Raw genomic sequence first — 67504 nt, 5'->3', positions numbered from 1 at the left:
GAGACAAGTTTATTGTCTATTGCTTTGAGCTCAGTTTCTTTGCTTATGAGTTTCTTGTGTGGAGATCTTTATATTCCAGTTGCCTCAGTTTAAATGCAGGAGATTGAGTAAAAACCAGCTTAACAGTAGCTTGCTTCATTCTGCATCTACTTTGAAACATTTTTCATGCAGTTTTATACAAGGTAAAGCAGGTCTTTGAAGGTACTGACTGTATGTGAACAGTAGCATTTCTTCTTGGGTTTGGGGTTGGGGTTTTTTTTGGGGGGCTTGGTTTAGTTTTGAAGTCCATGGGTGTCTTGCTTTCTTTCTGTCCTGCATCCAGTCCCAAGCATCCAACAGGTTGTTACTGCTTTACCAGGTTTCAACACCAGCAAGAGGTGCTGCTGGTGATCTTGGAGGAGATTTGTAATAAATCCACACTCGGACCTAAAGTTAGGATTAGGTGACTTTTTGTACTGACATGTCTGAATAAGACTGTTTTGAGTATAAACAAGCATGGATTCTCTGCTTTAGGATTAAAAAGCTGAAACAGGTGGTGACTTCTCCTTCCCAAGTACTGCCAATCTGTGCCTTTAACCATGACCTTCCTGTTCTTGAGCTCCTGCATTCTGAAGCCTTTTGTCTCTTGGCAAAAGAATTAAGAAACAAAACAGATACCTATTCAATATTCTGTTTATTGAACAATGTCTCTTCAGTGCCCTGAATGAGTCACAGGTCTTGTTGAAAAATAACTGCAGTCATGTAAACTTTCCCAGCAGTTGCATGCCAAGGGTGTTTGTTGGACTGAATGGATAAGTTTAAATCTGGTATTTTTGTGCTCCAGTATTTGTCTTTGGAAGTGTAATAGTTTGTCTGAGCTTGCATTTTGGAGACACTCAGTGTGTTGTGTTAGTTCTGGGTAGAACTGCATTGGTGGGTTTTTGTACTGGGCTTCACTGTTAAGGCATCAAATATGTGAACTTTCCAAAGTTCAGAGATGAATCTTGTTTTAAGGGAATTGCTTGCAATCTTTTTATTTTAATGAAGAGATCCCAAGTGATTAGATGATTTGTAGTTACTTAGTAGTGCTCAGTGTTAAGGAGCTGTGCTGGTAAAAGCTGCTTATAATGGAAGAGCTAGAGGAAAGCAGAACTGGTTGGTGTCAAGTGGAAGAACTTTGGTATTTTGTTGCTTCCTTGAAACCAGGTTTTGTTGCAAATTTTTGTTTAATTGAAGCTTTGTTCTCTTGTGGGTTTTTGAGGGGCCTGGTGCAGAATGTGTCCTGGGCAGTTGTTCTTGGGGCATCTAAAGGGAGCAGGTTCCTCTCTTCCCAATGCAATCCTGCCTTGTCCATCTGCACCCTTTGCCTCCCTGCCTCTGTTTCACAGCTCTGCTGCTGCACTCCTCAGCCTCCCTTGTGATGGACAGAGTGTTCACCACACTTAAGTGACCTTTCACCATTCCTGGCATTAATGACAGCACCAAAGCTGCATCCCAAATTTAAGGTGAGCCCTCAGTGAATCTCTATGGCGTGGACGTGGCGAGATCACGTGTAAGAGAAAGAATACAAAAACCTAAAGTTGAGTTGCCTGTCTGACATTCATGGCTGTTCTAGTACAGATTTTCTGAATAACTTATTGATATTTTTCTGCCTCCTGTCTGTTTCCCAGACTCAAAAAAGTAAGGAATTGGCCACCAGAAAACCAGGGACGTAATTTGGCAAGAAATAGATGAGCATATCCTAGGACAGAAGGAGGTCAGTCTGTGTGAATAGGGAAGACTTGAGAACACAGTTTTTTGGATGGACCAAAATCTTCTGTTAATAATTCCCATAGGGGAATCCTGGAAAAAAATAGAGGTTTTGGAGTTAGTGATGTGCTGGTAGGAAGCTGGAAAGGTAAGAAGTCACTATGAATTAATTGAAAAGCAGTTTAATGATTTGACCTTAACAAGGGAATTATAAATTAATTATATCATCATAATTGTAAATTATAACTTTGCTAACATTGTGGGTATTATAACACTCATTATATAACTATAAATTATAATTAATCACCTGGTTTAGTGTAAGTTGTGCCTGACCATAGAAGGGTATTGAAACTAGAGGAGCCTTAAGGTCCCTTCTATCCAAACCATTCTCTGATTCTGTAAATGTGACCACCTCCCAAATGGCAGCATTTTTAGTAGATTTCTCAGCTTTGGTCCAGTTAAAGGAGCTTTGTATTTCTCATGCAATTGACAATCAAATACTTTTTGTCATACAGTAGGATAAGTAAAGGTAAATAACCAAGTGGCTTGGTAAGAACATTCAGAGGCAATGCCGTCAAATGGATTCAGGATCAAAAGATGCAGGACAGAATCCATATCCATATGCATATTTTGGGAAACAGCAATTGCAAGATTAGGCAGATGAGGTAAGGAAGAATAAGTGACTTCAGGTACTGCCAGCCTGTCCCTTCCAGATAATCATTAATTTTGATAAGGATATGTTATTGCAAAAGAGTGTTTTTCAGGCCTTGGATTATGGGTATCACTGCATGGGATATTCTGGAAATGGTTGGTATGTGCTGGAGTTGATTCATCTTTTTTCCCTAACATGCTTTGTTTGTAAGCATCTGATTTAAAAGTGATTCTTCTGTTCAATACTTTATTGTGATAAAGATGCATTTCACAAATAAGGTCTTAACAAACCTTAGTTCATAGAAAATTCTGCTGCTGAGCCCATGCCTTGGCAGCAACCTGGGATCAGCATGTTATATTCAACCTCAAACAGGTGCTGGCTGGGGGATTGAGCATGTGAGCCTGCAGACACCAAACCTGGCTCTCCTCGGGCTGCTTTTAACAGATAAACAGGGAAAAAGGTGCAGTTGGCAGAAGGCACAGGTTTCTGTGGAGCCAGGTTGGAAGGGACCACAGTGGGTCATCTGGTCCAACCTCCCTGCTCAACATTTCGTTGCCAATGTTGGATTCATGCTGTTCAGGGAGAGCTCCATTTCATCAGAAAATACACTTAATGAGTAGTGTTGCAACTGGAAATAAATTGTGAATAAGTTTAGCCACCACAGTGACCCATGCTGGGGCGTCCCAAATGTGCAGGCACTGAACTGTTCTGCTCCTAATAGGGATTGATGGTTTTTTTTCCCTGCCATGAGAGGATGTCTGTGTGCACCAGCTGGCTTGCTTTGCTGCCTCCTTCTGTGAATAATTCAGCTGCTTTCTTTTTTTTTTTTTTTTTCAGTTTATCATTCTGTAGTTCAGCCAGGATCTCTGAATCATTCATCTGATTCTTTGTGATGGTGTCAGATGACTTGTGTGCACCCAATATATCAGTGAGGTCTGATTTCTTAGTAAAATTATATTGTATTATGTTATTTATGTAGCTTTAACATGAATACTGATGAAGTTTGTTTTTTTTAAATATTCCAGTGTTTTATTTTAAGTCAAAGTGTCTGCATTCACAATAAAATGTTGCCCTGTAGCCACCCCCCTTACCTGTTATGTCAAGATTAACTGTAAATCTTTTCCTAAAAACATGGTTTTACAGTGCATGTGAGGACATGGTAATGCTGTGTCAGGAAACTAATCAAATCTGAAACTGAGACCTAGAAATTCATTGAAAAAGTTTCATCATTTACAAACTGAAATAACTTGTGTATGGAGTAGACACTGCAGGTTACTGACCTTCTCATTGTATGTTTTAACATACCAGGTGAATTTTGAGTGTTGTGCTGCTGTTGGAGTATTTTGGGGCTTGCTAGTGTGTTTTTTAATTATTTTCATGGTCTCATAAATGAGTTGGATATTTCCATGGTCATGGATTTTTGAATCAGTCTGCTTCAGTCTTTAGTGTGGCGCATCATGCCTATATGGCACCTTTGCTGTGATCTTTGTGATGACTACCAAAGTTTAAATATGAGCTTTGTGATCTTTGTGATTGCTGCCAAAGTTTAAATATGAGCTTTTTGCAAGTAGTAAATATGAAATGCTCTGTTTCCTGTAAAATATCTGTGGCTGTTGAGGTAACTTTTTGCATATTAGTGGGGGGAGGAAAAAAAAAATCAATGTTGCTGATATCCAAATACACAACTTTATTTTTAAGTTTGATACCAGTTTAATGTAAAGGATCTTCATTGTGTTAGTCACTATGCATTATATAATGAGTCTGTGAAGGATGTGAAAGGAAAAGAAGCTGTGCTTTAGAAAGGCTTTTCTTTGATTCCTCCATGCCTAGATTTGCATCTTCAGGCAAATATAGAGACAGTTTTAATGGAATTTTTTGGGATACCATAGAATGACTTAGTTCAGATAATTATTTCTGGCCTCATTCATTATAATAATTGGTTACTATATGTCAGACAGTCTGCTTTGGTATTTTATCCTTGATACAGCTAGGAAGTGACAAACAGAAACTCTGAGTGTTTTCATTTCTATAGTACTCTGAAATTTTGATTGTTTTGAAATGGCATTTCCATGATGGAGAACATAATGCATGTGTGCAGCATTCTTTCTGAAGCTTTTCACTTTGGAATCTTACCAAAATAACCGTATCAGAGTTATAAGTAAACATTAAGTGCTAATTTTTACTTGAAGTTTAAAGATCCTGTCCATTGATCTGCCTGACCACTCCTAGTCTGTTTTTTCCCAACTGCTTTTGTTGGCCTTTGTGGAAGCAGACAGGACATTCCCTATGGGCCAGAGGATTCCCATTCCTTCCTCCCCATGTGTGTAGCTTTCCTCAGCCTTCTGGAGGGGATGGCAAAGTCACTGATCTCCATCCTAATGAGAACTGGAAGTGGTAGCTGGTGTGATAGATGTTGTTCACCCACAGGTGTACACATAGCTGGCATCTGTCAGTCTGTCTGTGTTCTGCAGGGAGCTCCAGCAGCATGGAAGGGAAGGGCAGAGTTGCAGCTTCTCCTGTCTCCCTGTGGACCAAGCTTAAGGATTTGCTGCAGCAGGGGAAGAACCATTCATTAATTTGGCTTAACTGAGCCTAGAAACTGCTGCTGAGGCTGCTTTTGTGATCTGGTTATTTAACCTTATTCTGCACTGTCAGATGCTGACTCCGGGCAGATGAAGCAAATAAGTGTTCAAGCCAGGCAGAGTTGAAAAGGAGCAACTCTCTCCTCCCTGCCTACACTCACACTTCCCAAGTATGGGTTGTATGGAACAGAATAACCTGGAATGCACTGACTTTGCACATCCTCTCTGAACTGCAGGATTCACCCACCTTTGGCTTTTTAAATTTGTAAAATACAAGTGGTGCCTTTGTCCTGCAACTGCTTTGAAACTTCAAGGTGTGAATGTGTCAGAATAGAATTTTCTTTTTCTAATTTTCTAATTTTGGATTGCTTTGTCAATTGCCAAATTCCTAATGGCTTGATCAAACTGAATGTATTAGTGTTGATAATTCCTTCTATAATTTATTAAGCAATTAATGGTATTGTAAAATATAGTGTGTAATCCCACTGTGTAATTGTGAACAGAGTGGAAGACCAAATCTTTGCTATTAACATATTGGTCAAATTCCTTCCCTTTCTATCATTAAGATGCATATAATTAGCTGGTCAGTATTTACCTATATCTAGAACTTGATGTGTCAGTGATTCTGTTGTGTCTGCAAAGGTTTAATGAACTTCTGCATTTATATAGTTGAGTATCTCCATGCTGCTGCTTTTACATCAGACAAGTTTTATACTTCAATAACTCAAATTCCCTCAAAGGGATGCAAGTCCTGCTGCAAATTAGGAATTACCAGTACCATGCATTTTCAGTGAAGTCGTGCTAAACTTCTAATGCTCCTTTAAAGTCATGGTGATGCTCTCAGGATATTTCAAATAGGGTCTTTGAAATAGAATTTCTAATGGCTTAGTCAGATGCATCACCATATGAAATGATCAGATGTCATTTCCATTTTAAAGAGATTCCTGTAATATGAAAGATTCCAATCAAGATGTTTTCACACTTCACTTAGCTCATCATATGCAAACTAAATTAAGGTATCAGTCGACCTACCAGATGTGGTAGGCACAGAACTATCAGAGCCCATATTTCAGGGATGGCAGCAAGTCTTGGCTGCTGTACAGTTTGGAGATCCAAAACTTTCTTTGATTGCAAGTAATGATTTTCATCTTTTAGTTCCTTTATTGCCTGTTGATGAGTTTGGCTTTTTCCTGATTTACATAAGTGTAGTGTCTGGGAGAACATGTGCCAGCTAAGTCTTGGAATGGGTACTAGTTGTAGGTTTGGAGGAGCTGTTCTGGTTCCTAGATTTAGGTGGTGATAAAAGCTTGTGTGTTAAATAAAAATTATTGTGAACTGTCATGGGTAGAATCTTTTGAGGGCACACCTGTGTGTGTCCCAGCTTGGAGCTCACAGGTGTGCTTATGGAGAAAATATGTCCCAAACCACTTCCAGTTTTCTTTAGACTGTTTAATTTCTACCCTTGTTTCCCAATCTTCTCCCATCTTTTCCAATGTTTCTATAGTTTATCTAAAAGGATTTGTATTTTGATCTTTGGTTCATCTTCAGGTTTTTTTAAAAAAGTTTAAGACATAGAATTAGTGATGATGTCTGCTGAATTGATTCTTCTGCCTCCGCCAACTTTTCAAATACAGTGACAGCCTGTCCCAGAAACATGGGGGATATGCTTTAAATACTTCTACAGATGACATGTGAGTTATGTTTTAGACTGGCAACTTGCCTGCCTTTCCCAGCCACTTAGGAGCCACCTCTGAGGCAGAAGCCAGTGTTGGTGCCCATGACTTTATCCTGAAGGAACTGGCAAAGGTTTCTGCAGCCAAGGTGACAGACCTGCAATTGTGGCTGTGCTCACCAGTGGCCAAACAGTGCAGTTATTCAAGGTTCCATCTTGCAGAGCTGAGCCAGCTGATTAGGCTCATCCATGTTTCATATACTGTCAGCTCCTTTAGAAATATATCTGCTCTTGACCTCTGCAAACTGGAGACCAGGAGCCATTTCCCTGTTTTTAGCAATTGCCAGGCTCTCACAGATCCATTCTCAGTTCCATTTAGTGAATTTGGCATTAAGATTCTCTTAGGTCTAGTGCTAACATGGTGGAATGGAAGCACACCTGGGCAGAACCACGGTAACTACATGACAGATTCTTGTGTGCACTAATGAATATATTTTTATAGATAATTTTAATAAGTGCTGCCACGTTTGTCTCTGTCTAGATTCATTTTCTTGGTACCTCTGACATATTTTATGTTATATACTTTACAATACTTCAGATATTTAAAGTAAAGATCTCTTCCAAACAGAGCTCTCACAGTGTCTGGCTCTGTGCAGGCTTCCCAGCTGCCTTGCTGAGCCCGAGGAACCTCAGATTGCTTTTGTGTAATCCAGTAACTCAGGAGAAAGTGAGGCTAAACGACAGCAGCTGTGGCCCTGGTGTAGCAGTGTGGCAAAGTGGCTCTGTTTGGAAGCAATGAGGGATCACAGAAAGCCCATATGATGGGTGAATCCCCTGAGGCTCTGGGGGCAAGGGGGAACAGTTGTTAGGAGGAGCCCCACCCCCAGGCTGTGGAGAAAGGAACAAAGCCCAGCTTGGCTGGGCAGCACAGCCCGACCTGCCACAGGCTGGGACAGCAGAAAGGGACAGGGATGCTTCTGACTCTGTCCTGTGCCTAACCTCATTCAGGGAAAGTCCTTCAAGTCAGCATTCCAGCCAAATCAAAGAATTGCAAGTGCAGCAGGATGCCAGCGTGTGCAGTACTCTGGTTTGAGCAGGACTCTCTCTCCAACCCTGCCTTTTGATCATGGCTTACCTGTGCACTTGGCTGGTACCTGGCACAGGCTGAGCTGCACACAGGCTTGGGATAAGGATCATGTGGAGCATTTAGGAAGCTGTGCAAGTTGGTTTCTTCACTGAGCTTACAGTGCAGCACTTTTGTGTAAGGTACAGTTTGGATCCTTAAAGAATTTGATGAGCTTTAGACTTCCAAATTACTTCTGGTTTGAGAAAAACTGTTCTTCTTACTGGTGCCTCTTGTCTATTGGATTGGGTTTTTTGTTTCTCCCATAATTGGTAATTGTGCATCTCTTCTTCTGAAAGAAGATGTCTTCTGATATCCTTTTCTTTTTTTCATAAAAAGTGTAGTTTGTCATTTTGACCACATGCTCCCAGGCAGACAAATCTGCTTGGGCATTTGTAGTGCTGTGGTTTAGTTTGATCTAATTCTCATTTTGATAAATAATACTATATATATATCATATTTTTGTGTATTTCTTCTGCTCATTTTTTTTTCTTTTCAAGAAAAATGGTAATTTCTCTGTTGTGCCCACGTATAGAATATTTGCATGGGTTTATGAAGAAAAACTGGTGGATTGCATTTTGAAATGCCTGCAATAATTGAAGCATTCCAGGATGTGCATTTGTTGTTCTTAGCTCTTTTGACCAATGTCTTTGAACTCCCCATTGCTTGTTTTGGGAGAGTGTCAGTAGCTTGAAATGATGCATATTCACTTGGATGGAGGTTGGAGATGGCAGAATGAAATTACTTTGTGTCTGTTAGTGTTCTCTGATATAGGGATGAGGCAGATATTTGAGGAAATGAAGAATATTAAGCAAAAAATTAAACACAGTCCTTATGGATTAAGGAAAGTACTTGAGAATCATTTTAAAATACAGAGTAAGAACTCTTATGTGTAAAATCTGACTGAGTAAACGGAGTTCTATTTGGCCAGAGGTAGGCTGAATCCATATATATATATATATATATATATATAATTAATGCCTTTTTTGTTGCTGTTTTTTTTTTCCTTGCATAGTTTACTTTGTTAAACTCTTTCATCAGTATGTTGCTGACAGGATGTGCTTGATGCAAAGATTTAAATGTAGACTTTCCAAACAACATGTATTTATTTCTTCTTTTCTTTAGGAGACATCACTCAGAAAGGATATGAAAAGAAGAGGGCAAAGCTGCTAGCACGGTACATACCACTAATTCAAGGTGAGAAGCTGCCTGGAAATTACACCTTTGTGCCAAATTTGTGGAAATATAAAATGCAAAAGTTCTCACTAAATAGACTGGATGAATTATAGTAGTGTTTGATATGGCATCTAAGCAGCAGTGGGAAATGGCTGTCACAGAGAAGTGCAGAGCAAGGAAAAAGCCTGAAATAGATATTTTTTATAGTTTTATATGAAATGTTAAATGGTAACATTTTTGTCAGCAAACTTCAGTTTGACAACTGCATCTGAAACTTTAAGATAACTTTAGAAATTAATAAAGTTATTGCTAAAAGCAACTTAGCTGCTTTGACTAGATGAAAATACTCAGTGGTTCTCACTCTCATGCTTTAATGTGCTGGTTTTTGCATTCCCTGTGCCTCACCCATTTCCACACACTCCCTCACCCCCTCTGTTTCTTCAAAGTGCTGACTTTTTTATATATAAACCATTACTTCTGAAGCTGGTTATTTTCAGACTTCATCATCCACAGCCAAAACCTGAGTGCCCAGCTTTATAAAATTTATTTTTATGCTAGGACACTGAAATCAATCAGGGTTTAGGTTGTTATGCTGCCACTGAGATTTGGTATTCTGTAATCCCCCAAATTTCCATAGCTTGACAGATATTAAGATAAGGGGAAATGAGAAGAAAACTAAGGAGAGTGGAAGCAATAATGAGACACTGTAAACTGAGAGAGTGTTGAACAGTCAGAATGTGATCTGGTGTTTCATCATGGGGGTTCCCTTAGCAAATGTTTCTTTTTTGTGGTTTTGCTTTTTATTTGGATTTGGGGCTTTATTTAAGAATAGATGTAGGTTTTCCCTTAGCAAATGTGTAATCTCTGTAGGCCAGGCAGAACCAAACCCATCTCTTTAAAATGGCTTGTTCCTTGCAAAGAAGGAGTTTGGAATTTTAGGATGACTGACAGTCAATAGCCAGCTCTAGCCTCAGCTGCCACAGCTTCTCCTCCTTACATCATTTTTCTGGAAAGAACTGTCTCAGTTTTCTGTTCAAAATACCCTGTCCTCTTTAACTCAGCTTGGTTAAAGATTCTGAGACCAGGTGAGGTATGGATTTTGACTGAGGATTCACAATTACTAGAAATACTCTGTCAGTGCACTTTGTCTCCTAGAAAGTCATGTCTTTGGATTTCTGTCTCTTGTTTAATCTCCCATCATCTTTGATTTACTCTGCCTTCACTCCTTTCTGCTGACAGTGAGGGTTTTACTTTATATTTTTTCCTTCTCAACTCTCACAAGGCTGTTTGCACAAATACTCAAGTACTGAGCTCTCAAGTATAGCTTGACAACTCCAGTACTTTGTCTGCCATACTCCTTAAAGTAAGTTTAGATTTTCAGCTGCTGAAAGGTTTTTCTCCTTGTTCAGCTATATTTCCCTAATCGCCTTAAGCAGTAGTTTAATGAGTCAGCAAATCCTGTGGTTTGTCCTACTTGCTTGAGACCACATTTTCTAAGAAGTACCAGATTACTTGATCTTTTTTTACCACCTCTGCCTAGATTAGTATTAAGCTGACAGGAATCTAGCTTTAATATGCTAAAAAATGAATAGACTGTCTGCCTCTGAGCACAAAGAATGATGCTCTGGCAAAAAGATAAAATTTGCTTAAAGCATTAAGCTAACTGCCTGGTTCAGTTTCCTGACATATGCTCCATTAACCCAGTTCTAACTTGAAATTTCCTTAATTGACACAGCTCCAGCATGGCTCAGAATAGTGTGTGGGAGTCCCAAAGGCTTTGAGCCTGCAGAAATTTTTTATCATTAACAATTTAATTGTAGCATTGCTGATAAAATTCATAAGGTTCAGTATCTATCAAGTCTTTGCAGACTGATGAATGTCAGCATTTTACATTTATTGACTTCTTGCTCTATGATTTGATGTCCCCAGGACCACTAAATCATATCTTTCTAAAGCTTTATGTCTTAAAAATGCAGTTGCATGATCATAGGTTTGGGTCTAAAATGGTTTGGGCTCTGTTCTGCTGCACTCTATGGCTGAATCTGTGGGGAGCCAGATCATTACCCAGACAGTGTTAACCAACCCCACAGAGGGCTTGGGGAACAGAAAAAGACAGAAGTGCCTGCAAAGCACATTTTCAATTAACAGGAAAATTAAGCAGAACATCCTGTGATTCAAGGGTCTCATTCCTGTAGATTGTTTTGTATTCTAAAGTTCTAAATCTGAAACGATGAAGAGTTAGTGGAAATGTAAAGATTTTGCTTAGGAACCATAAAACTCTGTAATTATAGGGAAATAATAACTAGAATGAGTTATTTTTCACTGATCCAACCAAGTGGACTGTGCAAAATCAAAAACAAGTGTTGAGTAATAGCAAGCATTAAACAGTAATTAATTATTTTAATGAAGTAAAATTTAACAGTCAGTAATTGGCTTCCTCAGTCAACCTCTGCATGCAAATTACAGATAAAACTCTGAGGAAATAATTAATTATATCTGTAGGCAATCTGGCATGCTGCATGATGAGGCTTCTGAGTGATGGATAACATCAGATACATGGCAGAGGGTGATTTTGAATGTGGATAAAGCTGGGATGCAAAAACATTCAGAAATAACAGAATAAAATAAGCAACATTTACAGTGAGCATCCTCTCCTGATGGGCAGGTGATGGTCTAAGCTTCCTTTCTAACACCTCAAGTAAAACTCCTGCCTTGTGATGGTTATTTCTGATTATCCTGATTTCTTACTGATATTTTTACACTGTTACTGGTTATTTTCAATGTGCCTCTTATGAGGTTGCAATTGTAGTTAGTGTCCTGGTGCTGCTTTACAGAGCAGTCTCTGGAAATTATTTCACTGGATTTAGTTAGTGCTAGAAGAACATCTTGGTCAGTGACTTCATTTCTCCTCTGGGGTCACAGTGATTCCACTCTAAAATTATTTTCTTTTATTATTTTCTTCCTTAGCATTTCTGCTCCAGCAAAATTGAAATAACCATTTTCAAATTTTTATTTTAAGGGAAAATGATGATGAAACCTCCTCTAATTTTGGATGTGGCTGGCATATCCCATACTTCTATTTTTCTTAAGTTTTCATGGGTTTTTGTCTCTGAAAAATGTTTCTGCTGCTACCAGGAAGACATGTGCTTTCTGTTCCTGGTTGCACCAGGTGATCTTCAAGGTCTCTCCAACCTGGGTTGCTCTGTGATTCTGTATTACTGTGATTTTTGTTTTTGCATCCTTGTGGTTAAGAGGTACCCACAAATCAGGTTCTCATTCAATTAGAGTGGGAGTTTTACATACCCCTATAGCACTTAGTACCTGTAGTTCCATTTTTAGGGAATATGCAACTTTGGTGTCTTGGAGTCTACAAAAGCTTTATAATTTCTTATAATTTAAGGAAAAAGACATATAAGTACCTTACTTGGTGCTATGGAGTTAAAATTCCCACTTTACACTATGGGTATAATGGCTGTGATTAAAGGATGTCCCCATTTTTATTGGCTAATTTGGCTGGATCTTGGTATACTTGGTTTAAATGAGCTATGTGAAAATGTAAGGTGTTCACATGGGCTAGTTGAAAAAGCAGTTTATAGCTTCATTGCTCAGTTTCTCAAAATATCAAGAGATGGCTATTCCTGTGCCTTTTCAATTCAGTGCACATCCTTGTACATTAGGAGTGCTGGGCTGCTTGTGAAGCACCTCCTGAGCTGCTGCTTAAAATGGACTATTATTTTGAGAAATTTAAGCTCTAGCTAATGCCTCATGGATGTTCTGCTTACCAGTGTGTCATAGAGTCTAAATAAGTGCCTCTCTTACTTGTGAGTAAGTAACACTTACTTTTTATTTTTATTGAGGTGGTTTAGTCAGTGTTTGGGTTCTCTGAATTGGATCCAAATCCTGGCTTGTATTTGGTTTCATTGGGTTTATAACAAGTGTCTTCTGTGCTTTTGTATTCTTTGCTGCTGTTCCATGCTTCTTTGAATGGAAAGTCTTAATGCCCTTAAAATGGTTTCATAGGCTGCAAGTGGAAGCTTAGGAGGTGGAATTTACTTCTTTGAGTAGAGGAAAATGTTACAGTATCATGGAAGATTGTCACATATAATGCATGTGTACAATGCCTTGTGGTGTCATTATTATTTCTAATCTCTTGAATTTCTGATACCGTATTCTGGGTAATAAATTACATTGGGTAAATCCTTGTTCAGTCCCTCTAATCTGGAAGGTGTGAACACTTCCAAAGCTGGATGTTGAAGATAAAAAATGTGTGTACAGCAGGTAATATGTTCTGAGATGGGATATGACAGTCAAGGATGGTACCATTGAACTTGAGTGAGGACTGGATACTCAGTAACTGCCCAGAGCCAGACCTCCACTTTCTGGATTTTCTGCCTTGTCATAGCTTTTCCTTTCTTTTTGCACTTTGAAGCTGGCTGTTGTCATTTGCTCCTTTCTTGTTTCCTTACCCAGTTCAATAGCTGCAGAAAGACTTAATAATGTACAAAGAGTCTGGAGTTTGCTCTTTGGCCTCCCTCTTCCCCTCTCCTCTCTACAGAGTTCTTTAATACATTATGTTTTGAAAATTTTATCTCTACCCACCTAATGACTTTAGCTGCTCATCCTCCCCACTGATGCCAGCAGAGATTCTGCCTTGTCCTGGCAGCTCTTCCCTGCTCTTACAGTAAAATCATTTTTGCTTCTATAAATGCAAATTGCTTGAAATGCCAGCGTTGGTCTTGATTCTCCTGTGCTTGTGGATGGAGAAATACAGGAATAAATAAAATATTATTTTAAATTTCATCCTGTAGAAGCAAATTGTTCCCTTAGTTGACTTCATTCTTGCTAGCTTTGGGCAAGTTAAAAATGGAGAAAAAACAGTGACTAGTGGATCAAATGCCTTTAATGTATGTCTTTTCTGTAAAGGTGTTGGTGTAAGTGGGGAGACTTCACCTAATTACCCATCTGCTTTTGCTGAAGGCTAAGGTAGTGATTTGCATAGTAGGGGAATAAATGAACAAGCTCACCAGGCTTGTGGAACAGCATTTTACTGGCACATAGTTATGTAGCCTAAGAGTCAGATGCACTATCTTACTATTTTTACCAAAAAGTGATATTCTTCAGATGCATTGTTGCTATTTTTGCACTGTGATGTGAAACCTACTTTGGGAAAACAAGAAGGGAAACTTAATCCAAAGAAATGGAGTTGTAGTTTCTAATAGTGCCAAGGATTTCATGCCTCATCCTAATTTACAAGGAACTTCTGAAATCCACTGGTACATACTTCATCACAATAACTCTGATTCACAAAAATCTGATTTTGGCCTTGAGAGGAGGAGAGTGTTCTGGAGTTGGATTTGGTCATGGACTCCTGTTGTTATGTGTGGTCACTTCTTCCCTGTTCCTCCTGCCCCCAGGGTTGGTGTGGCCAAACAGCAGTGCTTGGGTTGCACATGACTCATGATATAACCCATACTCCTGATGGGTTATACCAGTCAGCTCATTTTCCAGATTGTTCTCCTCCCACAGGGCATCACAGAGTGGACAAGGGGCTCTTACAAGCCCTGATTTCAAGGCTCTGTAGTTACTACAAGACTGCAAATGGGAAGAGTAAGGAATTGGGAGGAACGTGAATCTCTTTTTCTGCTTACAACTAACAACCCTCCTGGAGGAAAAGAAATGGCACACCAAAAAAAAGTTCTGCTGTTCTTTTGCTATCTTTTTCACCCAAGGTCCCTTTTGACAAAATTACACAAAAATGATGTAGGTATGATGTTTTCTGAGAATTCCTTAAGTAGTCTTAGTTGAGGGAGGCTCCCAGCCCTGCTGCCTGTTCTCTTTTGTACCATCATAGTTCTCCCTTTGCCTTGGCTGTTTGCTTGGCTCAGGCTTAAGGAGATGACTTGCCTCAATCTTTCTAACAAAATCTGAAGTTGCTGTTTATTGTTTCCAGATCAACCAATCCCCCTGGACTGTTGACCTGTGGTTATGGAAAACTTGTGTTCAAGTGAAATGTGGAATAGAATTCTGCAGTGTTTTCACCACTTATCAGATCTGTTGAATCAATTCAGCTGGCAAACTACATTTGTTTTTCTATTACAAAATTCTGCTTAAGTGTTTCAAGGAGTGTTAGGTCTGTATATTGGTAAATACACATTCTGTTCTGCTCCACAGAGGACAGTTTCTTTGCTGGGCTGACTCCATATATCCCATTGGGGAATGCAGTTGATGTTAAATATTCTGTCATCTGTCAGTTTAAAAAACTTTACTTTGGGAAAGCAGGAAAAATCAGTTGAGAATGTGTTTGTTCTTTATTACAAACGGTAAAAGAAAGGAGCATATCTCTAAGACTAATTTCTTAAAACTTAGATCTGTGTGAATTATTAAATGTTCCTTTGTTTTTCTATTATTTAGGCTCATTTTTCCTACACACTGAACTCATATCTAGCTCAAGGTTGCCTCTTCAACATCCAGAGGTGCTCACTGTTAGCTGCAAAGGGTTGGGAAAGGGATTATGGAGTGCATTCATCCAAAGGTCTTAACAGATACCCAAGAAGGCTGGTATATAGTAATTTACCTTGTCATGAAGATGATAAAGCACTTTCCCTGAGGATATTACATTTGAATAGAGCATTTGAAAGCTCTTTTTCATCAATTGAGGTAGAAATGGGATATTTAATCCAATTACACTCCTAATGTAAAGACTATATCTCACTGAAACGCCTTCATAAAAGTGTCTATAATTCCTAGATTTGTTAGAAGTTGCCAATTTCTTTCCTGATACTCACTTTGTAACAAAGAGAACAGAAACCCCAGGAGAGAGTAGGCAACCTTTGCTTACTTTTTAAAGTGAGATCTTTCCTTGCAAACGAACTGACCCAGATTCCTCTGGGATGATGTCTTCAGTTCAGTGGAAGCTGCTTTTGATAAATATTTGCATTTTGAAAATGTTGTGTTCAAATACTTTGTTTCCAAAACGTGTTGTTTTCAAAAGACTTGGGGCCAGGTAGGAAAGCAGAAGCTCCTCAAGGGAAGGAAGGAGTGAAATGAAAGATATATTCAGCCCTGTGTGGTACAAGGGCTGAAGAAATACAGTGACCTTGATGCAGCCATGTAAGTTTGTTGTAAAACACAGCACTAAGCTATATTTATGTTAGGATTGTGCAAAAAACCCCTTCCAGCTGCATTGGAATTTTTACATTACATTTTGAAATGTGAATGTATAATAAAACTGCAAATGGAAGTTCCTAGCCCAAATTCATATAGTCCTTGATTTATCAAGAGCCAGCAGAGAGTCTCCTCACTTTGGGGATGGGGAAGGGATAATGCATATTTAATGGTTACTGTCCCCCCCTTTGATTTTTTATTCCTGTTGTGCTACAATGTAGAATTGAGATTCATCTTCCCAAATACTAGCCAGCCTAAACATAAGCAACTGCTGTGGCTTATCTAGAGCCCTGTTCTAATAAGGTGCAAAGCAAACAACTAGAGAATGGTTCAGTTTCTCTTATTTTTATTACTTTGTGTGGGGCCGGGAAGGTCTGTCATGGTTTCAGGAGTACATGAAGCAACCAGACAACCTGGATTACAGCAGGAGCTTTTACACAGGTGAAACTGACAGTAATTCTGCATAAATATCTGCAGAGGTCTTACTAGAGGATTGCAACATTTTTTGTAAAATGTGAATCTTTTGAGTTAAATGGGCATAGATTAAATTGGATTAAAATGCAGGTAGAAGATGAGCTCTTTTTAAAGATACTGTCTTGCTCCAGTTGTAGTCAAACAATGTAGACGTGGGGATCAGATATTGTGTTTGTAAGCTGAGTTTGGACTAAAATAAACTATGTTTCAGGTGTGGATCCATCCCTGCAAGCAGAGAACAGAGTCCCAGGCTCTTCCCAAGCCACTGCTGGGGTAGCAAAGCAGCAGAAATCCCGATCCACCAACTCGAGGGACGAGCGCTTCCGATCCGGTAAGGGACACAGAGACAGCTGAGGCATCTCATGTCCTCAGAGGAAAATATCCCTGTGAAATGGTACCTGCACCCACACAGAAGGGTGTAGTGCTTTGGAAGAAGGGAAGAGGTAATGAATGTTTTCCAAGTATCTTGTTTTGTTACAAGAGTGGTTTTGTTTGAATGCTGCCTGCAGGAAATGCAAGACTGTAGGCCTGGCTTCTGATGTGTTTCTTGTTGTGAATTTTACCATGCTCAACAGGTTTTCCATATTTGCTGAGAAAACAAAATTGGGTTTCTAGTCTGTATAACAGTTACTTAAAAATTTTGAGGACTAGAGCATGTGAATTTGGAGGATTTTTTGCTTGCTCGTTTGGGTTATTTTGTTAAAGCAAGGTTATATATTTGTTGTAGCTTTCTTTCTAATATTTCCTGGTTTAAAGCAAGTGCACAAAAAAGGGAAATATCACAATGGATATTCTACTTCATTTTAAATGGACACTACAGTGACAAACCTGTTTTGGAAAATTGTGTGAAAATACTGATATCCTCATTGCATCCTGTTCCCATTGTTACTTTTCAGGTGGTCGAAGTTCACCATTTCCCTGTGAAATTCCTTGTCACAATAGTGAGGAAAAACAGGTGTTTGAAAGGTTTTCTCTCCTATATACTTTTGGACTTCTAGCTGGATATTTTTCTGTTTGTTGAGCAGGGTAATTCCACATCCTGGCTTTGGGGATGAGAAGTGCAAGTGATGGCATGCACTGTATATCATGAACAGGAGGCTGCTCTTGGGTCACCTTGTCTTGCCATTGCTTGGGCAGAGTTTTATTGCATCCTATTTGCCCTGCTGATAAGTAAAACCTTGCTCCAGAGTTGGAGCAGATGTGCCTTGTACATTCCTTTGGGCTAACTGAATGATGAATGAGACTTCCTAAATATTCTGTGGATATATACAGACTCCTGAGAAAGCTACACAGAGAAGAAATTTCTGAATGCCAGGGAATATTGCACAGTGTTGTAATTAGCTAAATGACATGTTTAAAATATTTTTTAAATTAAGTTCTAGAAATATGTTATAGAAAATTATATTATAGAAAATAATTAGAGTAAGATTGCCATTGTTAAACTAACAGAAATAAAAATCTGCAAGAAGAGCACAAGTACAGCAGGAAAGCCTTGGGAGGTAGTCCTTGGTGGGGACTGCCATGTCCTGCTGTGGTTTCCTATCACAGCTCCCCAGACTAATTTTTCAGTAAATATTTCTGCCCAGAACAAGTTCTTTACTTGCAAATTTGCTAAGTTCTTAGTTACAACACACATAATTGGATTTCTTTCTCTCATTAGTGATATATGACAAGGCTTAATGTGCTCAGATGATATCAAAACCAAATGGTGACAGTTTTGTTTGACTTGGTTTAGGTCAAACTTACTTAGGTCTGTGCAAGGAAATGTAGATATGGTTTTTGGATACCCATATCTATTCTCCTTTCTCCTCTGTAATTAAAAAAAAAAATCTTCAGATTTACTGCATTAATGTTGGCTTCTTTATGTCAGCAAAGAGATATTGGTGCCTTTTTTGGCTTCCCTGTGTGCTGACACACATTGATTGTTGTGAGGGATTACCAGCTTCAGCCTCCTTCCCTCAATGTCACACCTTAGTTTAGACTGTTATGGGGAAGGAAGGGTGTGTTGTTTCTTCATTCTTTCCTTCCAGTCTCTAGTTCTTGTTTTCCTTGCTTCAGATCTCATCAGTTCTCCTATGTCTTTTTCAAGAGTAGTTGATGAGGGGAGAATGCAGCTTTTCCTAGAACAGGATCTCTTTCTGGAGCAATTATAGGTACTTTACAACCATCAACATAAATTACTTGAAATAAGCAAGGAAGTGAAACAATTTTGTCTTTTTATACAATTGATCTGTCATTTGCTCCCTGTAAGCAATTTTTAAAATAGTTTCCCAGAAGAGTTGTGTATTTAAATCAACTGTATGTTGATTTTTATCATCATCTGATAACTTCTCTTCAAACAACAAATATCCAAAAAATTCCAGCAGTGAATACTGTTAATAAATACAAGCCTGCTGTCCTGTTTCAGCTGGAATAGTGTTAATTTTCTTCTTAATAGCTGGTACAATACTGTGTTTTGGATTTACAATGAGAATAATGCTCACATCTCATTATTCTTGTTCTAACTCTATTATTATTGTTTTTATTATGATCATCATCATTATTATTACATTTTCATTAACTTCAGATATTATTGTTCATATCTCAACCCATGGATTTTACCTTTTTCCAGGTCCTCTCCCCATCCCACCTACATAGTGCTTATTGCTTTGCCTGTTTGTATTTTGAAATCCATGAGCAGCAGGGACACTGGTCAGGTTATAAATGTCTTTTTTTTCTTCAGCCAGCTGAAGAAATTCTTCCTTCCTTGTGCCTGAGGCAGGGACCAGAATCAGAGCCTGATAAATGACGAGAGGCTACAAATAGGAAAGAAAACTGCTCTTCTAATAGCTGAACAGTTCAAGAACTGTAAGAGTGTAGGTGATTTATAGTCCACAAATTATTTTAGTTTTCCTCCTTAATCCTTTTTTAAGGACAAGGAAAGAAAGAAAATGAGAATAGGTACTTAGAACTGGAGAGAAGATTATGGGGTTTACTACAGCAGAAGAAAAAAATGTTTATAATAAGTTATTAATTGTTGATGGTTGTATCCAGCTTAATAAACTGCAGAAGCTTAGAAATACTTCTCCAAGACTTTCTTCTGCTTTTTGGATGGCAGTATATGGGTTTTTTCCCTTACTTTGGTACATATATTCTTTGTGTTAATAAAATGCTGGGCTTGCTGTTCATCACTTCCAGTGGTCACTGTTGAGCATTTGTGATCCCTGTTTTCAAAAGTGTGGCACACTTGGTCTGATTATGAGTGATGAATTCCCTGAAGAAAACTGAACTCCACAGTTCTTACATGGTGAATCACTTTCACAGTAAATTTTGAAGAATTTAAGTATCAGGCAGTGGTAGAGTTTCTTTTTGCAATTCCAATATCCAGTTAAAATTTAATTTATACTAATGAATGAATTTTTGTACATAAGTGTGCTGCTTCTTTAAAATAATTTCATTCCTTTTACTTGTTTTATTGAAATGTGTTTCATCATGTAGAAAAGCTCTTAAAGCCAAAGTGGAATAGGAACAAAGTGTTCCAGGGAAGTGAAAGCAATTACTTCATTGATTTGGATGAGAGAGGATGTTCCTACTCAGCTGATGTCCAAGGACAAGATATTACAGGAAAGATTTCAAGCCAGGAATAGATTTTAATGAGTGTAGAGGGAATGATGAGTTAAATTGGTGCTGTAAAAATAAAACATGGAACAAAATAAAAATTCATCCTGGCTGTCTCCTGGTTGCATTTTTATCAGTTAATCTGGTCTGTTCCAGGTTTTGGGGTGGGAATTAGGACTAGAGGATGAGGTGGTAGTGATTTTGCCCTCTGGAAATGGAATAAAAAGTAGTTCCCATGCTTGTTCTCACAAATCTGTGATGTTATGACCTGCCCTGCTCTGCTTTGTTAAGAAGCCCCAACTAGGCCTTTCCATTCCCAAAATGCACAACTGTCTAAGAATGCTTTCATTTCTCATCTGCCACATTATTTAATGGCTTAATATACTTATATACAGACTACAAATATAATGTGTTGTTTTGCTCTTGGAAAGACCTTTTCTGGAGAACAATTTATGTTCCCCTGCTTCCTATGAGATGTTAATGTAACAAAAATGTCTTTTAAATTGTATGTAGATGTAGGCATGGTGGAGGTGATCTCACAGTTACTGTCTCTTTTTAGAAATATCTCAGCTTGGTTTTGGCTGGAAGTTCTGCCAAGGAAATGTATCCTGCAGAATGGACATTTTCCCCCTACTTTTAAGGCTGCAGAAACAACCTTGATGTTGAATCCTGCTTAAACTTTCTGGAATTTGGGGACATAAAAGGTTTGCTTTTGGATATCTATGGGAATAATCTTCATTAGTGGACAATTATAGCTAAAACTGAGGATCAGGAGAAACCAAGACTTGACAAAAAGCCTAGATGTGGAAATGGAGAAGGAAACAGGCAGACATAAGCAATGGGGAATTTTTAGTTTATGAAACATCTATTATTAAGCCCTTGGTATGAAGGACAGGAGCAAAAATTTGACAAGAGGACCAGGACAAAAAATTACTGTATTGAAGAGTAGAGGTTTTACTGAGGATTTTTTTTTTCTCTTTCCTTCTTAATTAATATTTTTTCTCTCATAACAACATCATCTTTGAACCTCCCATGCTGGTTGCACAAAAAGTTCTTCTTTGAGATAAGCATCTACTTAGTACATTCCTGAGTCTTGTAGGAACACACAGGTGGGATAGCATATTTGCATGTATACATATTTTAAATACTGCTCTGAACAGATTATCTGCAGGGAGCTGCAGACTGAAAAGTGATGTTATTGCTGTGGAGAACTGGTTGGTGTCTGGGACCATATCCTCAGGGATTCTTGTGATTTTGTAGAATCCATTTGGCCAGACTGAAGGGCATGGTCCTTAGGAAGGGCCTTGTGCTGGGCATGACCCAAGAGGGTTCAGGGCCAGTACAGAAATGTTACTTTTTAAATTAAAAAAAGATATGGTACTGTAAAATACTGATACTGTAATCTTCACCAAGATAAATCCCTGTAGGTACAGGGATATAGTTACATTGTATATTATATCTACAAAATTATATGTACAATTGTGTTACATTGTATATTGTGTCTAAGTTGTGTAAGTATGTCTTGTCACACACATTGACATACCTACAAATAGTTTCATACCTTCAAATTTGTCTACCTGTTACATATTTAAATCATAGCCAAAGAGTAGATGGATACTCACTGAAAGAATGTGTTTTCTTTCAAATTGAATAGTTAAATTCTGAAAACCTTGTGCAGCAGTTTCCATGTAGAAGAGATGTGGTCAGCCCAGTGCAGAATCATGTACTCACTCCTGGGCTCTGTCCTGTTTTGGGTTCTGTCTATTGACAGGGGTTTCCACACTCAGCAGTAGCAATTCTTTCTTTGTACCCTCTGTCATTGGTCTTGCTGTTACTGTTCATTTTCATTTCTCATTGCTTTTTTCAGTAAATTGTTCTTACCTCAACCCATGGTCTTTGCCTTTTGTGCCTCCAAGTAATTCTCCTCTCCATCCTACCACTGAGAGCAGGGAGAGGGGAAGAGAGTGAGCAGTGCCTGTCTTGAATTGTTTTTAGAGAGAATAGTAAATTGGAGAATGCCATTCCTAAACCATAACCAGCCCATTGTAACTGTGTTTAAGTGTGTGCATGTTGTATTGTGCTTTTCATGAGTCTGAGTCTTGGTGGTAAGTCAAAGTATATTTTTGGTCTGCCTCATTCCTCCTCAACATCTGTTCACTTCTCATGTGTTTTCTTCCTGCGTAAGTTTTAGCTTTTGGCACCATTGGAATGTAGATGTCCAAGAGAAAAAAAGCTGCTGAAAAATCACTGGAATACATGAAATTTTATCTGCAGCAAAGTCTTGATTGAACACTGAATTCCTCTTTAATCTCAGTTTTGGCCTAAAAATTAGACAAGTTAAAATACAGCCCTTGAGCCTCTTAGGATGATTTCTGCTTTCAGGAAAGTGAAAGCTCTGTGTGTCTTTTCCCTTCTTCATATAAAATCATGGAATTTTGTTAGAGTTGGAAAATAGCTCTAAAATCATTAAGTTCATTAGTCTCCTTTTTCTGGTTTTTTATTACTTACATTGTTTTGTGAGAACTTCAAGTATGTGCAAGTATGTACTTGCACTTCTTTTCCCTTCCTGAATTTTGAGGATGAAGAGTCAAATGCTGTTGCAAATTTACAGAATCTGCATTGAAATTTCCCCCACAAATGAAAATAACTGATAGTTCAAAACCAACATACAGGGTACTTTATAACTGCAGTTTATTTCAGGGAGGTTTTCATAATGCTACTCACAGAGCTTTTTCAGGCTGACTTTATGAAGAAAATCTATCAACTTGCCCCTGCAATTTTCTCCCTTAGCTTTGGAAACCATTGCTTCTGCACTGGATTGGAGCTGGAAGCAGTGGTGTTGATTCATTGCTCCTAACTGAAATTCTGACCTTTTTGTTTGTTTGTTTTCTATCTAGATGTCCACACTGAAGCAGTACAAGCAGCACTTGCAAAATACAAAGAGAGGAAGATGCCCATGCCTTCGAAGAGACGCTCTGTCCTGGTGCACTCTTCAGTAGAGACTTACACCCCTCCAGGTACATGCTGAGTGAACACAGAGTTAACAGAGCTGCCCAGAGAAGCTGTGGCTGTTCCATCCCAGCAAATGTCCAAAGCCAGGCTGGACAGGGCAGCCTGGGATTCCTGAAGGTGTCCCTGCCCCTAAGTTTTTAGTTGGTTGCACTAAAGTTCTATATCAGAGCCTCTAATCAGGTTTTCGTTGGATTTATGCTGTGATGTTTTTCTTTGTGGTTTTTAGAGTCTCATCTAGAGATAAGTGTCCAAATGAAAGCAGTCATAGAGAGCAGGTGCCCTTTATGCATTAAGTATGTTCTCTTACATCCTATCTCACTCAGAGGAGATAATCTAAGCATGTCAGAGCTGAAAATAACCTCATTTCACACTGTGGAAGATGCTTCTTTTAAAAGCTGAAGAAAATAGCAGAGCATTAAGTTGCTGCATCAGTTGCAGAGCACTCATCAGATGGTTTCAGCTATTTAGTGGTGAGCAGATTGAAACAGTCAAAGTCATACATTATAATTGCTCAGATTGGTTGTGGCAGAACACCTTCTTTAATTTTAGGGGGGAAAGGTCATCTTCTGTTGTCTCACAATGAATTTTCTGGAGGTTAAGAAAATCATACAACATATTGTGCTAGCAAGCCAAATGGTTTGAGGCCAGTGTCTTGTATGCAAAGAGGAATTACCTAAGATGTTTTATTTTGAGAATGTGCATGTGTCTTTTGTAATGTGGCCCAGGAGCAGAAGCACTCTGACTTGTACTGCCCTTCTCCATAATTTCCAGTTCTTAACCCCCTTCTCTAAAAGAAGAGTTCAGGTATGCTGCCCTCCTGCCTTCTGAGATGTATTGCTTCTTTCTGTTCTTCCCATTTAAAGAGAATCCCACTTTAGTTTGCTAGTCACACACTTAAGTATATTATTTTTGTGGGTTCTCCAATTATTTCATTAGTTAGTAAACAATAATCCTCTGTGTTCTTACATATGGTCTTTCTTGACCCTTAATGGTTTTGCCTAGAAGATGTGCTAAGTATTTTTATTAAAGTATCTTTTTTTCTGAGCAACTTAAAGAGAGTCTGAGATGCTGTGGAGGGAATGTGTGATAAAAGCTGCCCTGCTCACCTGCAGAGGAGCCTGGGGCATGGCAGGTGAGGCACCAGCCCCATCTGCACAAGCCCAGAGGGACCCTGGAACAGCAACAGGCAGGAAGGCAAGTTCAGGACTCTGAGAAGGGTCACCCATCCAGGCCTGTCCCTGCAGAGCCTCAGCCCTCCTGGCCAGATGTGAAGCCCATCAAGAGCAGTCAGCAGTAGAGCATCTTCTGGACTGGATGAGGGACACAGTGTGGGATGCAGGGCAAGAGTGTCTCAGAACTGTGTGAGTCTTGTTATGGGATGTTGAGGTGAGGAAGTGTGGACAGAGGGAGGAACAAGTGTGGGGAGAACAGCAGGATATAGGATCAGAAAGGGCTGGTGGTGTGCAAATGGAACACATGCCTGGCTGTGCCCCTGATCCTGCACTCCATGCTGTATGTGTGTGTACAGAGCAAGATGGGGCTGTGGGATCTGCATGGTTTTGTTGTGTTTGTGTTGCTGGAGTGTCATCTTGTAACGTGCCTGTGCAGGTGGTCAGCAAAGAAGCTAGGTGTGCTCACACTGGGATTGAGCAGGGTGCAGTAGCGCCTTAAATAACAGGAGCTGAAAGCTCCTGGTGGTCATGGCCACAAGCCTGCTGGAGTTCATGAACTGTTTGGACAATGCTCCCAGGCACGTGGTGTCATTGTTTAGGTGCTCCTGTGCAGGGCCTGGAGTTGGACTCAGTATTCCTCATGAGTCCCTTTCAACTCGGGATATTCCTACTCAAACCATTCTGTGAGTCCATGGTTCTCAGCACAGTGTTAAATTGAAATCCAGCTCCTGGCTGGCAGTAAAGGAACTGTGTTTATCAGTCATCCTTCTAAAAATTTGAATGCACTTCTGCTTTTGTCCTATTTTGAGTCTCTGATCCTTCCCACACGAATTTCCTGTGATCAGAGCTGGAGCTGAGCCTTCATGAAAATCTGGCTCAAAGAGGGGTGGCTTCTGTGCCTGTCTTGGGTCAGCTCCCAGGCAGGAAGAGCTGGAAGCCAAGCACACAGTATTCTGTCACTGTTCTGTCACCACACACCAGCATCCATGGATTAACCCCTGCCACAGAGCTCCTGCTGGGGTGACCTTGCTACTTCGTGGTGTAATTATGTTTTGCTATCAGAATGCTTTTACCATGGATCCTCCATTTTTGTACACAGACTTCATTTGTCTTGAATCTGGGTAAGGAGATACTGTCAGAGTGTGTATTCTGTGAGAAACCTGCTTTTTCTGTATTTCTTCCTCTGAAGTGATTAGAAATGGCAGACCTGGTGGTTTGGTTTTTTTTTTTAATTCCTGGCTGTTCATAATCCCATCCTGTTTCATATTCCTGGGATTATTTATTTTTGCTTTCTGCCTAAAAGAAAGGCAAGATTCCAAGCAATATAGGACAGGTTTGGCTTCTCTCCAGGAGCAAATGGAGTCAGCTTCCAAAAACTCCAAATGTGGCAGCAGGCTGGAAGTATCACATGGACCCAGGAATGGGGATGCACCACAGCTGAATCTTCTCAGAGATCTATTGTTTGGGTATTTTCATTCAAAATTGTCATTTTTGATAAGGGAGGTCAAATAATGAGATACCTACAATTTTAACTTTGAAAATGCTGTCACGATAATGGAATTCTTATGAAATGCTTTTTTGGTTTTTATTTGGATTTTAGACTCCTAAGAGAAATTAGTTTGAAGTTATTGGAAATGTACATATTCTTGAAAATCAGAAAATTAAAGAGCTGGTAACTGAAATGTGTTGCCCAAGATGAGGAGAAGCTTTTTTTATGTTGCTTCAATAAATGTTTGTGGAATTGTATCTAGATGAACAATTGTATCTAGATAAACAATTCTGTGTCCAGAGGATTAAGAATACAGCCAAAATTAAAGCTGCAGAATTCCTGGTGTAACCAACCCCAAATTTCCCTGTCTGGGACTCTTAGAGTATAGTAACAGACACCCTACCTTATACAAAGCATGTAACAGATCAAGTCATTAAAATTCAGCAATCTCTTTGTGAGGGCAAGATTTTTTTCTGTAATAAGAAGACTTCTGGTTTTCTCTCAAAATCATAAGGGATGTATTTTCTTGATATTTAGAATTACCTTTTTATTTTTTCTTGGATGGAGAATAAATAAGGAAAGATTCCAAAGGGAAACATCTGGAAAGTTGTAAGTAACTGGATGGTAATTAAATTAGGAGCCTTTTGTCAGAATTCTAACAGCAACAAATATACATCTAGAATGAAAATATGCTTTACCAAGCATTTCTGTGTATTACTCATTCATATCAATTTATGTGGTTAAAATGCATTGTAATAACTGTTTCATTGAACTTCAGAGCACTGTGGGTTTTTTAGGAATTAGTTCTCAAAACAATCAGAATTCCCTTCCTCTCAAAAAGAGTAAAAAGGAAATAAGCAATAACCAAAAAAGGGGCTTTATTCAGGTGTGATGAGATAAAATTTACCTGTTCAGAACAGAAACATTTTTTCAGTGGAACAGGAACGGGATGAGATGCTCATGGATCTTCTGCTGTAGGTAGAAGCCTTTTTTAACTCTCATGTCATTCCAAATGTTGGAGGTAACTGAAATGTGTAACCCAAGTGTGTTCTGGCCCTAATGTGTAGAAGTTGTTGTCTTAACAAAGGGCAGCAAGAGGGATTTGTGTGTGTGAATATCCCATTCCTTTGGTACGCGCTTGGAAACTTGGCTCCAAGCATGTTCTGGCCCTCATGTGTAGAAGTTGGAGGTAACTGAAACTTGGCTCCAAGTGTGTTCTGGCCCCAATGTGTAGAAGTTGTTCCCTTAACCCAGCAAAGGGCAGCAAGAGGGATTTGTGTGTGAATATCCCATTCCTTTGGTACACACTTGGAAACTTGGCTCCAAGCGTGTTCTGGCCCTCATGTCTAGAAGTTGGAGGTAACTGAAACTTGGCTCCAGGTGTGTTCTGGCCATAATGTGTAGAAGTTGGAGGTAACTGAAACTTGGCTCCAAGTGTGTTCTGGCCCCAATGTGTAGAAGTTGTTCCCCTAAGCCACCAAGAGGGATTTGTGTGTGAATATCCCATTCCTTGGTATGCGGCCCTCGCGCGTCGCACACAACAAAGCTGCGCGGAGCACGCGGAGCATGGCCCAACGCCGTGTTCCCGGTGCTGGGTCACTCCCATTCCCCCATTACAGGCCTGTCATCATTATTTTGACCACAGACACATCGTCAGCATCAGAAGATGAGGGCTCGTTGCGGCGGCAAGGGCGGATCAGCTCCACTCCGTTCCAGAGCCATTCCAACGTAGAGCCCTGGCTTAACCGGGTCATTCAGGGCTCCTCCACCTCATCCTCTGCATCTTCCACCTCATCTCATCCTGGAGGGAAACCTGCTGCTGCTTCCAATACAGCTCCTGCCACCACTGCTGCCACTGTGCTTGCAGATCTCATGGCACACACGCAGATAGGTCAGTAAACCTGCCGGTGTGGTTGGAATGAAAATCAGATTACCAATCCCAAAGCAGGGCTAAACACAAAGGTCTTCACCAGGAGATAGCTGTGAATGGCCTTAAAATGTGCAATTCACAGACCAGGTAGGTATGTGTATGTATTTAACCCAAGCCAGTTGCTCATGAGATCTGAACATGCATTCTTCTTGGTAAAATGCTTGCTTTACCAAGAAATTAAGGTTCAATTTTAGTGGATTCCAAAGCAGAATTTCAAAGGAATTGTGGTTTTGGTGCATGCTTTCCAATCTGCATGTATTTACCCTAAAAAATGTCAGATTGTGTATTTCAGGTATGATTCAGTTGGTAAGCATCCAAAAGACAGAAAAAAACACAGAATCTTTGGGAAGGTTACAAAATCAGAGGTACTAATCATCAGGGAAATTTTTTGGTGTTTGAAAATACCTTTAAAGAAACCTAGTTTTTCATATTCCCATTTCCAAGCTTATTTATAATAAGAAATTTGCAATTTGGTAGATGTAAGAAATAGGTAATCTGTCACCACTTCACTTTGAGCCATTCTGGATTTCATATAATGGATTAATAGAAATTACTTTTAACTCCTTTAAATTACAAAGTAAATTATGGCTAACCTTTTAATCTTAACTGGGATTGATGAAGTTCTTAATATAGCTGTAAAAACTTGCAAGACACCCAAAATGTAGCACAGCATCTTGTTATGTCTCATGCCCCAGGCCAGATAGACCTGTCTGTCAGGACTGTTTAATCAACAACATACAAATCAATACCTTGTATGCAAAATCAAGGCCTTACTAAAGAGTTCAAAGTCAATCAGTTTAAGCAGCTGATTGTTTGGCTGTGTGCATGTTTAAAATTTCATTAATGGGAAATAATTACAGTATCCAGAAGGAAGGAAGCTCAGGGATCTTTAAGAGCTGATCTATTAAAAATACTTATAAAGATAAAATTTCCAGTGCCTTTGACAAAAAAAAAAAAAAGGTGCATTTTCATATAAGAATGTTCTTCCTCATTCCTGCAATGCTTGGCATGTTCTATCAGTTTTCATTCCTAGCTTGGTAACATTCATGCATGGCCAATACCAGTTCAGTTGGGTCATTTTCCTGTCTGCATGTATTTTCCTAGCTCACAAGAATATGAAAACTGACTCAGTTCTTGCACTGCAAACTTTTATGACTCTTGATAAATACTCACATACTTTCTAAAAGGGGCTTTGATTTGTCCTAGAGCATAGAAGATGAGTTTATTTATTTTTCAGATAGTGTGCTGATATCAGCAATCTGAAGGCATCTTACACATCTTAATCGCCATGCCCTACTGAAATATTCTGTGTTTTGGTTGTGTACTGAAAAGCTATTCACAGTTTTGAGATGTTGGAGAATTTAAATTTAGCAGCTTGTTCCTTACAGCTCATCTTCTCCAGCCTGCGTTTTTAATGGTGAGCTTGAACTAAGTTCCCAGGCAGTAAACTGCACTGTTGGAAGTGCAAAGTTACAATATTTAGTGGAGTTACATACAAATGTGCATTTTTTTTAAGATGTTTGTCTTTCACTTAATTAGCAGCAAGGACAACCTTCATGCAGGGGAGATTTTTTTTTCTTTTGTGTAATAATTTTTTTTTTTTATGAATAAGGCTGGTGGTGTGTCGTGGTTTTTTTCAAGGTCACTATATCAACCGTGGAGTATTTCCCACCTTAGCTCTTAGAGCAGCTGGAAATAGAGATCATCATGGCTTTTAATTCTCTGTCATATCCCATTTGTTCTTCCTTTGGACACTACTCTCTTGCATTTATCTCTGTCTTGTCATCACTAATGGAAAGATCCTTCAGTCTGAATCCAATTAACCTTTCTTCCTGAAGTCATAAGTCTGCTCACACTTTCTTTTTTAACTCCTCACCACTTGTCTTACCCTGCTGTGCCATGGTATTTCTGGATGATACAAGCTAATAGCATAGGGTCTCATGGGCATTGATTAATAAAATGCTCAAATTCTTAATTAAGCTAATGTGGTTTTCATCTGAGCATAAATCCTGAGAATTGAACCTATTCTTTCTCCCTGCATAGTGAGACATTGCTAGTCCCTGGAGGGTTTGTCAGGTGGGAATGGGAACCAGGTACACTTGTCTCTGTGGCCAGATGGTGTGCTGCAGGAAGCCTCTGGGTTGGTACTTTGGGAAAGCTAAGGGAAAAAGAAAGAACAGCCAAAAAGCAACTTCAAAAATAGATAGAGTGAGAGCATATACATAAGGCAGGTGTATACATGGGCTCTCTATGGGTCCTGTGCAGTGGTTATACAGGTCAGCTTTACACAGTTGTCATCTTTGTAGTTACTGAATCCTGAGCATTTTTGTGACAGATTAAGTAACACTTTCCCCTTCGTGTACCTCACCCACATGAAAGGAATTTAGTCTCTGCAATGCAAGCAGTAGTATTGCAGTGAGTTCCATTGGAAAAGATGGGAATGGATTTAAATTTTTCTCCTGGTGATCCCTCTAAAACCACTTAGAGCTTGACTTGTGGCTTGTGTATCGGCTCTGGAAATGTGGGAGCAGTGCAAGAAGAAGCACTTGCTATCTTGGAGCTGATCAGTGCCTTATAGTGGGGAATTATATATGTGTTTCACAGCACTGCCCAGATCTCCCTCTGCCTGCAGTTTTTCTGGCAGGATTTGTGACATGCTGAGGTCCTCCAAGGGCTGTTGGCAGCTCCAGCCCTGGGCAGCAGGGTTTTCTCCAGCTCTTCCCTGCTGCATTCCTACTTTTACTCATCAGAATTCTGCATATTTCAGTCTTCCTGTTCTTGTTGTCTGTTGTTTAAACACTTCTCAAAAATACTGCCATTTCCTAAACCATTCCATCCAAAACCATTCTATAACCATGGTTACATTTTTGGAATGATGGTAGCAGCTTCTTACAGGGACAGTTAGTGATAGGACGAGGGGGAATGGTTTTCAATTAAAAAAGAAGAGAGATTCAGATGAGGAAAAAATTCTTCCCTGTGAGAGTAGTGAGGCCCTGGCTGGCACAGGGTGCCCAGAGCTGCTGTGGCTGCCCCATCCCTGGAAGTGTCCAAGGCCAGGTTGGATGGGGCTTGGAGCAACCTGGTCTAGTGGAAGGTGTCCCTGCCCATGGCAGGGGGTGGGACAAGATGAGCTTTGAGGTCCCTTCCAACCTGAACCATTCTGTGATATTCCCTAAGCATTGCTCTACAGCCAGGAAATGGGGCACAGCTCCAAGCAAAGCAGGCATGTACTTCCATGTTGTAAGGAGATTCTCAAGCCCCTGTGAGGATTTGTGAAATACCCTCATGCAAGAAGCAGTTTTGATTCTGTTGATTCTTGATGTGGCTGATGAGCTCCTGTGTCTGTGTTGCATTTCTGCAGAGAACCACTCTGCCCCCCCTGACGTGACCACTGGCCTGGTGGAGTACCTGCACCACGAGCGCCCGCAGGTCGCCTCCGTGCGAGGAGTGCCCAGAGGCTACAGCAGCAGCATTCTGGAAACTGCAGATGGTGATTGCATTATGGACCTTTCCATCTGTGTCCCCTTTTGTGTATATATATATCTTCATACGCATCTTAATTTTATATTGCCTCAGAGGTGTAAATTTTGACGCATAAATACATATATTTACATTTAATTTAACGTATACAAATGAAAATGGGCACATGTTAACATGTTTTGTGTTGTGATTGTTTTTACAAGCCCTGTAAAATATTGAAAGATTTACTCATTTTTTTCCAAGCATTCTGATGCTTTCAGAATGGAATGAATGTTAAGGTGTAGTAAATACCTAGATTGCTGGAGAAAAGGACGTTGTTCATGTTTCAGCTGAAATCTTATGAAGGGATCAGTGGTTTGAAAAGCTAAAATAAAGCATGAGAAGGTGTCTGTGTCAGCCAGGTAACAGCATGGTTGGAAAGCAAATAAATCCATTGTGGAAACTCTTACTAGTTAAAGCTATTTTCTTCCAAACAAGGTACTCATCCTGAATGACTGTTCCATCTGAAAGTTGTGTGTTTTAGTGTATTTTGGTTAATACATGATAAATAATAAATCTTTTCCATTTGGCAGGTGTCCCAGTGAACAGCAGAGTGTCCTCTAAAATCCAGCAGCTGCTAAATACTTTGAAAAGACCGAAGCGCCCGCCTCTGAAGGAGTTTTTTGTGGATGATTTTGAAGAACTGCTCGAAGGTTAATTTTCTTTCAGATACATTTTTTGCTCCTTGTGTAAGTGCTTCATGACAGAACTGATACTTAGCAAGTGTTGGTTTCTCTTCTCAATAGACAACTAGTCATGGTAAAATTAATACAGTGGAGCAAGAAAGGTCATTATGTTATCACAAGTGGAAGATAATCCTAAACTCAACCTTCTTACTCAGTGTGACATTTCTGAGCAGCTGCCACTAGAGTTCTCCTATTTTTGGTTTGATACCTGTGAGATGCAATGTTTTTGTGATTCTAGTCTTTTGCTGAAGTTTCTCCAGGTGAATTTCCATTGATGTGCATGTAATTGTGGAAAGCATCACTTGGAACCATTAATTTTGCTGGTTATCTACATTGAACATTTGCTAACTTCAGCCAGGACTTTGCTAACTAAGACCAAGATAGTTCACTTTCTGGAGCAGCTTGGAACAGGATTTTAACAGAAGGCCTTTCCTTAAAAATATATTGTTAGCCAGGCATAGTGTCATTTTTCATCACCTGTTGGGAATTCAGTGCAGCAAAAATGAGTGTCCAGAAGTCACTGAAGCTGTTGTCTCTGATAGCCCTTCTTGACTTAAGGTGGTTCTCATTGAAATAGATGTGGAGAACAAGCAGCAGAAAACAGTAGCTTTCCAAAGTAGAGAGAAGTGGGCTAGAGATTCAAATTCTGGTGTTTTGATAATGCGGAATCACAACTCTCAAGTGCTGGTCACTGTTTTTTTGGGAAGCCAACAGATGATTAGCATCATAAAGCAAAGGAGAAGTAGTGATAACTATAAGTGTGAGGAAGAGGTGAATGGTTCATAGAACAGCCTGTGAAGTGTAACTTACACATTTTGTTCAGATTGACATTTCCCTTTTCCTGTGCTCTGCTTTTAGTGCAACAGCCTGACCCAAATCAACCAAAGCCTGAAGGAAACCAAGTGAATGTACTCAAAGGGGAGCCCCTGGGGGTGGTGACCAACTGGCCCCCCTCACTGCTGGCTGCCCTGCAGCGCTGGGGAACCACCCAGTCCAAAGCCCCCTGTCTGACAGCGCTGGACACCACTGGGAAAGCAGTTTATACCCTGACCTATGGTACGTGTTGGAGCCAGCTGAGAGGAGCAATTGGGTGTTCTCCATGAAACAACAGTTTGCCTTGCTTCAGAGAGACTGCCTGTGCTTGTAACACATGGCTGGAGATTGCTGTAGGAATGTAAATGATAAATTCATTGTATATGAAAAACGTTTTTAAAGAAGTTAAGGAAGAGAAAATGTTTATTGCAAAACATATTGGTTCTTTCCTAGTGGCTATTTGTAAATCTCTTAGAATTATGTGGGGTTTTTTTCATAAAAGAGCACTAAAAATAGCCCAGTGTAAACTGGGAGGTAGAAACAGATTACTAATAATGCACTCTTCACATTCCCAGAGGAGACATTCCATTTTAACATCCTCTTGCACAGCCTTGTAGAGAAGACTCATACCTCAGGAGCATAATCAGGAAGTTAATGGTGGGAAGTGAAACTTGCCTGTATTAATGACCTAGAAGTATTATAGTAAATTGCATTTTTGGGAAAAATAACTGTCCTTCAGGATAGCTCACTGCAGCATTTCCTTGTATGATATGTTAGAATGTTGAGCTTTGTTTGCATTCTCACAAATGAAGGATGCAGGAAATATAGCTGAGCAGCTGCAGTAAATTAATTATTCTGCCGTGGAGCTTTGAGTGTTGTTTAGAATAGCATGTTTAGTTTTACATTTAAAATTATAAAAAAAAAAAAAAAAAGAGGTAAACCAAAAAGAGGCCAAGTTCTAAATTCTACTTGGACTTGTCCAACTGTTCTGATACCCTCATGCTTAGTGCATGTGTGAGGAACTGAGATCTGCCAATTAAGTGTTAAAATTTTAGTTTCTGCTTCTTAATCTCTTCTTTTATTCTTCAGGCAAGCTGTGGAGTCGAAGCTTGAAGTTAGCCTATACCCTGCTGAACAAGTTAACCACTAAGAATGAGCCCCTGCTGAAGCCTGGAGACCGGGTAGGCTGCTGTTGGAAGTGGTCCCTATGGATGAAATAGTGAGGAAAAGCTTTAGCTGAAAAAAGCCTTATAATAATATATTGTGAAATAATCATTACTGTGGCTTATAAAAATACACTGTCTCAATACTTAGTATTTCTCTGCCTGGTTATCTATGAACCTGGACTTTGTTGTGAAAATTTTATTCCACAAATTAAAAAGCAGCCCCCCTCTCTGCCAAATGACAAAAAAAAAAGTTCTTATTTTACTATATTTTTGTAGGTAGCTCTGGTATTTCCTAATAGTGATCCAGTTATGTTTATGGTGGCATTTTATGGATGTCTCCTGGCAGAACTTATTCCTGTCCCAATAGAAGTTCCACTGACAAGAAAGGTAGGCAGATACATTCAACATTTTTATGGTTTGATAAATAAAGTGTTTGTCTGTGTGTGTGTGTATATCTAAATCCTACAGTCCTTACAGGGGGTCCTTCAGAGCCTGCTCTTTGAAAGCATCAGGTGGACTGTTCAGTGTACATTCTGTGCTTGGAATTATATTCAATATTCAGTTAAGGAAAGGAGGAAGTAATATTAAACTAGTAATTTAAGTAGTTGATAGTATGTAATTGTAGAAATGATTTTCATTTATTATTTTCAAAGAAATGTGTGCAAGTATTTGAGTATATCAGAGAGGTTTTTTCAGCTCTGATGCTAAGTATGAGGCAGGCAGAGACACCATAGTTTGAAATACAGGTATAATCCTTCACACCTGGCAATTGTTAGGGAAGAGCTCAAAAGCTACAGGCTTTGGTCCTCAGTGTCTCAGGACTCAGACACAGCATCAAACCAGTTTTCTGTTTTAGCAGAATTTATAAACATCCTATTAGGTTGTGGAAGCATTGCTTCTGACACTGCTTTTCTTACTATATCTGCTGCAAATCTTAGCTAGCACTAAGCAAAACTTAATTTTCTCAGTCATTTAAAGGTCTTATGGGATTGACTTTTGTTTTTTTCCTGTGATATAAATTGACTTAATGTTTTCTAAACATGAAGAAGTTACAACAAACTGTCCAAGAGTTTTGTTATTTGTAATATTGCTATTTCCTTGTTTCTCTACAGGATGCTGGCAGCCAGCAGATTGGGTTTCTTTTGGGCAGCTGTGGAGTCACGTTAGCTTTAACCACTGATGCCTGTCAGAAAGGCCTTCCAAAAGCTCAGACTGGAGAGGTGGTGACGTTCAAAGGTGTGGGTTTATTTTTTATGGGATATAAAGCAGATATATTCATTGTTGCTGTCAAGCTTCAGTTTTTGGGTTTTTTTGCATGGTTCTTACACATAAAGAGCTGCTTTGATTGTCATGGCAGTGCTCTGTGCTGTTTCTTTCTCTCCGGCAAGGGATTTTTGCTTGCCTCCTGTCATTATCCCTGAATACTGGGGAAAAACTCTGATGTTTGGAACACTGGTGACAGTAGCTTTTCTTTTTCTTTGAAGGCTGGCCTCGTCTCGTTTGGTTTGTGATTGATGGGAAGCATCTGGCAAAACCAGCCAAGGATTGGCATCCCCAGGTCCGGGATGCCAGCGCCGAGATCGCTTACATCGAGGTGATGCGGGGGCATGTGATGAATTCTCTGATTATTACTCTGTCCTAGTTTATCTGATCTTTTCTTCCCCTAAACTCTGGATACAATAAAAGATACATATATTTATATATATATATATATATATGTATAATGTTTTATATTATTTTATATATAATGTTTTAAACTGTGAAACAAGAATGTTTCCATCAGGCTGCCAGGCAGACTGTCAGTTGAGTGACTGTGTGAAATCAGGTTGAAGATTGGGGATAATCAGCATTTTTGGGATCCCCAGGACAATTTAATTGGAGTAGACAAACAGATTTTTTACCATAGTAGTGTATTTTGTGGATGTAAATATATTTTTATGCTACCTTTTGAATTTAAAATTTTGAACTTAAAATGGGTTTGTTTTTGTAATATGTTTTCAATTCACTACTGTAAATTTTCTTGGTTTTGCTGTTAATCTAATGCTTGCATACATTTTCTCTTCTCAGTACAAAACAAGTAAAGAGGGCAGCACAGTGGGCATTACTGTATCTCATGCCTCCATGCTGGCACACTGTCATGCACTGACTCAGGCGTGTGGGTATTCAGAAGGTAAGTTAGATAGGTGTAACTTTAAAATTGTATTGCATTTAAATTTGATGCATTTATTTTAAAATGCATTTTTAAAAATGCATTTATTTTTAAATTATGCTGCATTTGCATCTTCAGACAATTCATGTTGCATAAGTAGGTCTGCTGTCTCCAGAGAACTTTAGATACAGAATAGTTGCTTCAACTGCACAGGGAAAGACAAACTTCCTCATTTATAAAGGGTGTGATGTGTGAAATAGCGTTAAGCCACCTGTGAAAATGTAATCAAGGAGGGGATTTCCTTACCTAGTCATGTCCCACAAAAGAACATCTCCCCAGGGATCTGCTTGTTTGCAGTCATTCTTCCAATGAACAGCCAAGAACTGCACTTGGTTTAGGCCATCTGTATAATCTGTGCTACCATTTAACCAAGTACTTTCCTGCATACATCCATCCTACCTCAGTGATAAGCAAGTTTTACCTAATCAATACAGGATATCCCTCAAAAATCAGGGACTGATTCATCAATTGAATCCTTGACTTTCAATCTTTGATTGTTATTTGTGTTTTTGAATCACATGAGATACTCAAATTCCTCAGAGAAAATATTCAAGAAAATTTAGTAGAGCCATGGTGATATTTCTTACTGGCTTTAATTCTTTCAAATACAGATTAACTTTTTCAGTTCAGCTGAAGAAGTTTGCTTCAAGACTAAATTTTCAGTCTGCATAGTTCATTGGCAGATGGAAAGGGTATTATAATGAATCAAGATGTTAAATACCTTGTAATATTCTAGTCTAGTAATCATAATTCAAAGATTATTGCACTAAGTAAAACAAGTCACTTGGAGCTTAAGCAGCCTGTTTGTCATAGGAAACAGAGCTTTGGTTTTTTAGCATCGTGGATATTTCAGAGTTGCTTGAACAAATATTTGTAGTTCTTAAGTATTTTTATAAATATGCTTTTTAAATCTGGTATTTTTTTCCTTTGCTTTCAGCTGAAACACTAACAAATGTCTTGGATTTCAAAAGAGAGGCTGGCCTTTGGCATGGAGTGTTAACGGTGAGTATTGCAAGAAAGGCAAAAAACTGCAACAATTTGCTTCTTTCACTTGGTAGTGTACTGATATCAGAATGAGGCTATAAATTCATCATTTCTCTCAAATGGTTTTTGTTTCAGTATTTGTATTTTTCAGAATAAACTGTTGCTTTTGCTGCACCTTGTGTATTTTTTCAGAGTATACACATACTTTTCACTACCAGTTAGCTGTCAGAGTTATGCTGCAGCTGTGATGATGGGGAGGTTTATTTAAGCATTGTTACATGTTCTGTATTTTTTAAGCCATTTGGAAATTTATTTTTTAATCTCTTTCTTGTAGAGTGTTATGAACAGAATGCATGTCATCAGTATTCCCTATGCATTAATGAAGGTTAATCCACTTTCCTGGATACAGAAAGTTTGCTCATACAAAGGTACCCTAAAGGTTGTTTTAATTCACCCACCTCTTTGGTTTATTGTAACAAATTAAATTGTTTGTGCAAAATGCCTTTGTATCACACTGATTACTCCATTTCAGTATTCTGTGTGCTCATAGTTTCACAACATGAGTGATGTTGATGGCTTCTTCTGAGAGAACTTTAAAGAAACTGTGGTTCTTAGTATTTGAATTTAGAGCAAACATTCAAATTCTATGATGAAGTTCATCTGTAGACATTGAGTATACACATGTTATAGTAGTTGAATATTTGGCATTTGTATTTGTTTTCTACATTTGTAGTGTCATAAATTTTATGTGTAGTTTCATAGATTTGTGTAAATAACACAGTAATACTTACACAAGTCTTTAATTTGTTGTGCACATGCAGCATAATGATTGTTTTGACTTGCAGCCCGTGTAGCAGTAGTAAAATCCCGTGATATGCACTGGTCACTTTTGGCTCAGAGGGATCAGAGAGATGTCAGCCTGAGCTCCTTGCGGATGTTGATAGTGGCAGATGGAGCCAATCCATGTGAGTATGGATGTGTTTCATGAGTATCAGTCTGGCCAAGATTCTCTTTGTTGTAAGCCCTGTGTCAGAGCTGATGCCTGGGGAGTTAAGCAGTTTGTTCTGTAGCAAAACACTATTTGTGTGCCAGTGATGCCACTGCTTTTTCATTACACTCATTTGCACTTCTTGGCTACAATTACCAGTGTAAATTCATGTTGTGCACTTCATGTTTTCATTAGTGCTATACTCTTTCATGTTCATGAATTGACTTGAATTGATACCTACAAGATATAAATATAGATATAATCTACTTTGGGCCAAGTGCTAGAGGCCTAGTAGAATTGTGAAGTTTGTCAGAAGCATATAAGTGCTGTCACCTCTGTAAGAAACAATCAGATAGGAGCTGTATAAGAGGTTGACATAAAGTTACCTTTAGTGACAAAGTATTCTGGTCCCTGAAGGACTTCCCATGATACTAAGTGCTAGAGAGTGCTGCCAGAGGAGGAGCACACAGTTGGGAATTTCATTCAGTGTAGTTGTTAGTCACTAGGAGTTCTTTTTCCAAATCTACTCTCTTACAGTGAACTGGAATGCCTTTCAGCCAGTTTGCAAGAGTATTTGGTTTGTACATGAATGCCACAGTATTCAATATAACTGAGCTGAGAGTGGGCACACACTTTGAATTCCTGAAGCTCAAGCTTTCCTGCTCTTAGAAAAATGTTTCTGATTATGTGATGGTTCTTCCTAGGGTCAATATCTTCCTGTGATGCATTCCTGAATGTATTTCAATCCAGAGGTTTGAGACCAGAAGTAATCTGTCCCTGTGCTAGTTCTTCAGAGGCACTGACTGTTGCTATTCGCAGGTAATTCCCTTTTCTGAGAAATGAACTGAAGCTTTGCTTGACTATTGAAATGTGTCATGGAATCACAGAATGCTTTGGCTTGGGAGAAGTTTAAATCCCCTGCCATGGGCAGGGACACCTTCCACTGCATCAGGTTGCTTCAAGCCCCATCCAACCTGGCCTAAACACTTGCAGGGATGGGGAATCTCATGTTAAAGTGATAGAAAATACCATAACCCACATAGAGATGCCCAAAGACCTAGGCAGAGGAAATATGAAGCTTACAGGTGTCTCTTCCACTAAATGATGGGTGATTTTTGTTTATTTTCTTAAAAAAGTTTAATATTTTTTAAGAATAGTCAGACAGAAAGTGGTTTTTTCATACTTTAAGAAAGTTAGGTCTCATCCTCACTGAAGGTATTGGAGGGCCTTTTAAAATGCCCCCAAAACAAGACCTACTTATTTGGGAGGAAGAAGATGGTGAATTCTCAATCACCTGCTTATGTACAATGATTTGTAAACAGGGGCTTAAAAAAATAAATTGTAGCTGGTTTGAGAAATGCCATTGAATTTCTGGAGATGGCAAGAGATGCTCTGAGAAAAATAAATAGTTTAATTATTAATAGACAAATGGATGGGATATGCTGGATTTTTTGATAGCAGTTCTGCTCAAAATTTCTGAAAGTCAACTTTTCTGAAAGTCAACTTCAAGAAAACTTGAAACAAAAAACTTTGACATGGAGAATATAAGTCTTGAACTCTTGTTTGTTCAAAGTGAGAATCCATTCTTTTTCTTAACCTTACCAAGCCTGAGAAACCAGCAGAATGTTTTTAGTGACCCTCTCACCAGTATTGGTCAGTTGATTCATATCTAACTGGACTTTTTGTCTTCCAGACCTTCTGAACTGGGTGGCCCCCCTCCAGGAAAAGCAGTGTTATCCATGAATTGCCTGAGTTTTGGTGTGATCAGAGTGGATACAGAGGAGAAGTTATCAGTGTTAACTGTGCAGGATGTTGGGCAGATCATGCCTGGAGGTAGGAAAGCATTTTGTCTAGGTTTCAGCATATTCCAAATAAGTTATCTTTGTGTGCATGGAATAAATAAAAATATTAAATACCTTTAAGGTAGCATGAGTTCTGTTTTGACACATTACCTAAACACATTGTGGATTAGAGATTCATGCACAATAAAACTGAATTACTGTGGATTTTGGTATGGGCAAATGCTTTTGGCTTGTTGCATAATTGTTTGTGTAGTGGAATAGAATAGAATATTTCAGTTGAAAGGGACCTCATCTCAGACCCTCCAAAGGTCATGGAACAACTAATTCTGGAAACTATTTTCTCAAGCCCATGGAGAGCAAGAAAGGGATCAGGAGTAACCTGGATGAACCTATTTCCTAATGACATCTGTTTGCAACACTCTGGTTCCTGAACTAGGTAGAGCTGGGTATTGTTCCTCAGCCCATTAATTGAAACCAAGAGACTTTGTCTCATCTTTGTTGTTCTCATTTGAGATCCAGCTGCCTTTGGAGAGGAGAGCACTCTGAAGAAGGTTAGTAAAGGTAGGGTGCCAAAGCAGACCTAAGACTGTGAAGAGTGGGATGCGGGACTGGACACTTGGTGCCATCTACTCCAGCTTTTAGGCTGGCAGTTTCATGGCACTGTCTGTCTGCTCTGGTGTGCTTGGAGAGGATAAAATATAGATTTTTTGCAACTCTGCTCACCCCTCAAGTTTATTGTGTAGTTACCAAAGAACATGATTGATTCGGGTCATGCCCTTGGCACCTTTGGCTTTGCAATTCTTTGTCTCCTTATGAACTTCCTGCCTTGCAGAGCTGTGGTTCTAAAGCCCTGCTCTCTGTGGAGCATTTACTCAAGGTAAAGTGGAGACTCAACTTGTGTGATTTCAGCAACAACCTCTTCTCTGAACACCAAAGTCCCTGATACAAATTAGAGGAGGTAGAAAGCTTCCCACTCTGCTGATGAAAACTTCAGCTATTGTGTGCAAGTCTCATTGGTGTTGTTTAATTTTCCCTATTACCCCCAGAAGCCTTTTGTAACCCCTGAAATTATTGTTTGAGTTGTTGTTATTAAACTTAAATTCAGTAGAGCTTCCTTTTGCTGATGACTGAGCAGAAGCTCTGCACTTCCACACCAAAACAAAGCAGAGAAGTCACTTGGTTGTTGTGTAGCTTCTCTCAAGTTTTTCTTTTGTATTAAGACCATTTGAATTTGATTTTACAGTCCATAATAAATTCAAAAAAATAGTGATTTTTCTGCTTAGACTTGAATACAGATGGCATGTACTGGTACTGCTGTCTGTTTGGGTGTCCACACTACTGCTGTCCCTTTGAAACCTCACTGAAATTCACCTGTGCTCTCAATGTTTTCTATAGATTATGGGTTAGACACAGGGACATGAGGGGAGCAAGTCTGCATACCCTTCAGGTAGTCATGAATCCTTTGGTGAACTTACTGAGCTTAAATTCAATATTGCTGCTGTTCAGAAAAGTGGTATTAGATGTAGGATCAATTAAAATCTTTCTCTGGATCAGTTTATCTCATTTGGCTACACCTCTATGGCCTCCCTGCTAAAAAACCAGGCCATACAAAACCAACACAGGGATGCTCCTGGCTTTGCCGTAGGCTTGCTCTCACAGCAAATTGTGCTTGACTACACCAAGATACACAGCTACATGCAGCTACTCGTCATATTCAGTTGTTGGGGCTGTAAGTCCCCTGGGTTAATTTTCCACAGAGCATCTGCTCAGTGGCGGCTTCAAATCGGCCTTAGGATGTTGGAAAATTTCCCTGTATGCTTATGGTTAAGTAATTTCACCTCATGAGTTGTCAAAACGTTATGAGTTTCACCTTATGAGTTGTCAAAAAATACATTTCTGTCCTTGTGAAATGCCTGATGGAGTAGTCAGAGGGATGTGTGAAAAAACTCTTCTCCTTTGTTAAAATTCCTTGGAGCATTGTCTGGCAAATCTAAGGGACCCTTCTGGGTTAGGGGGCCACTGGCAGGCAGTGATAACACTACCATTACTTTCTACATGAGTAAGAAGCATCAAGTGACTTGTCTGATTGTGTGAGGGGAGAACTGTTAAATGTGCACTATCAAGTGTCTCAGAGTGATATGACTTGTAATTGATGGCTGTTGCTAGTTAAAAATACAATAGTAAGTGGTTAAACTATTTGTAGGTTAAGCAGAATTTGGACAACTTAATTCATTAACTCCTTTAAAATTCTGACTAGCCCTGAGTTGTCAGAATCTGGGGCAGATTTACTTCAGTTTATCCACATATTAAGAATTCCAGCAGAAGTTTCCCTGTACATTCCTTAAGTCAGAATATGCATTATAGGTTTCATTATAAGGGATAATTGATAACTTTTCTCTCTTAAAAAATCCTCTGGAGTACGAAGGAAGTCACAAGACTAGCAGCTACTTACAGGGGTGTGCTAAATGAAAAAAATTAATGACTTAAATAAATGAATGACTTAGTTTCAAATGAGTCTGCATGTACATTCTAACAGTGGAGATACTTGTGTTTTGGTAAGATTTATGCTTTCTCCTGTGTAATACTCATGGAGGGTGTGCCCTTGTCCATTCTGGCTTGGTGTTTGGCATACAGGAGAGAGCATACCACCACCTGTTCATTGCCCCTCTGCTGCCTTATGAGTCTTGCTCTTGATCTGCTTTTGGTTTTGTTTCTTTCTGAAGGCTTCATTCCATCTTCTGATCCCCACTGAACTTGGAAGTCTGCCTTAGCCTTTCAAATACTTTGTGACATAGGAGCTCACATTCCTGAATTTCGCTTGGAAATGATCAAGCCTGATGGTTTTAATCTCATTACCTGTGAAGGTTTCTGGCATGCTTTATTCAGGAACCCCTGGTTAAAAGGTCACAGATAAAATGCCCACTTGCACCCTCCTTTTCTTCAGATCTTGCTTTTTTTTTCTGAGATGCTGAGCCCACCTGCTCAGGGGATCTTGTTCAACAGAGCCATCAGCACCAGGGTCATGTCACATGTCACTGCTGTTTAACCCATAGGCCATTCTTGATGCCACATTCCCTTCACATTCATTAGCTACCATGAATGCCCATCACAAGGCTCTCAAGGGAAGTGCCAACATCCACAGAGATATCTTCTCCTCAAAGACAGCATGGCAGTTCTTAAGAGAAAATCTGGTATGCATTCCCATGGAATCCTGTTCTGGAGGAATGATGTTTTACCCCACTTGTTGACCATCTTGGGCTATTTTGCATAGTTTCTGTCTGGGACTGGCCAATTGCTAAATTTGGCTCCTCACCAACATTCAGTTGAATTTTTCAAATTGGACTGGTAAAGATGATAGGGAAAATGTCAGACCTCTTTTCTTCTGCCCATTTTCAGCCTCTAGCTTTCACATCAACTGGAATGTGATTGCTGTGTTATCTGTCATCTTGAAAGCATATTATACCTTAAGTGTGAGCCTGGATATGTTGCTTAGTGGATATGTTAACTACAGTTAAGTTTGTCTCCTTTCTACTTCCCAACCAATCCTTTCCATTCTTTTACCGGGATCCTTCTCATGTTCTTTCTTTGACAAGAGCAACCAGTCTTGAACCCAAAAGTTATAAGTCCCTATAGCCTCTAATCATACAAAGGCTGGCTCCTAGACACAATGCTGCTGCAGCAGCTACTCTGTTACACTCAAGCAGAAAACTTCACTTTGGCATCAAATCTTGGGCCTTCTGCAAGATCTTCTGCAATGAACAGAATCATGTTCTGGATTGTGACTGCATTCAGTATCTTTTCTAGAAATTTAGGGAGATGGTTCCAATTTCCTAAGTGTTGGGAGATCACATTGTTTCCAGCCCATGGATGTCTTGTATTTCATTGTTTCTTCTTTCCATGTCTGAGCAAACATTTGCCAAGGTTCTGGTAGTTACCACAAAGCATCTTCACTGCAGAGGGGTCTGCTTCCTTTACTTCAGTAGAAAGAATTGTTACAGAACAACTTGGTGAAGCTTTCAGGTTTTTTTCTTTAGATTGTGGATTAACAGCACCTCTTTTCTACTCAGCTCCTAGAATTTATCGTAATCATCAGATCTGTGTTCCTCAGGGCTTCAGTCTGTCACACAGTGGCACAACAGCCACTGCAGAACAACTTCTCTTGGAGACCTGTGCCAGTGTGCACTTGGGATGAGATGTTGTCTTCCAATTTAAATGTTACACTTTGGATGCTCATGTTTACCTCCAGAGTCTAGACTTATGTTCATCCTCATCTAGGAAGTTGGCTTGCTTTATGCCTATTTCCCTCACCAGAGGAGCAGGAAGAGATTCAGGTCTGCTTTTGATATCCCCATATGCTGTTTTTCTCAAGGATGAGGTTTCTCTGGAAACTCTGAAAATGCCTTCCACAGTGATTCTAGAGGCATTTTATCCTGGCATTTAATATTTTTTCTAAGGCTTCATGCTTCTAGAAGATAAGTTCTTCCTAAAGAGTGTAATGCAAGGGTGGCCATTGTGTATGGATCCACTATGAAATGCTGGAAATGGAAGAGGAGAGCACTTCCTGACCCTCATCAGTACCTTTGGTCACAGCCTTCTGCTGTACAGCCCCTGGCATTCTTCTTGCATTCCTGCTGTGCTAGTCTTGCAACATCCAGAGCTGCATCCACTCTTTGGTAGGGCATCAGCATCATCCTTTGCACAGCAGGATTCTGATCTCCTGCCAGGATACTCCTTGGCAGGTTTGACTGCTGCTAGTCACCATCTGTCAGAATGTACATGTGGACTCGTTTGAAGGAAGCAAGCTTTCCTAGCAGGAATCTGTGTTCTTCGTGACGTGCAGTCCACATGTACATTCCTGTCCCATCTGCTTTTCCCTTCTCTTTAATTCTTTTTCAGATGCAATGCTGTTGAGAGAGACTGAAATGGTGGTAGATGCACTCTCTTGTATGTCACACATGAAGCAGGAACAGGAGGAGAAGCAAGAGTAGAGGCTCCACAGATACTGCAGAAGGGCAGCCTTGCAGTATAACCTGGCAGGACAGAACTGTGCCTGCTGTTAGAATGTACCTGTAGGCTACCTGTATCATACATTGGTTACTGGTAAGTATTTTTTCTTTACTTGATCAGGGTGATAGGGTTGTTCTTTGGCTTCATGGATGGAGCATCATTTAGGGACTGCAGGCTGATCCTTTGGTTTTTTCATGTTTGTGAGTGCAGTGAGGGCTGTACATTTGTTAATGCCCACAAACTGTGCTTTCTCCAGTTACTAGCACTTCTCTTTGCATCATTGTTTGAGTGTTGCATACAGAGTTCTGATGTTTGCTCAAGTTATTTTCTGGAGTAATAAACTATTTTGTCAGTTCCAATTTACCACTGAGTTTTATTTTTTCCTCCTAAATTGCAATATGTGGGGTTTTGCATGACTGATAGTTCATACTGTAGGTTGTAATTCCAGACATCTAGTTCACACATAAAATATCCAGAAACTGTAACTAGAATTTGAGTAGCATCTCTTTACTTGGTTACCCAAGGTTATCATTGCATGGTTCCAAACAATTAATAATAACTGCTAGTTTTCTGATAGGTAATTTTTATGAAACCAAGATAATTTAGAGATTGATCTATTGGTAGGGTGAATAATGGTCTCACCTTTTCAGACCTGGGATGTTGGCAATTGGAAGACTTCTCTAAGGTTTGAAAATGTACCCACAGATCTATTTCACCAGTGTTCCTTGGTCCATGCAGGCAGCAGAGTTGGCTTTGCCATGTTTATTTTGTGTTGACCTGGGTAGATATATTGATTTCTTTCTTGATCTTGAGTCTTGCACTCCCTCAGTCCGTTGTGCCTTGGATTCAGCTGCAGCTGATGTGAAGTGCTGTAAGAAAAAAGCACCGCATTTGTGAACTTAATCTTGGAGAACAGATTGCACAGGCTGTCAAGCTATAATGAGCTGTCTTACATGCTATATTTTTGCTGTAGCTGATGAATAATTGATACTAAAATCTTAATCTATCAGTGGCAGAGCACCATGTGTGTCAGCTGCTGGAGCAGACTAATGCTGTGATTCTGTGTTCTTCTTTCATGCAGCCAGCATGTGTGTTGTAAAGGTGGATGGGACCCCTTATCTCTGTAAAGCTGATGAGGTTGGAGAAATATGTGTGAATTCAGGAGCAACTGGGACAGCATATTTTGGCCTCCTCGGAATCACCAAGAATGTATTTGAGGTTTGGATTTCTTTTTAATTGTTATATTTCTAGTATTTTTTCTTGTGAATAGAGTTATTTTTTCCTTAAAGGTTGTTTGTACGTGTGTTTTATTGTTTGGTTTGGTTTTTTAGTTAGTTAGAAAAAAGCCCTGGCCAGGTACACTTTGCTTCATTCATAGAATCATAACAAGACCTTTTGTCTCTTAAAACCAAAAATACCAAGTCTCATCTGCAGTCAGTCAGCTGCTTCTGTGTTCCACACTCCCAGTATGTGAGCATTTAAATTTATCTTAGCTCTGAATTTACACAGTGGTCTTATGCGTAGTTACCTGAAGGCATTTCAATCTTTCTGCCCATATTTTTCCTTGCAGTGGTACCTCATTTCATGTGTTCTGGCAGTAAAGGAGTGAAAATCCTTATCAGTCCAGTGAGTGTCTGAATCCTTCTGTGTTCTTCCAGGCCATCCCAGTGACGGCAGCTGGCATTCCTGTATCAGACCAGCCCTTCACAAGGACAGGATTGCTTGGCTTTGTGGGTCCTGTAAGTGTGAACAAGCCCTCAGGGCCCTTCTTTGTCCTGACTCCCAACTCTAAAGTGATGCCCCTGAATTCAGCAGGACTTTGTCTCAGGGCACTAACCTCCTAAGGGTCTCTAGAGTATTGTTGGCTTGAGTCAGGCATGCGTTGCCAGGTGTGAGGAGGTTTTTCTGCTGTGTTTCTAACCCTTCCTTCTTTTCAGGACTATCTGGTGTTTGTGGTGGGGAAATTGGATGGCTTGATGACAGTCAGTGGCCGCAGGCACAATGCAGATGACGTGGTGGCCACTGCGTTGGCAGTTGAGCCCATGAAGTTTGTCTATCGGGGAAGGTGAGTGCATTAAAAACTTCATCACTGCTGGCTGGGCCTTGTTGTTCTTTTTAACCCACAGACAGTCACCAAATGACACAGCACACACAGGAGCAATGCATGTGAACTTTTTCATGTGTGTTTTGTAGGAAAGTTAGCACTAGATTGTGAATTTGGTTGTTGAAATGTAAATATTCACACCCTGCTTCATGCATAATAGATTTTAAATTACTTTCACACAGTATAAAGGTGGATCCCAAAGTGTCTGTTTAAAACTTATTTCAGACCTTCTCTTAAGGCTCTCAAAAGAAGCTTATATGCTGGATGTAAAACACTTGTGTCCCCTGAGTCTTTTGGGTGGCTGAGGGAGGAACTGTGCAGCCTGTTCTAAAGACCAAACCAGGCTGCTGGAGGACCCTCAGAGATAGGTCTCTGAGAAGAGATGCTAGCCCGCTGGAGGACAATGACCAGGCAAGAAAGGTGACACTGGGGTCCTGGCATTACTAAACATTTGAATTAGCTTATTCAGAATGAGAGAAGACCAGGTGTTCTATCACCAGCCTGAGTGCTCTTCAGTGGTCCATGGCTCCATGTCCAGATGGAGATCAATGACAAGTGGAATCTCTCAGGGTTCAGACTGGGACCAGCCCAGGCTGAGGCATTATTAATATTTTATCCTAAGCCTAAAACTAAGGTAATTCCCCAAGGGGAGTTAAGTATTTTTCAATGCAAGCACCTGTAATTGTCAGTAATTTGGCATAGTTGTCTTCCAGAAGGGACATTTTATGCAGGGGCTGCAAGTCTAGTGTACATGATGGAGTTCTGTAGGCAAGGTTTGCACAGCCACTACATGTGTGGAACTATCAGACATGTGCTACATGGGTGACTACAAACCCACCCAACCCCAGCAGAAAGCAATTACAGCAAGGAACCCACTGTGTTCTACATCTTTGTGGTTTTGTGATGATCTGGCATGAATAATGCTTGTGTGTGTGAAGCAGTGCCATGAGAGGTTGCAGCCATGCCCCTGTGATGATGAGCCATGCTCTGTTCAGCCTGTGTTGCATCCTATCATTCTTCTGTCCTTTGTGTTTTAGGATAGCAGTGTTTTCTGTGCCCGTTTTGCATGATGATCGGATAGTGCTTGTGGCAGAGCAACGCCCTGACGCCTCAGAGGAGGATAGTTTTCAGTGGATGAGCAGGGTTCTACAGGTAGTCAGTCTGTCCTTTTCTCTTTCCAGGTGAATAAGGCTGATGCATGAAATGAGAATATTAGAGCTTTTCTTTTTTTTTGATTTTTTTTTTCCATAAGCAAAACCTATCAGTATAACCACAGAGAGCTGTACTAAGATAATTTTTCAGGGTTCAGAATTAACAGAATTTTGTAAAAAGTAAGATTTCTCTCTCAGATTGTATTTTTAACTTCCTACTGCTAGGATTCTCAAAGGCCTAAAGGTGATGGGTTTTGTTTGGGTCAATGCTACATGTCTCTTCTGATTTCATACTGAGAGTTCCCTCTGAAAGTATTCACAAGTATGCTGCCAAGTATCACAACATCCCCAAAAGCATTTTTATCACTAACAACCTTATTCTGGATCTGCAACAAGAAGTATTAAAAACTTTTCCCCTTTATTATTTTACTGTCTTTTCCTGGAGATGAAGGACAGGGGAAGGGGAACTGTGGTAGATCTGCATTTGCAGATTTTAGAATTAATCAGTTCTCAGGAAGTGAAAAAGGAGAGATCAATTATGGAAGACCCTGGAGACAGCTGAAGGGAAGGATCCAGAGAACAACTTAAAGGAAGTTTGCTCTTAAGAGTAAGGCAGTTTAATAATAATGGTTTCTGTCTAATTTCAGCCTTCTTATCTTTTTGGAGAGAATATCTGGTATTGGGACGAAGTATTTTTGTTTCTCTTTTTAGAAGTGTCATAGCTAAAAGAGACACTTAAGATTTAGGCAGCAAAGATGCTTCCCTCCTAAATTTTGTGAGTTTTATGTTCTACTGCGCTTTTGTGATTGTGCCATACTTGCTAAATTTGCTGTGATATAACTTTGGCTTTTGAAAATCTCTGCACTTTTTGCCCACTTTTAAGAGACTTTCCTAATCCCTGATGTGCAGGTGGCATCCCCTTGATAGAGGGCACAAGCAAAGTCCTGGGTCTGCTCCTGCTCCCATTGAAGTCATGGCACAGCTTCTATGAGTTCAGTGAGTGCAGAATTGGACCCTTTATTTGCAAATTGTGGTGCAAGTAAAAATTTTAATGTTATAAATTAATTGAATTCAAATTCTTGCTCTAGCTACATCCCAGTTGATAACGTGGAATGTTTGTTTGTTTTTTTGTTTAATTTCTCTGAAGGCAATTGATAGCATTCACCAAGTAGGTGTGTACTGCCTTGCCTTGGTGCCAGCCAACACTTTGCCAAAGGCTCCACTCGGAGGAATTCATATTTCAGAGACCAAGCAGCGCTTTTTGGAGGGTGCTCTGCATCCTTGCAACGTCCTGATGTGTCCCCACACCTGTGTCACCAACCTGCCCAAGCCTCGGCAGAAACAGCCAGGTGAGGAAAGCAGAGTGCGTGCTGGTTCTGCCAGACCTGTCGCCTGCAGGCTGCATTGCTGCTTGTTCCCCAGGTTGTTTTTCATCATTTGGCACTGCTCTTTTCAAAATGCAGATGTTGGTCCTGCATTCCCCAGGTTGTTTTTCATCATTTGGCACTGCTCTTTTCAAAATGCAGATGTTGGTCCTGCATCAATGATTGTGGGAAACCTCGTAGCTGGCAAGAGGATCGCACAAGCCTCGGGTAGAGATGTTAGCCAGCTGGAGGACAATGACCAGGCAAGAAAGGTGACACTGGGCTCCTGGCATTATTAAATATTTGAATTAGCTTATTCAGAATGAGAGAAGACCAGGAAAATAAACCTGAAGTACTTTGAGTGAATTTGAGTGTCTCCTTTTTCTTCCCTTTCAGTTCCTGTATTTAGCAGATGTTCTTCAGTGGCGAGCTCAGACAACTCCAGATCATCCACTCTTCCTTCTGTTGAATTCCAAGGTAAGATGCAACTTGGAGACTAAAACCAAAGCAAAAGATTATTAGATTCTAAGATAATTCCTTCTAGAAGTCTTTTCCTGAAATGCTGCACATTATTTTAATGAAGCAGACAAAAATTGCTAGTTAGTAAGCAGCATAAGTTTTTCCACTTTGGAATTTTATGTTGTATGTTTTATTCCACTTCTGGAATAAAAGTATGCATTCTACCTAGCTTAAAACATTGCAGTAATTGTGTTTCCTGCCAGAATACAGCTTTTGTCATAGTAATGGAAGCCATGATTCTGTCTTCATTCCTGAGCACAAGGGTAAACTGTAAGTCAGAAATGGAGAATTTCCTGATAAGAAGCTCTATAGCCTAAGTAGAGAGCCCTTGGGACAGCTTTGGAGTCAAATTTTCCAGGAGCACTGTCGCATCCTGCAGGGGATACTGATGCCTTGCCCTGGGCTAGGCTCTGCCCTCAAAAGGGATGGCACATAGAGTGATAGTAAGAGCCCAGGGACAAATTGGATCTGCCCTGTGCTGTGCTGTACTGCAGACAGGAGTCTTCCAGAAAGTCTAGCAGCAGTCTTTGGGAAGTAAAGGATTTGTAGGTCTCATTCAGAAGGGCAAAAGAGTTTAGGACATAGTTCAACCTTTCCAACTTTTCTTTTGAGACTGTGTTTTAGCAAAAGAAATTGTTTCAACATTGTTACTGTTAAATTGGTTTATTCTCTCAGAGTAAAGATTTTGAGGGAGGTTTTCTAGTGTGAAGCAGCCTTTCCCAGGTCATTTTGTTCAGGCAGGTTTTACCCTTGACATGTAGACTCTGCAAAAGTAAACACAAAACTTGGACACAAAGAAAAATTACCTGTTGGTGAGCACCTTTCTTAAATAGCTGCGGACTAATGAGCTACTGTGCTATATGTTGGTGTGTTCACATGTCTCCAGGAGAAACCCTCTTGGTTTACCCCATTTCATGTCAATATCTAAGTGACTGAGCTGCTGCTGTTCCTGTAAAGGTTTCTGCTGTCCCTTGTCTCCTGTGCAGGGTACTGTAGCCAGCACTGCCTCGTGCATCCAGCTGCACAAGAGGGCAGAGAGAGTGGCAGTGGCGCTGATGGAGAAGGGACACCTGAACGTTGGTGACCACGTGGCCCTGGTTTACCCTCCAGGTAAAGCAACACAGCAAAACCCACAATTACACAGCACAAGAAAAGAAGTTCTGTCTGTTAATTGGGTTGGAGTAGTTTTTGCTAGCTCTTAAATGCAAAACATTTTAAACTGGTTGCGGAACAGACTGTTGATTTGAACAGACACTTGTGACAAATCCTTCTGTCTTAATAACACAAATCAGTGTGTATTTTGATTTTGGTCAAAGAATTTGGCCTATTGATCTGATAAAAATGGCTTTAATTTCACAAATATCCTTTCCAGGAGTAGACTTGATAGCAACTTTCTATGGCTGTTTGTACGCTGGCTGTGTTCCCATCACTGTCCGCCCGCCTCATCCACAGAACCTTGCTACCACTCTGCCCACTGTCAAAATGATTGTAGAGGTAGGTGAGACATTCCTCTCCCTGTGCTTTTGAGGAGTGGGAAATGGTTATTGAAGCCTGATTAATTGCTTTGCCACAGTCATTGTAAAATAAGCTAGAAAAAAAATTACTCAGTGTGCTGTGTCTGAGTCAGTAATGGCTTCTTCAGAAACTTATTTGAAATGGTCTTTTATTGTTGTGATTTATTTTGTTTAGTTTCCAATTACTTGATCATCTTACTGGTTATCTCATCTGGATGCATATGACATGACTTTGAGCATGCATTCCCTGGTTTTAACAATGGTCTTAATGCTTTGCCTTTTGCAGGTCAGTAAGTCTGCATGTATATTGACCACCCAAGCTATAATGAAACTGCTCAGGTCCAAGGAGGCTGCAGCAGCTGTAGATATTAAAACGTGGCCCACTATTTTGGATACAGGTAGGATAGCCAAAATGGAAATAGTTTGAAGAGTGATACATTAATTTTGCCACATCACAACTGCCTGATTGAGTGGATGTGTTCTGCCTTGCATTAAAATAGCTGTCAAGGAACTATAGGGAGGATCTGATGATAATGATGTACAGATACATTTTTTCCCAAAATAATATGGTACTCTCTTCTACTTATGTATTTTAAATAGATGATATGCCTAAAAAGAAGCTGGCTAGTGTTTTCAGACCTACATCTCCAGATATGTTGGCATACTTGGACTTCAGTGTGTCTACTACTGGAATATTAGCAGGAGTAAAGGTACAGTAACAAGAGATAATCTTGTGTGATTCCTTTAAGTTGATAAAGAAATATGTGAAACCCTTTTTCTAAGGTCCCTGAGAGGTTGTGTTTTCCTCCTGCAGATGTCACACGCAGCTACAAGTGCCTTATGTCGCTCGATAAAGCTGCAGTGTGAGCTGTACCCATCCCGACAGATTGCCATCTGCCTGGACCCCTACTGTGGCTTGGGCTTTGCTCTGTGGTGCTTGTGCAGGTATGCTCTGGAGCTCTGCCTCTCCTCACCTGTTCTCAGCCCTCTCTAGAACCCCAGGGAGGAACTGTCAAAGAAACCCAAATTAACCTTTTTATCGGTAGTTCACAAAACACCTTTTGTGATAAGAAAATCCATTTAAGTCAGTTAGTTACTGGAGTAACTTCAGGTTTGCAAGTGGAATTAATTGCATACCAAATTCAAGGGAGAAAAAAAACAGGACTTATCTGTCTGTTTCACGTTGATTAAGTAAATCCTTTTAAAGTATTTTGAGATTAAACCATATGTTTTGACAAAACCTTTAAGGTGTTCACTGCAGGATTAGTATGCAGTAAGAAATACTGCTAAAGGAAGCAGTTACATGTTTCTTAAAATGAGTGAGTCTTGACTTGATTCAACCACATAGCTACTCTAATGCAGTACATCTCACAAAGCTACAATTTTTTTTGCATTTTAAAGCATGCCATATATATTAATTAATTCAATTTTCCTGTTCCTATTGCTTCCTCTCCCCAGCATATATTCAGGTCACCAGTCCATCCTGGTGCCCCCTCTGGAGCTGGAGAGCAATGTGTCTCTGTGGCTGTCTGCTGTCAGCCAGTACAAAGTGCGTGTCACCTTCTGCTCCTACTCCGTGATGGAGATATGCACCAAGGGCCTTGGCACACAGACTGATGTTCTCCGGGTGAGTGGGCTTCATTTTCCCACATTCTGACATCAACACACCTGTATCTTCCCAAAAATACTTCATTTTGGCTTGGAGAATACGAGGTTTTAAGTGTTCCTGTGAGAGCCTTCCATTATGACTTGATTTTTGGGGAGTTTTGAGACTGCTGGAATATTCAGCTTCCATGTTTCTGGTGGAGGGGAAAAAAAGAAGTCTTATATTTTCAGTTTTAGTTATTTGTGCAAGCTCTGTGCTGCTGGATGTTTCTGAGATTTTGGGCAAAATACATAGCAAGCCTATCAACTTGGTTGTGTCTGAGACAAGAAATAAACCCAGCACCAAATAAAAAAAATCCCAGACAAATCACATACCAATAGAAGGAAAAATCCCAAAGCCCCACCAAACACAAACTTGACTCAAAACAGCCAAAAGAAAAAGGCTTCCAGAGCTCACCACGTGTCACTTACTTTCAGGTATCACTTGATAGCAAAAGTGTTGAGTTCTAAAATGGATATAATCTTCCCTGTCCTGGAGGTGGTTCCAAGCCAGGTTGGATGGGGCTTGGAGCAGCCTGATCTAGAGTAAGGTGTCCCTGCCCATGCAGAGGGGCTGGAATGAGATGATCTTTAAAGTCTTTTCCTTCCCACCCAAAGCACATGCTATATGATTCTTTGATTCCTAACAATATCAGTTACACTCTAATACATCTATTTATTTTTGAGGAAAATCTCTCCACTCAGATTTAATTTCCTTAAAGAAGGAGCATTGCCACAGCTGTAGTAACTCAGCTGCCCAGGACTTCCATCGGGAATGTGTGGCAGCTCCCTCACAAAAAAGTTATTGTATGGTGTGCTGTCAATAAAGACAAAAAAAAAATCTTTTTCCACTGGAACAAGGAATTTCCTCACCAAAGGAAATCCTGGCCCACAGCCAGTTGCTCCAGGTTCACATTCACATTCTGGGACACCTGAACTGTGCAGTGCTGGGAGCCAGCAGGTCCCTTGTGGCAAAATCACATTTTGAGGGTTTTCAGCTCAAAATGCTGAGCGACTGTGTTGCAGCTACACCATGCCTGTAGTGTTAAACAGTTCATGTCTTACTCTAGTGCTTTTAAAGTACAAAAGCTAAACCAGTTTCTCTCTGGAGTTGCTGCCTTTGCAGTGACAGTGTTTGTTGTGTCCCCACTGTGGCAGATGAAGGGGGTGAACCTGTCGTGTGTGCGCACCTGCATGGTGGTGGCCGAGGAGAGACCCAGGATCACCCTCACCCAGTCTTTCTCCAAGCTCTTCAAAGACCTGGGCCTGTCTGCCCGTGCAGTGAGCACCACCTTTGGCTGCAGGGTCAACGTAGCAATTTGCTTACAGGTGAGGTTAAACTGCTGCTTCCTTACACAGAATCTCTGGGCACTTGGTAGAAAATCATCTTCAGGTGAATACATTCCTTTTTGTAATGAACTGGAGCTCCATTGCTTGCTTGCTTCATCACCAAGTTAAGTTAAGCTTTTTAATAAGATGTTTAGTATGATGTTGATTATGATATTTTCACTTTTCTGTAGTAATTGACCAGTTGATTTGCTTTTCTAATCCAGAGGGTCAGTACTAAGAAACTTGTTTCCTTCCTACTATGCATTAAATAAATAGCTTCCTGTACATAAATATTACATGTTACAAGCAATGCTGTTTCAGCTTTTGTGTGATTCAGATTTTGTCTTGTTTTGTATAATGTGGAATTAAATGGAAGACAGAATTTCACAAATAAGACTCAAGAAAATTAACACAGGTTTTTTTTTTAATTTTTAAAGATCTCAAATGAGTATTAGCAACATGCAAATATTTTTGTCTCACCTTGTGTGAGAGCTGGAATGTTATTTTTTACTTTTAAGTTGTGAAATTGGAAACTTTGAGAGGGAGGATATGCCCATAAAGTACTCAGCCATGCTTCACAGTCTGGAGATAATGACATTCTGTTGGCCAGAACCACCTTTGATAGTTTAGCTGATAATAATCTTTAATGTGTAATTTAATCAGATGAAATCTAACTTTTCTTAATGAGGTATTTTTTTTCCAGTCAGGAGATTAAGAAAACATACATACATAATAAACGTATATATTTATATTCCAAAATTTACCTGAAAAATCAGCTATTAAATAAGCATGGACTAGAAACTGGGAAAAGCACCCTGGAGTTTGGAGGATGCTTGAGTTAGTAAATAAGTATGTAGCTTTGTATGTGGGGAATATCTTATGGGGCACATGGTTTAACAATGTGTAATTATAAATTTAATTTTCAATTTTATTGGTAGGGATTGCACTTAGTAAAATAGGATTCTATAAAAATTGCTACTGGATTTCTACAAAACTTCTTTCTTCCTCTTTTTGTTTTTTTCCTTGGTGCCCACTAGATGAAGAAAAGTCTTTTTATCTCTCAGAATATATTACAGTGTTCTGGTTTTCCTACAAGAGAGATATTCTGGGGCATGAGTTACTTCAATATGTTGCCATTCACAATTGTTTCCTTAGTTTCTATAGTTTCTTTCACAATTAAAGAAGAAAGGATTTTTAACAGGACCAAGCTAAATGGTTATAAAGAAATGTCAGAGTGATTTTTATAAATCAATAGGTGGAAAAACAGGAAGGATACACATGAAATCAAGATGACAGCAAATTAAGATTTTAACATTGAATAAAGCTGCCAACTGTGAAAGAATAGCTTTCCAAATTGCCTGTGTGAATAAAAATTTCAAAAGCCAGTTTGGGATAAATGGGTGAGAAACAGTTTTTCTGCAAAATACTAAATGGCAACATAAAAAGTCCTCCAAAAAAACCCAGTGTAGATTACAGGACTGCTGGGCAGTTAAACTTCCCATTCATTTTATGCCTTTTTCATCTCTGTTTTCCATTCCTGAGACCCTTTTTAGTGGGTTTTCTATCCCTTTTTCCCCATTTTTCCCCCATTCCTCCATTAGACTTTTTAAATTGGATTTAAATGAATGTAAATGAATGACCAAACTTCTGATACAAATTAGCAGGCTAAATACATGTCTTCCAGCCCTGCTGAACTGGCTCACTGAGGTGTTTCTGAAGCTGCAAACAGTCTTACACAGGGAGAATGGGTTTATTATAAAGCAATATATGAGTTGCTGTAGCCTTCTTTTGTTACATGAGCTGAGATTTGCATGTTTCCAAAAGAACTACCTAATAGTGCCAAGCTCTTAAATAATCTGAAATGGAACTTTTCTTTTCATTCTAAAACAGTGTAAGTTTTGTTTTCTGTCTTACTGTGTGTATCTTATGTTTCCAGTGCCTCTTTGTTTGTATTTTCTTTTTTTCCCCTTTCTCTCTGTTTCCCACACTTTGATGGCCTCTGTTACTTCTGTTTGTGGTCCTGCTGTCAGCCAAACAGGCTGGGCAAGCTGGCTGAACAGGTATAGTGATGCATGTGTGCTTGTCACGTCCTAAAGTCCATCTGCTTCTGCAGTGTTAGGGACTAGGCCCACACAGGTTTGTGCTTGCATCCTTTTGCACTGCCTATGTGGGTTACAGAGCAGGTGCTTACTCAAATAAATTCCTAAAAGCTGAATTTTAAATCTAACAATTGGGCAAACTTAGACTTACCTGTACTACATACTTCACCTGTGCATTCATTGATTGATTCCATAAAAAGCAAAGGCTCTACAGTAGTCACTGTAGAATGGGGGGCTAGTTAATTTCTTGAGCATTAGGGAAGTTCTTTCTAAGTGTCTGTAAAAAAGAAAGAGGAAATATGTGAATTTATGTGGCTGTGAGAATGAAAGCAGGGTGTTGAATTTGTTTCTTCCTCCTTATTCTTAGGGAACAGCAGGACCAGATCCAACAACTGTCTATGTAGATATGAGAGCACTTCGACATGACAGGTACAGTCTGTGTTACAGCATTAACTCTTGAGTGGCTGTGGAGAGCAAACTTCAGGCCTCATTGCATTGCTCTGTTGAGTTATCCTTGGCAGCAGCCAGCTGACTCCCTGCCATATTATATCCTTGTTCTGTGCAATTCCAAGAAACCTGCTCCCTAACAATCCTTTAGGTAGTGGAAATAGCACAGTTAGAATCTCCTGTAGTCCTTTTTTTTTTCTTCCTTCAAACCAAAGCAACTCTGTTCCTCAGCCTTCCCTGAGTGGCAAACAGAACAAAACAGAAACTCTGCAGCTGCCACAGGAACCATGGAGTGTACTGGTGTACAGGATGCTGGGTTGAAGTGTAATGGAAGAGCCCAAAGAGCAGCAGAAGAGAGCAGGGCTGTCTCCCAAGAGAAAGCCCCTCAGCTACAGGAGTGCAGCCAGCTGCACCTTTCCCCCTCCTTGGCTGCATCTTTTGTCTCTCTTAAATACAGTCATTATCATCTCTTAGGCAGCAGATGGGAGAAAATTCCCTGAGAGAAAAAGGGGAAAAAAAGAGAAGAAAAAAAAAATCCTAATCTCCAACAGCTCTTAAAGCCATGTACAAATGTATTCATTCCTCTTATTTTCTCAGGGTGCGTTTGGTAGAGAGAGGTTCTCCACACAGTCTGCCACTTATGGAGTCTGGCAAGGTGAGAGACTGTGTGTCATCCTTCCTCCTCTCAGAAGCAAGGAGTGGTTTGGGTTGGAAAGGACTTCAGAGCTCATCTTATTCCAGCTGCTATCTGCTATGGGTGGGGGGACCCCTTCCACTAGACCTGGTTGCTCCAAGCTTTGTCCAACCTGGCCTTGGACACTTCCAGGGGTGAGGTAGCCACAGCCTTCTCTGGGCAACCTTTACTGGGCAGGGCCTCACCACCCTCACAGGGGGGAATTATTCCCAACATCTACTCTAAAACTCCTGTTTCATTTTAAAGCCATTATGACACTCGTTATGTCCTCATGGCCCTCACCTGGGTGGGGAGCTGCATCACCTGGATCTCATTAAGAATATGTGGGATGAGATTGGCTAATCACAATGTGGCCAGGAGAACAGGTTGTGAGTGAGTAGTCAAGTGAAACCAGGTGCATAACATGAAGCAATAGGATAAATTGCTGCCACCAAAACAAATCTGAGGCCTTCATATGGAAGGCATGTTCTAGGTGTGAAACCAACACTGAAGCTGCAAAACAGCTGCTCAGAGTTAGGATTATTTAACAAGTTAAACAACTGTAGTAGGAAGAGATGGTTGGTGTCTGTGGTGCAGAAAGGAGTAGAAAGGGAAGCACAGACTGTTGACTTTGATTAACATTTCTTTTGATGAATTTCTTTTCATTTTCTTCTGTTTTCTTCTTATTCAAGATTCTTCCAGGAGTCAAGGTCATCATAGCACACACAGAAACCAAGGGACCTCTGGGAGACTCCCATTTAGGAGAGGTAAAGCTTTGGCACTGCTGTACTGTGTGTGTGGGCAGTGATGTGATACATGGATACCTCCTGTTAGATAAATGCCTTCCTTCCCCTGAGTGGGGTGTGAATGAGCCCTACAGAGAGCTGGCACTGTGTGCACTCCTGCACACGTGGTGGCTGCACAGTCTGTGTCTGCCCAGCAGCTAGAGCAGCTAGGGATGTCCTCCCATCAGTGGGCAGCAGCAGTAGGTAATTTACTGCTTGGTTTGACCTTTGTTTTATGGGCATCTTTTGTTGTGTAATAAGATGCCCAGCTAATAGGTTAACAGGTGTTCCTTTCCAGCAAGACAGATGCCTGGTTTATTTTTTTTATGGCCTTTACCATCCCCCAACTGCATGTACCTAAAACTGCTTTTCTCTGGTCAGAAGTTAATGCTTTCAATAAAACTGTAATCAAAATTGTCAGTGAAACAAATCTTTTAAATGAATTAACGATGCTCTCCGTGCCTGGCACAACAACCTGTGTTCATTGCAGTTGGATTTGGTTTGTCCCCAGATCTGGGTGAGCAGCCCCCACAATGCCACTGGCTACTACACGGTGTATGGAGAGGAAGCCCTGCACGCCGATCACTTCACGGCCCGCCTGAGCTTCGGGGACACGCAGACGCTGTGGGCGCGCACCGGCTACCTGGGCTTCCTGCGCAGGACCGAGCTCACCGACGCCAGCGGGGGTAGGGGAAACACTGCACCTGCTCCTGGGGGGCTGCCCAGCTGGGTTATGCTGACTTCCACCACAGAACACTCCTGAGTTAAGGGGGAGGTGGTCTGTCGTTCAGCAGGTTGAGGACGTGCACTGACACCGGTGATTTTGCAGTCTTTCAGAAGTTAAAGGTCTACAGGAGAATGTTGTCATCTTATTGCAGGGGATCCATACTGCTGTCTCCTATCACTAAAGTTTCACACCTTCTTGGTGTTTCCCGTGGACAGCTCCTCAGAGCACTGACTCTTTCTGCTTCACAAAGCAGCCAGCTGACTCCAGTTCCTTTCCCAACCCACCACCCCACTCTTTTATAGCATCTTCTTCTCATCCCTGGCCTGTTAAAGCCAGGCCTGTTCCTTATCTTTGATAATTGGCCCAACTGCAAATCCTTAGGGGTAAGATTACTTTCCACAGTATCTTTATTTTCTTATATTTTATCCCCCTACAGGAGAAACTTTCCAGTAAATAAAATAAGTTATTAATCTTGGGTTTTTTTAATCTAAGCCAAGATGTCTAAATTTGGAAAGTGTTTATCTTCCATCTGCTCTCTTCAGATACAAAATACAAAGCAGATATAGCTCTTGTTTATCATATATGTAAAGAAATAACTCTCTGAACATTCTAAGGAAAGGAGTGTGAATGCTTGTAACTTAGTAACAAATGTGTATTGCTGGTTTTCTGTGATTGGACTTAAATGAATAGTGTCTACATGAATAGTGTCAGTGTCCTGACTGCTGCCACTGAATCCCAACAGCAAGTTTTTGTGCCTTGTGGCTTTCTGAAAAATCACATTTCACAGAGATTTTTATCATCATGGAACAATGTCAGTTGTCCTTTAGTTTTTAAGAGGCTTTGGGCAGTGAATTTACAGTATACATGAAATACAGTTTGCCATCATGATTTTCACCTCCAGTAACCCAAGTGAGCAAAACTAAAAAATAGTTAACAAAGGAAAAGCAAAATTGAACTGAACCGGGTTAGAAGTGTGACTTTGGAGAGTGTGTCCTTCAGGTAGGGTCTAGAGGAGCTTTGCTTATTTAACCTGGCAAAGCTGAGGCTGGGGAGAGGGCAGAGTTGTTCTTACTGTGTAAACCGTGGCATCTTAAGAAACTGAGTAGAATTTTGCTGTCAGGAGGACAGGTGGGGATAAGCTGGTGTTAAAAAGAAAAAAAAGAAGTTAAATTTGTAAATTGGAAAAGTGGTTGTGTTGATCAGAGAAGGGAAGTTCTCTGGTTAGAGCAGTGGAACAAAAAGATGTTTTAATGGTGGATTTTGCTTGGGTTTGTTAACAGAGGTTACATTACATGAGAGAAAGGACAGAACTGGATGACCCAGAAATGCTTTTCATTGTGGTTCTAGTTGCCTGGAGTCATAGGCAGAAGTGCTGCATAAGCTCTTAATTCTCTCAAATGCTGGAGCTTGCATTATAGACTCTTTCCCCTAAGAAGCACTGGGAACATCTAAGAACATCACGAATAAGCACTAACAAGTGACTGTGTTTGTCCTGTAGCTGTGATGATGTCGAAATGTGTGTGCTGTGTTGCAGAGAGACACGATGCCTTGTATGTGGTGGGCTCTTTGGATGAAACACTGGAGCTCAGAGGAATGAGGTACCACCCCATCGACATCGAAACCTCTGTCATCAGGGCACACAAGAGCATTGCAGAATGGTAAGGACCACAGCATTATTTCTTCTAAAGCAGAAGAACTTAAAAGTTCCTTGGTAGTATCAGAATGTGCACCTGTGGGTGTGGTAAACACATCTCAGGGATTTCATGGATGATGTCTTGTCACGTGTGTTATTCCCATTTGGCCCTAATGAGTTATGTATATAACTGAGTTTTCTATATGCATAATATACTGAGTTATATGTATATAATGAGTTATGTATATCATTGGCTGTAGGTCCCCTCCAGCCTCAAAGCATTCAGATTTAGTTGTAAGCTTTGGGAGGCCTTGTCTTTTTTAAAAATCTCTTTTAGTAAATTGTCTAGGAGTTTTTCCTCCCCATTAACAAGTGTGTCGTGCCAACAGTGCTGTGTTTACGTGGACAAACTTGCTGGTGGTGGTGGTGGAGCTGGAAGGCTCAGAGCAGGAAGCACTGGACCTGGTGGCACTGGTGACCAACGTGGTCCTGGAAGAGCATTATCTCATTGTTGGTGTCGTGGTCATCGTGGATCCCGGGGTCATTCCCATCAACTCCCGCGGCGAGAAACAACGGATGCACTTGAGAGATGGATTTTTGGCTGATCAGTTGGATCCTATTTATGTTGCCTACAACATGTGAAAACAGCAAATAACATCAAGGCTAAAGCACCAAAATCCAAGGGGCTTTCCTCATAATAACATTGGAATCCATGCTCTTGTTTTTACAAGCTGTTGAAGACCCTAGGAAAATGGAGATACTTCTCTTTACGTGCAGCCCTTCATCTCCCAGACTGCATTTGCTTTCATAAACCCATTGTAACAGTCACAGCTGTCTTAGGATGGAGAGTTTACTGGAATTCCTGAAGGAAGCTTATTAGAACTATCATGGACCAATTTTATTTTAGAAGGGGGGGCAGAGGGGAGAGAATAATTATGAATGTCAGTACTTGATGCACTGCATAAAAGGACACAGAGTGGGGTGGGGAGAGAGCACCAGCTGTGAGGAGGACTCCTGGAAACAGCGCCCAAAGTCGTGAGTAACCATCCAGAGTTCACCCTCCACGTGACTGCAGTATATGGGCAGTATTGGGGTTGGGGCATATCCTTCAACATTGCACACACCTCTGCCACATTCTCTACTGAAAGGCATTTTGCACATATTTGAGATTTAAAAATGCAGCCTTTTTATTTTAAAACACTGACTCATCCCTGTTCAGAAGAAGCCAACCCCTTCCAGTCCTGGATTCAGTGTAACAGTTATGCTGCTGATCAGCTTTTTTGTACCAAGCAAAAACAAATGCTGTAACAAGGTTACTTATGGTGCCATGCTGGACTCTGTAATGCTATAAACTTTATAATAAAATACAAAGTAATACCCAGTTTTAAGTACTTGATGCAGGAGCCTTCAGTGCTCTTGCTCTTCTAACTCCATGTCAAAGTTGCTTGTTTTCATAGTGTGAGCTGTTAATTCCTGACCTGCACAATGCCAAGGATTTGAAAATCCATTCCAAAGCCACTCTGAATGATTTGTATAAATGTTTACAAAGCATAGGCTTACAAAATGTTTTCCCTGAATATTCTGTGCTAAAACTTGAAATAGTAACTTTTTTTTTTCCCCACCATGGAAAACTCATTCAGTGTTAGTTAGCTTGAGCTGTTGTGGTACAAACTGTGTTTGTTTATTTAAACTCTTTTGTTCAGGCTAAAATATCCCGTTGGTTGGGTCACAGTTGGACTAATTAAGATTCTGAAGTTTCTGCCTGCTCTAATACTGCAGTGAACCTAATGCAGAAAGAGAACATGAAGTTATTCAAGTAATTCTGTGTTTGAAGGTAGGCACAAGACTAGCAAATAATTATTTTTGTAAAATTGTTAAAGACTTGAGAGCTGCATAAAAAATTTTTTAATAATGCACAAGTTTGCAAAAGAGCCAGTTTTTTCTGCAAGGCAATTCTGCCTGGATCAGTGCCTAAGAAAGATGGATGTCAGTCCCCTGATAGATTAGATGTATCCATGGTCAAATAAACTCTGAAATCTTCAAGAAAAAGCTCTCCTTTATAGTAGTTATGGGCCCTGGTGGTGTTTACCTGTGGTGTATAATGCAGCTGCATACTCGGACTGTAATTATGTACAGAACTTGTGTAACTTATTGTTTGAGTCCAGCAGCCTCCAGCAGCAGCAGGCTGTGGGACAGCCCTCCTCCCAAAACAGCTGGCAAAAGGAGACAACTCCCTAACCCCCAGTTCCATGTTGTAGCTTTTTAGCAAACAAAGCATTGTAAGACTTTTGTATTGAGATACTGATGAAAGTGATACAAGTTGCCTTGTAAAGTAAATCTTAAAACAAAAAGCTTATTAAACATTTCAGAACAGCTCTTGCAAATCTGATTTGATGAATGTTGAAACTTAAGCTGTTAGGTCAAAACCTTGGCTTAGCACAGTTGTCACTGATATATCAGACAGTTTAATGCATTAAGAGCTTTTTCTGCAAAACCTCACTGCAATTGCTTTGCAGGTAAAGCAGTTGTAAAGCCTGGATGCTCCTGAATTTCCTGTGTTTCCTCTGCCAAGCTGCACTGCTGTCACCACTGTGTCAGGTATGACATCTCTGCCATGGGGCTGGCAGGGCAGGGCTGGCAGGATGTCACTGCCATGCTGCAGCAAAGCAGCTGCTCCATGCATGGTTGAGCCTTTCCAGGCCTCTGGGCTCCAGCTGCAGGCACAGACTGGCCCTGGCCCTGTTGGTTTGCAGCCAGACATCCACTGAAGTTGATCCCCTTGGAGACATTGCAGAAGGCACCAGCTGGACAGAAAGGCCTGAAGCCAGATCCGGGCTGATGACTGCCAGGGAGGAAGCACTGGCTGAAAAGGAAAAGCACAAACTGCAGCACTGGGTTGATGCCCTCCAGCAACTTCATCAGGCTGTGCTACTGAATTCTCCAGAGCTGTCAGGGTAAAGAAGGTTCTCTCTGCAGGCCAGGAATCCCATGGGCCCCTGTGTCCCCTGGGAAGGGAAGATGAGAATGAGAGGGGGTGTTGGGTGTGAGAAGGGTTGGGGAGGTGAGGGCCATACTCATAGGCCTCGCTCAGGGACCAAGGATGCCCTGGAAAACAGCTCAGGAGGTGAACATGTCACTGGCAGCCAGGGGAGTTAATTTGGGATGAGATGGAATGGAATAGGATAGCATGGCATGGCATGGCATCTCCAGCCAAAGCAAGGATAGTACACTTTACCCGGGATACAAACACAGGAGACAGCAGTGACCCTGCCAGCTGCTGAGACCCCCCCAGCACAAGGAGCAGGGCAGCAGAGGTGGGCTCAGGGAGCAGGCAGGGCCATGGGAAGAGCCCACTGTGCAGCAGTAAAGCCAAAGGACACCATTACCCACTAGCTGCCCAGGTGATCCCCTCACCTTGCCCAGCATAGCTCAGGCTGTAGTGGGGGGGCTCAGGGCCAGCCACAGGAAGGTTGCTGCAGTCTCCACTGTGCCAGATGGGATAGGATAGCCAGGAGGTCATTTGGGGGGGATGGTTGCACAGTCTGGCACCCAGCACTGTCAGCACCTGTGCCCCTCAGGGAGGAGGATGGAGCCCATACCCAGCAGGTGCAAGAAGCCCCCAACACTCGTGCACACTCTGTGTGTCATCAGTGGCACCAGCATGTCCAGCAGCTTGAAATAACCAACACAGAAAGTGTCAGTAGGCACTGAGGCCACAGGGATCAGCGCTCTGCACAGACATTCTCAGCCCAAAGGACCACTGTGCACAGTGCAGCTTCATAAGGATTAAAGATCCCAATAGAAGTCTCACACAAAAACGTGCCAGGATAAAAACGTGTGTTTCATGTCTCCTTCTCTTCACCCAGATGGTGCTGCCGTGCTAGAAGTGTTTCCAGTTAGATTGAGATGACAAGAGAGGCAGAACACAGGGCTGTGTAGCAGTGAGAAGCTAAGGGCATGGTATAGCCCAGCAAGACATTTCTGAGTAGGAGCCATTGTTGGACACAGTGCTGGATGTGGTATGCAGCTTCTGCTTGGTAAGTTCCTGAATGAGAATGGCAGTGCTTTCTCATGGAAGGAAAGCAAGTAGCCCCAGTGTTTAGGTGCAGCTAAGAAGCTGCATTGTGCAGCTCAAGGGTGGCAGCAACTTTCTCTCCTGGTATATTTTGTTTGGAAGCACTGACTCAATCTGTGCAATCATGGAGTCAGTATCCATCTTTGAAAGGTGGTCTCCCTCTTGAAAGATTCAATTTGGCATGTGGTTTCCACTTCTCAGAGTCAGCCTTCTTGAAATTGTGCCAGCACACTTCTTTTGGACAAGGTAAGCAGCTACACTGAGTGTTGGTGTACAGCATATCTTGTGCCCCATGCAGGTAATGCCCAGTAACAGTAACATACCTGACACCTTTGTAGGGGATCAGTCCCTGGATGTTTTGGATTTTGGAGCAGAGGATGCCATTTCTTTTGAGATGGGTTTCTAGTTCCTCTCTTTGGCAAAGAAAGCAAATTTGAATGGGCACTTTGGGTGGTCTCAGTGAATTTAAAGGCTTTTCTCAAGTTCTCTGAGTTAGAGCTGTTGAACAGTCAGTGGGAATGCAGATGCCAAGCTGTTGAGTTTTTGTCGTTGTAGCTTTAGTGTGTGAGCAGTCCCTGGTGCCATCCCATTTGGATCCTGACTCTGTGAGACTGAAGGCTTAGGATGGTACCCAGGGCTGAGAAGAAAAGGGGTTATAGCAGGGATGTGTTTGTAGTTTGATGGGGGCAGTTGAAATTGTAGGCAGCAAAGAGCTTTCTCCACTGACACTTTCATGAGCCCTGGTTTTGGCAGATGTTTTCAAGTTTGTTACCGGACTCTGTGAGAGTGAAAAGGCTTGTTAGGGCAGAGGAGTTCATGTTGCCATTTGAATGTGCTGCAAAGAAGAGTTTGTACTTGGAACGGGAAGATCAGCCAAACCCTTTTGTCCTGACAGAGCTGATTTGAGAGCAGGGACGTTTCTGACTCGGCTCTGTCCTGCGGGTGGTTTCGAGCTCGGTGTGTGTCCTTGTTTTGTGAGTCAACAGCGCCATCGTGTGGTCGTGTTGGCTGTGCAGTTCATAGGCTGCAAAAGAAAAGGCAATTGCAGCACAACCTCTTCCTTTTAGAACGTTTTCTGTGCCACCAGCTGCTCAACATGTAACTCACACCCACTGAGCTGCATCCAGCTCCATGGAGATATGCACTTTCCCTCAAGATCTGTGTGCCATCTTGCACTCTATCTCTCACAGATCCCAGACTCCTTCAAAATGTCCAGCAGCTGCTCGCAAAGGAAAAGTTCTACAACAAAAAGCCACTGCTGGCCTTTATAGTTCCTTTGCAGTCTGTAAGCTGGACAAAACACACTGGTGATGAACATTTTCCTCCTAAATTATATATATAGCATCAGCATGTTCTCTCAAAGTGGCTGAGTCCATCATTAGAGTAAAGCTTTTCCAGCTGCAGTTCTGACTGACTGATGTGCCAGGACAGAAGGCATTTGCCAACCTACCCTCTTCCTGTGCAAACCGATATTCACAGCACAGTCACTTTCACATACTTTCAATGTTACTGTGTCCAAGCAGCTAGAGGTCACAGAGAGATGGAAGTGTCAAGACAGAAGATGTTGTCAAAGTACCTCCTTCTTTTATTAACAGCATTTAAACTGCACACAATGCTCTGTATCTCCTTTCCCAGACAGACTTGCCATCACTTTTTTCACTCTTACATCTTCATTGCAAAGTCCAGCAGTTGCTCTCATAGAAAAAGGCTCTAGAAGTAAAAGCCAGTGCAGGGCTGCACCTTCCCCTTGCTGCACATAAACCACATCAAACTCACCGGTGCACTCTGTCCTTCCCTTCTCTGCTGCCTCTACCATTGTATTCTCTGGATTTCAGAGCCTCAAGGTAGGCACAGGTGTTCCCACAGAGGGGCTGGAAGAGGAACAGGTAGCAGCACAAGTAGCTCTTGTTTAACTTCACCCTCAAGACTGCCAGCTTAGGACTGGGAATTCAGCTGGCAGGCCAGTGGCAGCCGCGCTTTCACAGCCGGGACGCTGCGCCCGGCTCAGAGAACTGTGCCAGGACAACAAGCTTGCCCTGAATTTGCCCCTGAAACTTGTGAAATGCTGTCTAAACTTTTGGAAACTTGCATTTGAACCACATTCAAGGGGAAGCCCCCTCTCTTTAAAAACCTTCAAGAAGCACAGTGCTCTCTGCACAGTCCTTTTCAGCTCAAAGTACCACCATGCACATTGTAGCCTTGCAAGGACTGAAGATTGGATAGATGTCTCATACAGAAAAATGTGCAAGGACAAAAATGTGTTCTTCATGTCCTCTAATAGTGTCTTTGTAGTGCTGGAGAGTGAGGCAGTTCTTTATTCCTGGCCAGGGTTTGTAAATGGCTGACAAAATTCCAGCCTCTACACAGGCACAGATACAGAACTTTTCCACCTATTGCTACATTTTTAGCAAACAAATTAATGTTCATTGGTTCTAAATTGCATAATTATATTTCATTTCTTAGTATACAGTCCTCTATTAGTTATTGATTCCTCA

General features: G+C 40.6%; 1 protein-coding gene across 1 annotated transcript; it reads left to right on the top strand.

Moving 5' to 3' along the window:
- The first annotated feature begins 8887 nt into the window (after window positions 1–8887).
- On the top strand, window positions 8888–63233 carry DIP2A (disco interacting protein 2 homolog A). Its single transcript, XM_058809847.1, has 37 exons — window positions 8888–8954; window positions 16783–16902; window positions 23066–23185; window positions 27487–27732; window positions 31133–31261; window positions 31824–31943; window positions 32835–33032; window positions 33879–33970; window positions 34232–34342; window positions 35068–35191; window positions 35440–35549; window positions 36023–36125; window positions 37102–37166; window positions 37483–37576; window positions 37994–38113; window positions 38841–38955; window positions 39830–39969; window positions 46027–46163; window positions 46604–46684; window positions 46883–47010; window positions 48087–48201; window positions 49348–49549; window positions 49727–49836; window positions 49961–50041; window positions 51070–51193; window positions 51456–51577; window positions 51884–51995; window positions 52198–52307; window positions 52412–52542; window positions 53056–53224; window positions 54400–54570; window positions 57037–57098; window positions 57714–57771; window positions 58482–58556; window positions 59086–59260; window positions 60836–60959; window positions 61324–63233. The coding sequence occupies exons 3-37, from the start codon at window positions 23119–23121 to the stop codon at window positions 61574–61576; spliced, it is 4374 nt and encodes a 1457-aa protein (XP_058665830.1). The 5' UTR covers window positions 8888–8954; window positions 16783–16902; window positions 23066–23118; the 3' UTR covers window positions 61577–63233.
- Window positions 63234–67504: the final 4271 nt, after the last annotated feature.

This window comes from Ammospiza caudacuta, chromosome 8, assembly GCF_027887145.1.
Source record: "Ammospiza caudacuta isolate bAmmCau1 chromosome 8, bAmmCau1.pri, whole genome shotgun sequence".
Lineage (NCBI taxonomy): Eukaryota > Metazoa > Chordata > Aves > Passeriformes > Passerellidae > Ammospiza > Ammospiza caudacuta.
Note: the sequence above shows the minus strand (reverse complement) of the source record. Positions and strands in the feature narration are given on the sequence as shown.

Coding starts and splice junctions, on each gene's coding strand:
- DIP2A (XM_058809847.1), top strand. CDS start 23,119: ATGCCCATGCCTTCGAAGAGACGCTCTGTCCTGGTGCACTCTTCAGTA. Junction 35,192..35,439: donor AGAGGTGGTGACGTTCAAAG/GTGTGGGTTTAT, acceptor TTTTCTTTGAAG/GCTGGCCTCGTCTCGTTTGG. Junction 46,685..46,882: donor TGCTTGGCTTTGTGGGTCCT/GTAAGTGTGAAC, acceptor CCTTCTTTTCAG/GACTATCTGGTGTTTGTGGT.